The sequence below is a fragment of the Arachis stenosperma genome, chromosome 9 (genome assembly GCF_014773155.1).
Source record: "Arachis stenosperma cultivar V10309 chromosome 9, arast.V10309.gnm1.PFL2, whole genome shotgun sequence".
Classification (NCBI taxonomy): domain Eukaryota; kingdom Viridiplantae; phylum Streptophyta; class Magnoliopsida; order Fabales; family Fabaceae; genus Arachis; species Arachis stenosperma.
Genome location: NC_080385.1, coordinates 162,317,129 through 162,386,128, shown reverse-complemented (window position 1 = coordinate 162,386,128; position 69,000 = coordinate 162,317,129). Strand labels below are relative to the sequence as shown.

The 69,000-nt window shown below is 33.9% G+C and overlaps 11 protein-coding genes across 16 annotated transcripts; 8 read left to right on the top strand and 3 right to left on the bottom strand.

Moving 5' to 3' along the window:
* Nucleotides 1-13,982: 13,982 nt before the first annotated feature.
* On the bottom strand, nt 13,983-16,486 carry LOC130950376 (uncharacterized). The gene is made up of 2 exons (XM_057878876.1): nt 15,874-16,486; nt 13,983-15,793 (listed from the first exon to the last, which is right to left on the bottom strand). Exons 1-2 carry the CDS (start codon nt 16,484-16,486, stop codon nt 13,983-13,985), a joined length of 2,424 nt encoding a protein of 807 aa, XP_057734859.1.
* A 12,005-nt stretch (nt 16,487-28,491) lies between these two features.
* Nucleotides 28,492-31,582, bottom strand: LOC130947812 (tetratricopeptide repeat domain-containing protein PYG7, chloroplastic). 2 transcript variants are annotated; one of them, XM_057876529.1, is made up of 6 exons: nt 31,418-31,559; nt 31,068-31,158; nt 30,822-30,886; nt 29,639-29,922; nt 29,268-29,414; nt 28,492-29,103 (listed from the first exon to the last, which is right to left on the bottom strand). In XM_057876529.1, the coding sequence occupies exons 3-6, from the start codon at nt 30,880-30,882 to the stop codon at nt 28,822-28,824; spliced, it is 774 nt and encodes a 257-aa protein (XP_057732512.1). In that variant the 5' UTR covers nt 30,883-30,886; nt 31,068-31,158; nt 31,418-31,559; the 3' UTR covers nt 28,492-28,821. The 2 variants fall into 2 exon arrangements, with proteins under 2 accessions (XP_057732512.1, XP_057732511.1); XM_057876528.1 differs by having other exon boundaries at nt 28,493-29,103; nt 30,822-30,882; nt 31,418-31,582.
* Nucleotides 31,583-31,726: 144 nt separating this feature from the next.
* Nucleotides 31,727-35,080, top strand: LOC130951702 (dihydrolipoyllysine-residue acetyltransferase component 5 of pyruvate dehydrogenase complex, chloroplastic). The gene is made up of 6 exons (XM_057880407.1): nt 31,727-32,782; nt 33,434-33,625; nt 33,722-33,809; nt 34,264-34,334; nt 34,425-34,508; nt 34,634-35,080. The coding sequence occupies exons 1-6, from the start codon at nt 31,907-31,909 to the stop codon at nt 34,736-34,738; spliced, it is 1,416 nt and encodes a 471-aa protein (XP_057736390.1). The 5' UTR covers nt 31,727-31,906; the 3' UTR covers nt 34,739-35,080.
* A 658-nt stretch (nt 35,081-35,738) lies between these two features.
* Nucleotides 35,739-36,326, top strand: LOC130947491 (uncharacterized). The gene has a single exon (XM_057876194.1). It carries the CDS (start codon nt 35,739-35,741, stop codon nt 36,183-36,185), a length of 447 nt encoding a protein of 148 aa, XP_057732177.1. The 3' UTR covers nt 36,186-36,326.
* A 509-nt stretch (nt 36,327-36,835) lies between these two features.
* Nucleotides 36,836-42,031, bottom strand: LOC130951741 (uncharacterized). 3 transcript variants are annotated; one of them, XM_057880450.1, is made up of 8 exons: nt 41,854-42,031; nt 41,491-41,740; nt 40,227-40,958; nt 39,304-39,656; nt 38,134-38,345; nt 37,767-38,023; nt 37,506-37,684; nt 36,836-37,408 (listed from the first exon to the last, which is right to left on the bottom strand). In XM_057880450.1, the coding sequence occupies exons 2-8, from the start codon at nt 41,723-41,725 to the stop codon at nt 37,325-37,327; spliced, it is 2,052 nt and encodes a 683-aa protein (XP_057736433.1). In that variant the 5' UTR covers nt 41,726-41,740; nt 41,854-42,031; the 3' UTR covers nt 36,836-37,324. The 3 variants fall into 3 exon arrangements, with proteins under 3 accessions (XP_057736433.1, XP_057736431.1, XP_057736432.1); XM_057880448.1 differs by having other exon boundaries at nt 41,491-41,996; XM_057880449.1 differs by having other exon boundaries at nt 40,239-40,958; nt 41,491-41,996.
* A 2,457-nt stretch (nt 42,032-44,488) lies between these two features.
* On the top strand, nt 44,489-46,985 carry LOC130947376 (uncharacterized). 3 transcript variants are annotated; one of them, XM_057876063.1, is made up of 3 exons: nt 44,489-44,647; nt 44,987-45,062; nt 46,147-46,985. In XM_057876063.1, exons 2-3 carry the CDS (start codon nt 44,994-44,996, stop codon nt 46,690-46,692), a joined length of 615 nt encoding a protein of 204 aa, XP_057732046.1. In that variant the 5' UTR covers nt 44,489-44,647; nt 44,987-44,993; the 3' UTR covers nt 46,693-46,985. The 3 variants fall into 3 exon arrangements, with proteins under 3 accessions (XP_057732046.1, XP_057732045.1, XP_057732047.1); XM_057876062.1 differs by having other exon boundaries at nt 44,493-44,647; nt 44,992-45,062; nt 46,147-46,983; XM_057876064.1 differs by lacking the exon at nt 44,489-44,647 and adding an exon at nt 44,859-44,875.
* A 2,330-nt stretch (nt 46,986-49,315) lies between these two features.
* On the top strand, nt 49,316-49,974 carry LOC130947377 (gibberellin-regulated protein 2-like). Its single transcript, XM_057876065.1, has 3 exons — nt 49,316-49,399; nt 49,492-49,558; nt 49,657-49,974. Exons 1-3 carry the CDS (start codon nt 49,337-49,339, stop codon nt 49,836-49,838), a joined length of 312 nt encoding a protein of 103 aa, XP_057732048.1. The 5' UTR covers nt 49,316-49,336; the 3' UTR covers nt 49,839-49,974.
* Nucleotides 49,975-51,184: 1,210 nt separating this feature from the next.
* LOC130950375 (uncharacterized) lies at nt 51,185-51,637 on the top strand. Its single transcript, XM_057878875.1, has 2 exons — nt 51,185-51,331; nt 51,410-51,637. The coding sequence occupies exons 1-2, from the start codon at nt 51,185-51,187 to the stop codon at nt 51,635-51,637; spliced, it is 375 nt and encodes a 124-aa protein (XP_057734858.1).
* An 8,362-nt stretch (nt 51,638-59,999) lies between these two features.
* Nucleotides 60,000-60,522, top strand: LOC130947318 (gibberellin-regulated protein 2-like). Its single transcript, XM_057875986.1, has 3 exons — nt 60,000-60,083; nt 60,176-60,242; nt 60,341-60,522. Exons 1-3 carry the CDS (start codon nt 60,021-60,023, stop codon nt 60,520-60,522), a joined length of 312 nt encoding a protein of 103 aa, XP_057731969.1. The 5' UTR covers nt 60,000-60,020.
* A 3,424-nt stretch (nt 60,523-63,946) lies between these two features.
* LOC130950374 (gibberellin-regulated protein 2-like) lies at nt 63,947-64,448 on the top strand. The gene is made up of 3 exons (XM_057878874.1): nt 63,947-64,009; nt 64,102-64,168; nt 64,267-64,448. Exons 1-3 carry the CDS (start codon nt 63,947-63,949, stop codon nt 64,446-64,448), a joined length of 312 nt encoding a protein of 103 aa, XP_057734857.1.
* A 3,961-nt stretch (nt 64,449-68,409) lies between these two features.
* Nucleotides 68,410-68,896, top strand: LOC130950373 (gibberellin-regulated protein 2-like). The gene is made up of 3 exons (XM_057878873.1): nt 68,410-68,472; nt 68,565-68,616; nt 68,715-68,896. Exons 1-3 carry the CDS (start codon nt 68,410-68,412, stop codon nt 68,894-68,896), a joined length of 297 nt encoding a protein of 98 aa, XP_057734856.1.
* The last annotated feature ends 104 nt before the right edge of the window (nt 68,897-69,000 follow it).

Sequence of the window (69,000 nt, the reverse complement as noted above, 5' to 3'; positions counted from 1 at the left end):
GAGCAAGGGTCGATCCCACGGAGATTGTCGGCTTGAATCAAGCTATGGTTATCTTGTAAATCCTAGTCAGGATATCAGAAATTATCAGGATTGATTGTGAAAAGCAAAAGAACATGAACTGGTTACTTGTTTTGCAGTAATGGAGAATAGGTTGAGGTTTGGAGATGCTCCATCTTCTGAATCTCTGCTTTCCTACTGTCTTCTTCATCAAACACGCAAGTCTCCTTCCATGGCAAGCTGTGTGTAGGGTTTCACCGTTGTCAGTGGCTACCTCCCATCCTCTCATTGGAACGATTCCTAATGCCCTGTCACGGCACGGCATTCCATATGTCGGTTCTCAATCAGACCGGAGTAGAATCCAGTGATTCTTTTGGCGTCTGTCACTAACGCCCCGCCTTCAGGAGATTGAAGCACGTCACAGTCATTCAGTCATTGAATCCTACTCAGAATACCACAGACAAGGTTTAGACCTTCCGGATTCTCTTGAATGCCGCCATCAGTCTAGCTTATACCACGAAGATTCCGACAAAAGAATCCAAGAGATAACTACTTAATCTAAGGTAGAACAGAGGTGGTTGTCAGGCACATGTTCATAGTTGAGAATGATGATGATTGTCACTGATCATCACATTCATCCGGATTAAGAACAAGTATTATCTTAGAATGGAAGCAAGCATGATTGAATGAGAAACAGTAGTAATTGCATTAATCCATCAAGACACAGCAGAGCTCCTCACCCCCAACCATGGGGTTTAGAGACTCATACTGTAGAAGAAAACGTGTACAATGTCATAAGGTCGCATTCGGTACTGATTACAAAGTCAAAAGGTCCTATAAGTAGTAAACTAGTATCCTAAGGTTTGCAGAAATGAGTAAATGACAGAAAAATCCACTTCCGGGCCCACTTGGTGTGTGCTTGGGCTGAGCATTGAAGCTTTTATGTGTAGAGACGTTTTCTGGAGTTAAACGCCAGTTCTCATGCCAGTTTGGGCGTTTAACTCCAAGTTTTATGCCAGTTCCGGCGTTTAACGCTGGAATTTCTGAGGCCGGATTGCTACGCAGGTTTGGGCCATCAAATCTTGGGCAAAGTATGGACTATTATATATTGCTGGAAAGCCCTGGATGTCTACTTTCCAATGCCGTTGAGAGCGCGCCAATTGGGCTTCTGTAGCTCCAGAAAATCCGCTTCGAGTATAGGAAGGTCAGAATCCAACAGCATCTGCAGTCCTTTTCAGTCTCTGGATCAGGTTTTTGCTCAGAACCTTCAATTTCAGTCAGAAAATACCTGAAATCACAGAAAAATACACAAACTCATAGTAAAGTCCAGAAAAGTGAATTTTAATTAAAAACTAATAAAAATATACTAAAAACTAACTAAAAGATACTAAAAACAATGCCAAAAAGTATATAAATTATCCGCTCATCAGGAGTCCATCAGGAGATACGTCAGATGTCATATCTTCTGTTTGTTAGGGTTGACCCTATTCACGGACAAGTCGACCGCATATGCCCATGCGAAGTATTTACCATTGCTGCGCGATTTCGAGCAGATCCATACTTACAGTTGGGGGTCAGCTTGTCTCGCTCATCTTTACAGAGCACTATGCCGTGCATCACGATATGATACTAAGGAGATGGATGGCCCTCTGAATCTATTGTTTGTTTGGGCATGGGAGCGAATGCCGTGTCTTGCTCCCGTACCGAGACAAACCCTTCCACCCGCCGAGATACCAGTTGCCAGGAGGTAATAAGTCTTATTTTAGTCTTGTGTTATATTCATGATGCATGTTTGACTTATGGTGTTTTATTTAAATTTTTTCGATTAATAACGTGTCAGGTGGAGTCATTCGGAACGGACTACAGCGTGGTTATCCAAGACCGTAGAGACATTCAGGCATGACATAGACTACATGGAAGAGGTAAATAGTTATATTTTAGCTGTTCCGTTTTTCAATCCATTATTGTTAGGGTTCTAATATGCCAATAATACTGTGGCAGTTTGAGTGGCGGCCGTATCACGGATTGATCGTTCCGGACGAGTTATATGTAACACCCTCACTATCAGAAGTCACGCTTCCGGCTGCGCTACTCTGATAGCAAGAAGTATTACGACTACTTTACATACTAAATACTAAAATAGGAGCCTGTGACTCAACACTGTATCGCTGATTTCTTAGAAAAACCGAAACCAAACACTTTATCTTAAGAAAAATATAAACATGCATAGATTCATATACAAGACTCTTTAGATAACAACTAATAATATAATATACATATAAAACATACAATTCCTATCCCTCTTACAAACTCGTAATAACAAAGACGAGGGAAGAAAATAATCTAATTAATACAACATCTTATAAACCAAACACAGTATATCTCTTCTTAATGCTTCTTCATCCGGTTCCTGAAAAGGTAAAGCTGTAGGGGGGTGAGAACCAAACCACACGGTCTCACTACGGAGTTTCAAAGTTGTTATAAGAAGATATTTAATAAGAAACTGTTTTCAAACTCAATGATTATCTTTGCCTTATGAATCTTTTAAAACCAATAGGAAATCGTTCAAAACCCTTTTCAAAGAAACAATGTTTAATTTTTCAGAAATCCAAAATCTTTCATTTCTTATAAGAAAATCTCAATCAGAAATCAACCACGCAATCAAACAACACAATCATTAAATTCAACATCCAAGTTCATTCTCAAATGTAGCACGCCAGAACAAACACAGGCAAGACAGACAAGGAAAACACAAGTAGGTAGCAGTTACAGCAAATAGTTCAAGTAGCAGTTAAGAACAGTTTAGCAATTAGGCAAACCAAAACAAGTTCAAACCCAAGCAAAGCATACAAATGCATATGATGCATGCCTGTCCTATGGCTGATGAGGCTCATCTGTCGGTTATCCAGCCAACCCGACAAGTCTGAATTGTCCTTAGACCGTCCCCCGACGTGCATCCCCAAGAGTCTATGCATAGCTTTTTATCAAATAATCAATATTACTCAATGGGGGTATCATTCCCGGGAATTTATATAGTGCCCGGTCACACTTACGTCGTAGGGTCAACAGAGTATCGAGTTTTCAACCTGGTACACGTGGTGGCAAGCCACGGCACTTAATCCAGGGAACCTCGTATCTCAGATATTTCAAATTCATAAGCCATATAAATAATTCATTCATCATTCATCAACACCTAAGCCATTTTCACTATCATCACGTTCATCAATCCATATCCCATTTCCAAATTCATTCAAAAATCATATTTCAAATCAATCCTCATCATCCTTCTTTCCGTTAATCAACAATCTCAATTCAAAACATAATTCTTTCTTTTCTAAATAAATCAATCTTCAAACATACAACGTTCAAAAACTAAATCTTTTTAAATCATCACTTCAGGCAAAACTTTCTTTTTTTATAAAATTTTGGCAGCATCTCCTCTAAAACTCGGACACTGCCACCCTTTTCGGGTCCCACCCAAACATTTCTCAAACATTTTCTCAACCATTTCCAAATTCCAAACATTTTCCAGAGTTGAACCAGCTCCAATATCAAATTATTCTCAAATCAGACCAATTCCAATAATAAAACTCTTTTTAAAATCAAACCAGCTCAAGTATTAAATCATTTATAAAATCAGACCGACTCAAAATCAAACCGCTTAACTCCAAACCAAGAAAAACCACTTTTCATAATACTTAAGTAAATAACTTTTCAAACCTATTTCTTATCAACAACCGTACTTCACTCAAGCAATCAAGCAACCAATAATTCAGTCTAACCAACCATCACATTCACAAGACAAATATAATCACAAAGGTATATCTCTCTGCGTCAATATCTATTTATAACAACTCTATAATATAAAATAGAATTTAAGAAAAACCCCTACCTTGTTCGCAATTCAACTACGTGACAAACTGCATTTCTATTCTTATCCCACAGCAACAGCATCAATACCGACCGTCTCCCGCGGCAGCCACAGCCTTATCTCAATCCTAAAACGTTAATGTCGCGTAAAAAAACTTAATAATCTATAATAGAAAAAGTAACTAAAAGAGTTTGGAACAAGGAACGACTTACTGGGCTTACGAATAATCGAGAAAACGGAGCAACAACAGCTCCGGTGATGACGTAGCACCTTGATGCTGTATGCAACAGCCATAAAACTCAGCTATCAAGATCCGTAACTCGATCCTATGACACCAAGACCTCAGATCCTCAAACAACTTAAAACAGAAATGCTAATTTAAAGGTTTCCGAATGCATCGCTTACCCAAACAAGGACGAACGGCTGAACTGAAATAACGGTAACTCCGATGGTGGTTCCGGTGATCACCCACGCCACACCCGGTGACCAGAACGGCGGCAACAACGGTGCAGCAGTTCAGAATAACAAGCAGCGGCGGCAGACGACTGAAATAAACATGCAGTGACGATAAAAGTTCCCGGAACCCAAAAGAACATAAACCAAACTTTAAAACCCTTACCAACAGTGCGTTCCCCGGCGACGGCAGCAGGGTTTCGAGCGGCAGAAGTGGTGGTGGCTGGCGCGGGTCTCTCCTTTCTCTCCTCGGCTCCCGAGCTCGCTCTCTCTTTCTCTCTCTGGCTCCGCCATAAGTGATGGCAACCGACTCCACGATGAGAACGACGGCGACGCGGGTACAGCAGCGGCGACGACGGGTTTCACGGTGATTGCAACGCTGGCGACACGAAAAGGTCTCCGACGCGGTGGTTGGACCTCAGCTCGGCCTCAGATCTTGCTCTCTCTCCTCCCCGCGCGGTCTCCTCGGCGCTAGCGCAAACGGCGACGCGACGCTACGGCGGTCCTGAACGGCGCGACGGCTCCCCTCGCGGCACTCTCCTCTCTCAGATCTCCTCTCTCCTCTGTCAGCAGCGACGGCGATGGTGGCAGTGACACCCACCGCGCCGGCGCGGTCGTCTTCTCCGCCCTCCTCTGCTCTCCCTGTTTCTTTTTTCCCTTTTTTTTTCTTTCTTCTTTTCTTTTTCCTAATTTACTAAAGCTAAAGAAAGGGTGCATCTGGACAAGGAGGGTATGGGAAAGGGTATGGCAATTGGCGGTGCAGAGACAAGGAGGAAAAGGAGAAAATGTAATAAAATTAGGATTTTGGTAAAAATTAGGTATAGGGATAGTTTGGTAATTTTAATAAAATTGGAGTATAAAGTATTAATATTTAAAAACTAATTTAATCTCTAAAATTACTTTAAAATATTATTTGTGGTATAAAAGTATTAATTGATTATCAATAAATTACTCTAATTGAAAATCCATGGTAATATAATTAATTTCTATTTGTCTTTAACTTAAAGTATTAAATGATATAAATTAAATTATCTAAAATCAAATCATATAAAATTCTTATTATTTCATAACTACCAATTTTATAATTTAAATATAGAAAATAATTCAATAATTATAAAATTAGACAAAATTCTAATTTAAATAGTCAAACCTCATTATTTTTCGAATTTCCAAAACTTTAAATCATAAATAGGAAAATAATCTATAGGTATAGAGTTTGGATAAAAACCTTAATTTATTTCAAATCTAATTAATTGCCTTTAATTATTTTCAATAGAAATAATTTCTGAAATTAAAATCATAAATAAATATACAATTTGAGATTGATTCAAAATAGAATTTTTCAAAAGTCTTGGGTCTTACATCCTACCTACCTTATAAAAATTTTCGTCCTCGAAAATTAAAGTAATATATAAGGTAATACATAGTTTTTGTACTCTACTTTTTAAACACTTTATAGAAAAGTATGAAATCTTAGTATGCATATATAAATGTTCAAAACTTTACAAAAGCTTGGAGGAACAAAGTAGGGTGCAAATCAAGATAGACGTTCACAAAATAAAACAGTAGCTAGTGTGGCAAAAAGGCCTATAAAACAGGTTGGAATAACACAATGGATATAACGCTCGCTCACAGATATCTTACCTATTTCAGAACTTCAATTCTCTAACTCTATCGATCACTTCACAACTCTATAACCCATCACAATTCTAACATCCGCAAACCTTTACGAGGAACAAACTGATATACTCGCCATAACGTTGCACACTTACCAATCCATCTTTCACGTTTACGAACAGCATTTTTAAAGTTTCCTTTGCTATCCCTAAAAGTCATACGTGATTATAAGGTAATCCTCGAGTTTATTCAAAGGAGTACAAGATCTTGAAAAAACAAGCGACAAAATCTACCAAAGCTTGAAAGGATTGTTAAAATTACAAGTAATCAAAAATGCATAAGAAATGAAGAGTGTCAGACAGAAGATTAGTTTGGCAATCTCAAGAATGATTTCCAAATCAACAAAACCCAATAGGAATAACAAAAGGAAAAGTAGTGTAGTAGTTTGAAACAAAATTAAATCGAATCATGGAATACGAGGTTTATAGAAAAAGAATGTTTAAGACCAAAGACAAAGCTCATAAGTTTCGAGTAGAATTAAGAACACTTTCGAATAAATTGCTCATAGAGAATGAAAAACATTTTAAAAAATTATTTCACATTTTCAAAGGAAAAGTGTGCATCAAACATTTTATAAAAGAAATAACAAAAGTATATTTGGGGTATTACGTTAATACAATTCCATGTTGAAATAGGTTATGTAAAGTTTTAAAATAAATTGAATACCGATTTGACTAAGATCAAAATATTCCCTCAAATATTTGAGAAAAATAGTTAGGTGTGAACTTAACCAAAAGTAGGCATAAAACTCGAAAGGAAATCAAATTGCCTCTTCTCAAAATAATTTACAAGTTAAAGACAAATTAGGTGGGGTTTGAAAAGGAAAAGTTAATTGGGTTAAGATGAAAACAATTTTTCGAAAGTCTTAATAGATATTTAGGTATTTAGTCAAATAAAGGTATACAGTGAAATTGTGGCAAGGTTAGAAGAAAATCAAATATTTGTTTAAAATTTCTCAAATGTTATATTCAATCAAGCATGTATAAAAATTATAGCAAATATGAAAGAGAAAGAAGTTAAACTTTATTTAGAAAAGAATTCCGAAGTAAAAATTTTGCTTATAAGTCGGTTTCAAAACTTTATTTAAAACAGTGCATGCCAATTCCAAAATAACTTTGTCAATTTAAAGAATAACTATGGATGCAATTCAGGCGAGAAAAATTAATTTAAATTTCTTAAAAAGAGAATCCAAAACTTGTGTTAAAAGTTAATATCAAAACGAAATTGCCATCACATAAGAGCATTCAAGAATATTAAGACGTACTTAAAAAGAAATCAGGCCATATGAAACAAAAAATCTTAAATCAAGGGAGTTCAAGAAAGATCAATTAGGCATAAGATATCGAACAAGCTTTCAATTGAGCTACTGAAAACTTAAACTTTTACCAGTCATTCCCTAAAAGCTAACACATCGATTTTCACCTCTAAGGACCACGTGTAACACTGAGATAAGTACAAATACGTTCAACGAGATGCAATTCGCAGGAAGAGTAGAATAAGCGACAAAATTATGTTTCTCATAAATTTAGAAGGAGGTGTACAATTGCAATTAAGCAATGATGTATAGGCACGAGAAAACGTTTTGAAAAGAGTCATTTCACATCATAACAAGAAATATTTAATTTAGGAATTCTAAAAGGTACAAGAAAGGGGTAGTAATAAATTAGATCAAAATAAACTAAAACCAAATCAGAGGAACTCAAGGTTCACAAAAATATGAAGGAATGGTTCAAATCACCAACAAATAAGAATGATCAAAAGTCATGAAGTATATCGGAAGAAAGAATCAAAATGTAAATAGGAAAGAATTTTAATTTCGAAGAATTCCAATAGAAACTATAAAGGAGAACAGGGCAATTGCTTTACAAAATTCCAGAAAATCATCAAAAACATAAATATTGTGTTATGTTAAAACAAATTCAAGTCGAACTAAATTATACAAAATTTGTGAAAATAAAAATTAGCTAGGCTAAGGATGAAATGTTTTCTCGACAACCTTGAAAGGTACTTTACATAATCAATTAAGAATTTACATAAAAATAAAGCGAGGTTGTTAGGAAATCATTTTTTTTTGTCAAAACTATTTCTAAGGTAAAGGCAAAATATGTAAAATTTAAAAGATGAAATTTAATTGGACTAAAAACCAAAAGTAATTTTTATAAATCTCAAAAGGTACTCAAGCATCTAATCAATTAGGAATATATAGAGAAATTACAGTAAAATTGAAAGGAATTTCAAATTCTGTTTGAAAAAGAAAATTTGAGGTATGGTTTCAAAAATACATATGAATAAAGACATGCCAAATTCAAAATACCTTTATCAAAATTTAAAGAATAATTATAGGTACAATCAAGTAAGAAAGAATTAAGTTGAAATTTCTTCTAAGAGAATCGAAAATTTTTTTTTTTTAAAGTTTAAAACTAAAATTCCAAGTGCTTTTTTTTTTATTAAACAATTTCATATTTTCATAAAAGACTACATGAATAAAAAAAAGTTTGAAAAGACAAACAAATTCTCCAAAGAATTTAAGTAAATATAAGCAGTTAGAATTAAAAGAGAATGCATTTCAACAAGAAGTAAAATTGAGAAGTAATCAAACTACTTTTCAAAAAGAAATCTCAAATAAGGATTTCAAGGCACACTATAAAAGAACAAGTTACAAGTCATCAGTAAAATTTTCGAGACATAAAAGAATATCCTCGAGAATTAATTCCTAACGTCCGCAAGCAGCGCGATAAGCGTTATCTATTACTTATCAATTCAAATTCGCCCTTAATAACCTATTAACTTTCCCGTTCACATAGCCATCAACATTAAGTTGGCCAGACTTAACATCAACAGATATGCAACGACAAGCTAACAGTGTTAATTAATAGGCAGTCATGTGCATAAAATTCTAATTCTTGTTACTTGGACAAGACCTACAACATGACCGACACCCAAAGAATGCAATGAAGCATACTTAGTTCATTCCCAAGGCTCTAATCAGGATGAACTGCTCTGATACCATAATGTAACACCCTCACTATCAGAAGTCACGCTTCCGGCTGCGCTACTCTGATAGCAAGAAGTATTACGACTACTTTACATACTAAATACTAAAATAGGAGCCTGTGACTCAACACTGTATCGCTGATTTCTTAGAAAAACCGAAACCAAACACTTTACCTTAAGAAAAATATAAACATGCATAGATTCATATACAAGACTCCTTAGATAACAACTAATAATATAATATACATATAAAACATACAATTCCTATCCCTCTTACAAACTCGTAATAACAAAGACGAGGGAAGAAAATAATCTAATTAATACAACATCTTATAAACCAAACACAGTATATCTCTTCTTAATGCTTCTTCATCCGGTTCCTGAAAAGGTAAAGCTGTAGGGGGTGAGAACCAAACCACACGGTCTCACCACAGAGTTTCAAAGTTGTTATAAGAAGATATTTAATAAGAAACTGTTTTCAAACTCAATGATTATCTTTGCCTTATGAATCTTTTAAAACCAATAGGAAATCGTTCAAAACCCTTTTCAAAGAAACAATGTTTAATCTTTCAGAAATCCAAAATCTTTCATTTCTTATAAGAAAATCTCAATCAGAAATCAACCACGCAATCAAACAACACAATCATTAAATTCAACATCCAAGTTCATTCTCAAATGTAGCACGCCAGAACAAACACAGGCAAGACAGACAAGGAAAGCACAAGTAGGTAGCAGTTACAGCAAATAGTTCAAGTAGCAGTTAAGAACAGTTTAGCAATTAGGCAAACCAAAACAAGTTCAAACCCAAGCAAAGCATACAAATGCATATGATGCATGCCTGTCCTATGGCTGATGAGGCTCATCTGTCGGTTATCCAGCCAACCCGACAAGTCTGAATTGTCCTTACACCGTCCCCCGACGTGCATCCCCAAGAGTCTATGCATAGCTTTTTATCAAATAATCAATATTACTCAATGGGGGTATCATTCCCGGGAATTTATATAGTGCCCGGTCACACTTACGTCGTAGGGTCAACAGAGTATCGAGTTTTCAACCTGGTACACGTGGTGGCAAGCCACGGCACTTAATCCAGGGAACCTCGTATCTCAGATATTTCAAATTCATAAGCCATATAAATAATTCATTCATCATTCATCAACATCTAAGCCATTTTCACTATCATCACGTTCATCAATCCATATCCCATTTCCAAATTCATTCAAAAATCATATTTCAAATCAATCCTCATCATCCTTCTTTCCGTTAATCAACAATCTCAATTCAAAATATAATTCTTTCTTTTCTAAATAAATCAATCTTCAAACATACAACGTTCAAAAACTAAATCTTTTTAAATCATCACTTCAGGCAAAACTTTCTTTTTTTATAAAATTTTGGCAGCATCTCCTCTAAAACTCGGACACTGCCACCCTTTTCGGGTCCCACCCAAACATTTCTCAAACATTTTCTCAACCATTTCCAAATTCCAAACATTTTCCAGAGTTGAACCAGCTCCAATATCAAATTATTCTCAAATCAGACCAATTCCAATAATAAAACTCTTTTTAAAATCAAACCAGCTCAAGTATTAAATCATTTATAAAATCAGACCGACTCAAAATCAAACCGCTTAACTCCAAACCAAGAAAAACCACTTTTCATAATACTTAAGTAAATAACTTTTCAAACCTATTTCTTATCAACAACCGTAGTTCACTCAAGCAATCAAGCAACCAATAATTCAGTCTAACCAACCATCACATTCACAAGACAAATATAATCACAAAGGTATATCTCTCTGCGTCAATATCTATTTATAACAACTCTATAATATAAAATAGAATTTAAGAAAAACCCCTACCTTGTTCGCAATTCAACTACGTGACAAACTGCATTTCTATTCTTATCCCACAGCAACAGCATCAATACCGACCGTCTCCCGCGGCAGCCACAGCCTTATCTCAATCCTAAAACGTTAATGTCGCGTAAAACTTAATAATCTATAATAGAAAAAGTAACTAAAAGAGTTTGGAACAAGGAACGACTTACTGGGCTTACGAATAATCGAGAAAACGGAGCAACAACAGCTCCGGTGATGACGTAGCACCTTGATGCTGTATGCAACAGCCATAAAACTCAGCTATCAAGATCCGTAACTCGATCCTATGACACCAAGACCTCAGATCCTCAAACAACTTAAAACAGAAATGCTAATTTAAAGGTTTCCGAATGCATCGCTTACCCAAACAAGGACGAACGGCTGAACTGAAATAACGGTAACTCCGATGGTGGTTCCGGTGATCACCCACGCCACACCCGGTGACCAGAACGGCGGCAACAACGGTGCAGCAGTTCAGAATAACAAGCAGCGGCGGCAGACGACTGAAATAAACATGCAGTGACGATAAAAGTTCCCGGAACCCAAAAGAACATAAACCAAACTTTAAAACCCTTACCAACAGTGCGTTCCCCGGCGACGGCAGCAGGGTTTCGAGCGGCAGAAGTGGTGGTGGCTGGCGCGGGTCTCTCCTTTCTCTCCTCGGCTCCCGAGCTCGCTCTCTCTTTCTCTCTCTGGCTCCGCCATAAGTGATGGCAACCGACTCCACGATGAGAACGACGGCGACGCGGGTACAGCAGCGGCGACGACGGGTTTCACGGTGATTGCAACGCTGGCGACACGAAAAGGTCTCCGACGCGGTGGTTGGACCTCAGCTCGGCCTCAGATCTTGCTCTCTCTCCTCCCCGCGCGGTCTCCTCGGCGCTAGCGCAAACGGCGACGCGACGCTACGGCGGTCCTGAACGGCGCGACGGCTCCCCTCGCGGCACTCTCCTCTCTCAGATCTCCTCTCTCCTCTGTCAGCAGCGACGGCGACGGTGGCAGTGACACCCACCGCGCCGGCGCAGTCGTCTTCTCCGCCCTCCTCTGCTCTCCCTGTTTCTTTTTTCCCTTTTTTTTTTCTTTCTTCTTTTCTTTTTCCTAATTTACTAAAGCTAAAGAAAGGGTGCATCTGGACAAGGAGGGTATGGGAAAGGGTATGGCAATTGGCGGTGCAGAGACAAGGAGGAAAAGGAGAAAATGTAATAAAATTAGGATTTTGGTAAAAATTAGGTATAGGGATAGTTTGGTAATTTTAATAAAATTGGAGTATAAAGTATTAATATTTAAAAACTAATTTAATCTCTAAAATTACTTTAAAATATTATTTGTGGTATAAAAGTATTAATTGATTATCAATAAATTACTCTAATTGAAAATCCATGGTAATATAATTAATTTCTATTTGTCTTTAACTTAAAGTATTAAATGATATAAATTAAATTATCTAAAATCAAATCATATAAAATTCTTATTATTTCATAACTACCAATTTTATAATTTAAATATAGAAAATAATTCAATAATTATAAAATTAGACAAAATTCTAATTTAAATAGTCAAACCTCATTATTTTTCGAATTTCCAAAACTTTAAATCATAAATAGGAAAATAATCTATAGGTATAGAGTTTGGATAAAAACCTTAATTTATTTCAAATCTAATTAATTGCCTTTAATTATTTTCAATAGAAATAATTTCTGAAATTAAAATCATAAATAAATATACAATTTGAGATTGATTCAAAATAGAATTTTTCAAAAGTCTTGGGTCTTACATTATATCCCCATCTTGAGGTGTGTGACATCGTTGCTCTGTTGTTGTCATTCGAGTGTGTCGAGTGGCACCCTGCGGACCGAGTGATGCATCAGTATGGATATGCACAACCTCCTCCGCGGGCAGTAAGAGATATTCCAGTTGATCAGCATTGCGTCGTTCTACGTGGAGTGCAGCTACATGATTGGACAGTTTTGCATGGGGCATGGATAGAGGAGTGGGCCAACAGGCGACACAGTCGATTGCGGGATCGGCACCCTCTTCCGACCTGGGATTTTTTCCCGACGGTAGAGTATCGGGATTGGTACGTACGCTCATACGGACATCTGTTGAGATTGACGGCCTACGTTCCTCATCAGCCACAGCCACCTGCCCCACAGCCACCTCCCCCACAGCCACCTGCCCCACAGCATGCAGTGTTTGAGCCGATTCCTTATTATATACCACAGCCACCTGCCCCACAGCATGCAGTGTTTGAGCCGATTCCTTATTATATACCACAGCCACCGGCCTACAGTCATGGTAGCCATCACTCTCAGGCCAGTCACCACTCTCAGCACTCTGAGCACACCCCCCACGCTCAAAGCAGCCACCATTCTCAGCACAGTGACCACGGTCCGTCCGGCCATCATCAAGATCCCTTACTTACCATTCTTTCCGGTACAGATTGGTTTGACTTCTCCAGTGGTGGAGAGGCTGGTTTGGGTGGCTGGTCAGATTTTAGTGGTATCCCTTCACTGTCGGTGTCAGCTGATCCACGTAGGGCATCAGTAGATACGGCTCATGGTTTGCAGGGTCGTACTTCCGACCGCACGTCAGGGAGTGCATCATGTGATAGTGGTTTTATGCATCGTCAGCGGGCATACACAGTTGTTGACACGTTCAACCCTGGATCATCCGCTCCGACAGATGCAGGTGGTTCGGGAGCTCCGGGGGTGGATGACTCAGTTCGAGGTCACCCATATGACCTACGGACGGAGCGAAATCCACCTGATAGGTATACTCCATCGCGGTTCAGTCTGGGCATTATGGGTAAGGGACTGAGGTACTTTGGTGGAAAGAAGTGAGCTTCGGTTTAGGTTATCTAGATTTTATTTTCGGAGTTAAGTTAATGTAATTCGTGTTTAATGTTTGCTTTGGTAACTTATGTAACCTGTAGTTCCCTTTTTTGTATATTAACTTAAGAAAATCAGTTAATGACAATATTAAGCAGACATTTAGATATCAATGGATAGACTTCATTTGAAAAATACAAATAAAAAAATACAAACACGAATGATAATAAAAGCACTAACTGACGAAATGCAAATTAAAAAGTACAAACATGAGTAAACTAAACTATGAACCAGCACCACTCGGTCCAGCACGCTGCGGACACCTACTCCGACTATGACCCTGAGCACCACAGAGACAGCATATCCGAGGACCACGCATGTCACGTGAGTCCATTTCATTCAGATATCGGGTCAGTTTGGGCCTGCCTTTAGACGTTCGCCTCAGTGCGGGATTAGCGACCAATGTGGGTCCCTCATAAGCAGGCCATGTCTCAGGATCTCCTAAGGGTGTGAACTCAAACCTATAAACCTTACGAACTTCCGTCATCTTGTACACATCATGCACATATAACTGCCAATCAAGTCGCTGGTTAGCACAGCAAGCAATAACATGGCGACATGGTATTCGTTCAACCTGAAAGTGCCCACAGTCACACGTCCGTCGTGCTAGATCAACAACTAACACCTTTCCAGTAGTCATTTCGCGCACCTCAAACACCTCATTTCTTCTATCAAAGCGGTGCACAACGATGTTCCCAGCCTGTTGCATACTTGCTTCTATCCGCTGTTGCGCAAATGCGGAGTACGTAAATCCAGCACGCTTGCGTTCGTGAGACTCCGCACTCTTCCGTGTAAAGAGTTCATTTAACCTATAATATGTTGCTCGGACCAGCGCCAACACGGGTAGATTACGGGCACCCTTCAACACTGAGTTAATACACTCCACAAGGTTTGTTGTCATATGGCCCCATCGATGTCCCTCGTCGAATGCCAATACCCAATGTCTGAGTCCGATGGCATCGCACCACCTGGCATATGCCTCGCCTCGCTCTTCCAACCTCTTATAGTTGATATTGTACTCCTCCACCGTTCTTGAATACCCTATATTGACAACAAGCTTCTGCAAGTGAGGGACTTTGAATGCCCTTAAGAAGTTACTGCCGATGTGTCTTATACAAAACATCCACCATGCTCTTGGAGGTTGCCAGTCACCACCGTAACGATTAACTGCTGCCCGTATTGACTCATGCCGGTCTGAGATCATACCCACACCGTCTTTTCTAACAACATACGTTCGCAGATTCCTGAGGAAGAAGTGCCACGCATCAGCTGTCTCACCTTCCACCAAGGCAAAGGCGATAGGCACAATGTTCTGGTTCCCATCTTGTGCAACAGCGACTAGAAGTGTACCTTTGTATTTTCTGTATAGGTGTGTGCCGTCAACCTGAACCAGGGGCTTGCAATGCCTGAATGCCCTAATGCATGGATTGAAACTCCAAAATACACGATGAAGTATTTTTACACCTTGTGCCTCCTCGTTTTCGTTGTAGAGTGGTCGTGTTTCTATTTGGACAACTGAACCAGGAATCTTCTGCACCATGACCGAGAGCCACCACGGCAATGCTTGGTAAGATTCCTCCCAATCACCGAAAACGAGCGCAACTGACTTCTGCTTTGCCAACCAAGCCTTTCGATAACTGATGGTATAGTTGAACCTTGACTGGACTTCCGCAATTATAGATTTCACCTTGATGGACGGGTCCGACTCGACCAGCGGCCTTATAGCCTCAGCAACTGTATCTGAGTCCAACTTGGAATGATCTTGTGAAATCGTTCCGATGGTGCACGTGTGCCTACCGTTGTATCTGCGTATCTCCCAACAACCTTTTCTCCGTATCAAGCTGGCTCGGATAAGCCAGTCACATCCACGCCCGTACATCTTGCATTTTGCATAGAACGTCTGTGGCTCAGACTCAAACACATCATAGTCAACTCCTCTAGATATAGTGAAACTTCTAATTGCTGCAACGACCGACTTTCTAGAGCTGTATTCCATTCCAATTCGGAACTCTCCGTCCTCAGGATCAGCAATACCTACAGAAAGCCGAAATCATCGTTTATTGCACACTCCAAGGTATAAAGTAACAAAAACTTCTTATTTAGTCAACACGTACCTCTGTTTGCATATTCCGGAAACTCGGGAGCATGCATGGCGTCGAGATCCAACTCACACATAAAAGGTGGAACCCCCATCGGTTGACTGCTCGAGGGACGAACCACTACATTCTCCACTGCTGCCTCAACTCCCACATCACCATCCTCATCTTCATCGCCGGCTTCATAAGTGGCTTCGAAGTCCTCTTCGCTGTCACTATTCATACCTTCGTACACTGCAGCTATATCATCATTTACATCTATATCATTTTGGACCGCTTCTGCCTTTTCAGCTTCAAACTCAACGTACAACTCAATCTGTGGGTGTCTCATATAAGTCTGCCGGTGAATTTGAAACATATTCTGCATACTCGCCTCATCCGTGATCGGAATGGTATCAAACTGTATTAGGCGACCAAAAACCACAACCGGATTTCGGTACAGAATTCTGCTCACTCTCATTAACGTACCATTCTCCATGCTTTGACATAGGCCGTTCTGCAGCTCCATTAACGTCATCGTGCATGGAACCACAAACGAAAACGAATTTTGTGACACAAACCTCACTCCCTCATGAGTATTACGTATTATCTCACCATTACGATACACCACCAAATTTGCGGTGTCCTCCATTACACCAACTACAGCATCAAAGAATCCTCACAACACACTCAAATCTCACTCACTCAGTATGGAAAACACTCTCGAGCTCTACCTTATATAGAGCGGTGAACTTACCACGCCCCCCACGTGGTTCACACGTGGACCAATCACCTTCCGCCACGTCAGCACGCCACCTGCGTGCTGACGCAGCACGCCCCCCACGTGGTGCAGCAACGGGCCAACCAGATTTTGCCACGTCAGCACGCCCCTTGCGTGCTGACTAAGCACGCCCCCTGCGTGCTGCCTAGGTGGCTCAACCACAGCTTGCCACCTAGCTTCCACGCCCCCCACGTGATGTATGCACCACGCCCCCTGCGTGCTGTGCTTTTCATCTGACACGTCCATCTCTGTGTAATACACACAGTTGCTCCATATTTTCCCAAATCACCAACATGTTTTCCATATTAAAATTAATGAGCCGCAATGCGTTCGTATCAATTCATAATTCTATTATTATATTATAAAGTAAATTAATTTTAATATAATATTATTATAAAATAATTTTATATGTATATTTAATTAATTATATGATGTACGATATTTAAAAAAATAAATATAATTTTATAATTATATAAAATATTTTACATTATTAATATATTAAAATTAATTTTTTTTAAATTGGGATATTATTGGTCTTACTTAAATGAAGCATACATTCATCTGATCTAGTTATAAATATTATATGAATTATTGACACAAATACACAATATTTAACACATATATGTAAATATGACAAAATAGAGTCTTTAAATAATATGATTAAGGCGTGAACACGTGGTTTGGCTATTATTGATGATGATGCTCTTGTAAAAACTGTATTTGAAAACATTTTCTACAGTTGTTGGTAATCAGAAACTATTTATTCTTAGAATAAATTATCTTAGATATTAATGAAAAAGTAGTTATCTTTTAATATTTCATAACATTAAAATTGTTGTTGATATAAGAACTTCTAATTCGTACGTATTATTATAATTTTAAATTTATATTTTCTCTCTCTATATATATACATATTGGAGGAAGTTTGGAGGGAAACTCAAATCTACCATCTTTTAAATGAGTACGAAGAAATTATGACATTATTTATTGGCGAAAAAATGGTGAGTTATATTGATGAAAAGTTTAAATTAAAACACTATTCTGTTACAACCTATAAGCATAATCCGTTAACTCATTTTTAGCATCCTTGATATATATATATATATATATATATATATAATTTGATTATAATAATATTAGTTATTTTATATTATATATAATTTATATATATATAATCTCATTTATTATTATAAATATTAAATAAAATAAGTGATTATTATTTTTTATTTAAATTTAAATAAAAATAAAGTCAAATATTCTATTTACTTGGGCCTTTAAAATTTTATAAGAATCAATAGTTAAGTATATACAGATCAGAGTTTTAGAATTTTGATTCTTAATATATTAAAATTATTTTATAACTCGTATTCTATTAGAGAGTTAGTATTCATCATAAAATAAAAAAATCGATAAATTTTGGTTGAAAAAGTTTAAAAAATCACAAAAATTAAATTATTCTTTCAATTATACTTACGTATGTTTTTACTTTCACATTATTTTTTTAAAAAATTTAATATGAATAATTTTGAGATTAAAAAATTCAAAAATTCTAATAAATAATATTAAAATAATCCATAATTGATGAATCATTGAAAATATTAGATTTTTAATATTTTGCTCTCCTTTTGATTCAAAATTACTTTTATTTATCTAATGAATTGATTATAATTTGCCCGTGTGTATGTATATACAGGCTCTGTGAATTGCAGTGCTTTTTTATGCTTTTTTATGGATTGATTTATTCATTTATTTAGCATACTCACCAATGTATTATATACATATATAAGTGTTTTGGCTTTGTTCCTAATCTTATTTTATATTTGGTTGCCAAGGGATGAATTACTGTTTTTCATTATTTATTTGTTTTATGGATTCAATTTTTAATGCAAAGGAAAGTAATTGGTAATAAATTGTATTTTATATTTATTTATATTTTGAGATTTGATTTGTGCGTTATTCATTTGGTATAAAGATTAATTATATTTTAGAATATAAGAATTATCGTATGTATAATTTATGCGCATATTAATCAATCAAATAAAATAAAAAATTTATATATATATTAATTTGACTAAATTATATATACACATTAATATTATTATATATTTTGGATAAATAAAAATACACTTAATGATATGAATATTAATTCATAATTAACTTCATGTTATACATATTATTTTATTTATTTGGAATTTGATTTTTTTATAGTATATGTAAATTCAATTTTGTTTCACAGTGAAATTAGTCATTTTCGCATGTAAACATATGTATAATTAATAAGGATTCATAATGTTATATAGTTGATGTATATTTTACTTTATTATTTTGTTTATTATTTTTGTGTTATATAAGTATTTGGTTTTATTATATAAAAAAATTAGTAACAATTTAAAATTTTATACCATCTATTTTATAAGGTTTGGTTTTAAAATAAATTAATTAAATATTATGTTATCAAAGTATATTTTTTTTGTGAAAATTGATTTATTTTAAAACATTAGAAGAAATGTGATAATATATAATTTATGTAAATATTGGTCGACTCAAAAAAATGTCTATATTTGAGATAATTATATATACATATTAATGATAACTATATGTTTATATAATTAGTTAAAAATAAATTAATGTTTATTATATTTATTCAAACAATAACAGACCTAAAGAAAGTTTATTATTTCGTCAAATAATAAATATTGAATCTTATATTTATTTTCTATTTAACCATGTAACCACTAATCGGCCCAAAAAAAGATTGGTGTTTGACCAATTAATAAAAAATATATACGATAAAAAATAGATATAATTCTCAAATTTTTATGTGAACAATGAGTCGATCTAAAGATAGGCTTGTTGTTTGACAAAATTTTATTGAAAATACTTGATAAATCGTACTAAATGAATTTATGTATATATAGTTTATATAGGTATAGATTAGTCCAAAGAAAATTCTGTATTTGGCCAAATTATATGCACAATTTTAGTAGTAAACTTGTGATAATTATTTAGCTTCATTCGAACAATAAGTTTATCAAAAAATAAATTTATTGTTTGACAAAAATTATTATTAATGTTTAATTATTGTACTAAAAATATCATTTATAAATTAATATTTTTATTTAAAGTCTAAATATTAATATTATGCAAAGTATTTATGATGAGTCCAATATTATATCATTTTTATTCATATAATATATAATTTATATGAATATATTATTTTAATTTAAAATTATATTTTTAAATATTAATTTATTTTTAAAAAATAATGGAATTATTTTTCGAGATTAGAAAAGAATGCAATTATCGTTCTTGTAACCCTTTCTCTCTAATAATTCTCTTAATCATAATTCAATACATGTTCACTTTCATTTCTCATCCTCTCTAATTGTTCATCATTTTATTTCTACTACTTTCCGTTCAAGGAGTAATAATATATGTAATACTACCATTATTTATTTATATATATGGGCTATATATATATAAAGATGGACAAAATAATTTAAAAAAAAAATAAAAATTCTATGCAATCATTATTTATTAGTGTCCTAATTAAATTAGTGATTACTTGTTTTTGTAACATTAGTGTCCAAAATAATTTTTGTAACATTCGTGTACAAAATAGTTTCAACTTCAAGTTTCCTAGATTATTTTAAGCTTCATCATGCAAGTCTTCATTTTCCCTTTTTATTTTTTCATAAAGAAGATGAATATTTTTTTAAAATAAAAAATTTAACACAATAGGATAGAACATAAAAAATAAGCCAATAAAAAATTAAGAACATAAATAAATATATTAATAAATTTAACTTTTAATCATTTTTAATTTTATCATTAATAATTATAGAGGTCAACACCATTCTATTCTTGATAATTTTTAACTAATTTGTAGATATAATTTTTGTTATACTCGAGTCTTTATTTTTAAAGATTTTATTGTTTTTGTCTAACTAAATATTTTATATAACAACAAATAAATTAATCAACCTTCAACCATCTTTTTTGTTCTTCTTTTTTTTAGACATTTTCGTCTAACTCTCGTAATGTTACTTTAAAGTACTTGGAATAGTCTATAGTCGATTAGAAGCAAACATCCAAGTACACCACACCTAGCAAGTAAGCTCACAACTAAGGAATAAGTGAAAAAAATCTCTCAACACCATTTTTAAATCATATACAAATATTATCATTTTGATCAATAACACTTAATCTACATAATCTTTTCTTAATATTAATCCTGTCAACTAAAATAAATTAAACAAATAATTCAACTCTTAGTGAGACAACTCCTCTCCAAAATAGAACTAGCGAAACTATAGCTTGTTATATTTTCTGAAAGTGTTTCTGTCTACAAAACTTGTACAAAAGAGTTAGTAGTATAAACACTTTTTTTGTTAATCAAATTTTCATATAATTCGATCTTTTAATCTCTTATGACAGATCCTTTTTTATTTGAGATCGAGAAACGTTTTGAAAAAGCATCTTTCATATCACCACTTTAAAACCAGTTCTTCCCCTAGAACTGAACTTGTCTACCATCACTTATCTCCATAGACAATCTTTTAATTATCTTGTCCTTAATCTATGGCTCTTTGATCTGTAGTTGACAGATATCCTTTCAGGAATCTTCTTTTATAGATAGTGATTGACTAAAAAGCATTACAGGAGGATTCAAGTTCTTACATGAACATGCAATTTTCTTCCATAATTGATATTCCTTTTTCGAAAACCACCACGACCACTTAAACAACAGAGATATAGTTTAGATCAGGGGCGGAACTAGATGAAATATTAGAGGGAGCTAAAAATACTTACACAATAAAATAAGATTAAAATAAAATTTTGAGACTAAACTAAAATTTACATATAATTTACATGTAAAAAATTAAAATTAGGGGCCATTGCCCCCTCCCCCTTCCTCACCATGTAGCTCTGCCCCTGATTCGGATAACTGCATTCCCAATCCCAACCCCAATCCGTCTAATTTTTTCGAAACTTACACCAATTCTCATTTCATAAGAGATATCCCATTTTTTCTGTCCTCTTTACCCCACAAAAATTTTCTTTGCAAAGATATCAATTTATCGACACAGACTTTGGCATTTTGTATAATAAATTGAGATAGTAAATATGCATGCTATTAAGAACGGACTTAATAAGGACCAACTTCTCAAATTTATTGAGGATTTTTGCTTTCCATAAGTTTAATGCCTCTTCCACCTTGTCTATTACTAATTTCTAAATATTGACTAGCCTCAGATTTAGGCTATTTTTTTTTTGTTATGAAAGAGGTGAAGGTGTTGCGTCAAGTTATGCATGATGGAGGTGCTACACCAATTTGTGGGACAAATTTTTGTTCAAATTTGGTGTTAAGGAATCGGACCCTCCGAGTTCTTTATTTTTTAGTTTTTGGAAGCAAATCGGAGGGTCCATTTTGCATGGAGAGAGGATCTGAAATTCACATAAAATAAATCAGACCCTGTGATTTCTCCATGATTAATTTTTTTTTTCATGATTTACATGAAATCGGATGGTCCGTTTTTTCTGTTAATTTATTTTTTGAATTAAGTTCAAGAAGTCGCTGGATCCGAGTTGTGCCTGACACCACACCAATGTTAAATACCACTCCTCCCCATATCCAAGTCCAGCACCAGCTTTACCTCTATAATCAAATTAAAAAGCGTCAGACTTACATCCAAAAACATATTAAGATATTTGATTGGTAATAAAGTCTTCTTACACTCTACCATACTACATATCTTGTGTCTATTCCTACTCACAATTAATTAGAATTAAACCAGACTTATCAAAATTAATAGTACTCAATTTTGAAATTACTTCAAAATACTATAATAAGTCAACAATGTAATTTTTTATGATTTCTGATAATCTCCTCTTTTGCAGGACAGAACAGTATAATGTCATCAACAAACTAAAAATGAGACAATTTAATATTATTTCTTTTCACCAATAGAAGAGAAATACGTTCATTTTTTGTTGTTTTTTTAATCATTCTATGTATAATATTCAACACAAATAAAAAAGAGGGGTAAAGTATATTTTTTGTCTTTAAAATTTTACAAAAATTTGAAAAATATTCCTAAATTTTATTTTGTTTCAATTTTATTCTAGAAGTTTTCGATTTAGACCAATCTAATAATAATGCATGAAAATTATGCTTGATTTGTATGTATTGAAAATTGTTCTTATGAAATTGTTATTGAATTGGTCTTAATTTTTTTAAAATTAGCCGTCAAAAATATATTTGATGCAAATAAAAATTTTTGAGACAAAATTAAAATAAAATAAAACTTAAAAATATTTTTAAAATTTTTATTAAATTTTAAAGACAAAATATATATTTTATCCAAAAAAAATAAAATCACCTTATCTTAAATTCCTCATGCATCATCTTAAAGTTTGAAAAACGACCCATTTATCAAGATAAACATAAACGATGTACATACATATTTCTTGATCCATTTTTTTTTAATTTATGACCAAAACTCATCCTCTATAAAATAATATTAAAAAAACTTCACTTGATTCTGTCAAAATTTTTTTGAAAATCTAATATATTAAATACTGATACCTATCCTATCTTTTCCTTAAAGAAGATGAATATTAGCCACTATTATTTAAATTTGGGGTTTCAGATACATACAAATTAAATACCGGTACTTATCTTCCTTTATTTATATTTATATTTATATTTATATATATGTATACCTACACAGAAGTTTCTCTTTCTTACGTTGATTCCTAGTTGGTATTCTCCCAACCGACAAAGTTGAATTCCAGAAAAAAAGGTTCATAAATCATAACCTCCTTTATACTATCCAGCCCCAACATGAGAAAAATGTGTTTTAATAACTTTTTTAACATTTCTAAACCTCTCTTAGCTTTTAATTTTGATGTGATATTTCATGATGAAAAGGCGAAGATGACTTTTTATATTTGTTTTTCTTGTGAAAGAATTAGACATTGAATTATGCATGTAGAGTTGTAGATATTTTATGAAATTCTTCAAATTCTTGTAGCTAGTTTGGTGTGAAATCTCCTCTCATTCCCTTATCAAATAAAAATCTTGGCTATATATATACATAATGACTAAAGTTGAAACATTTGAAAACTTTTGAAAATTTCTGTAGCTAAAATTAATATTTTGAACTTATTCTTTGAATCCATTGTTATTTCACCCAATGGGAAGCTGTCATTTTCTGGAAAGACTTATTCAAGCATGATGAAGACTGTGTTGATCTCCAATTTTATATAAAATAATAGAGAAAAAGATAAATAAGTCTTTAATCTTTTGTTCTGCAGATATTTAAGTTTTTGAGGATTTAAAAATAAGTTTTTGAGGATTTAAAAATATATTTGAGTCCGTGACTTTTTCAAAATCTAGACATATCTATTTTTCATGTTCACTTGGGTCTGTCAACTCAACAGAAAAATCAAATGTGACTTTCGTTATACTGACCTAGTTGATACGGATGCACACGTGAGAGAATTTTAAAAATTAGACAAATTAAATTCAGGGATTGATGTGTTCAAATTTTAAAGAGAACAAAAATTTAAATGTATTTTTAAATTCTCAAAGACTTAAATATCTACAAAGTAAAAAATTAGGGATTGATTTGTCCTTTTCTCAAAATAATAAAAAACCATTATGTGTGATGAGTAGTCTTCACTTGCACAAGTCAATCCAAACATTTTTTTTTTCTTTAATTTTGTTGAGATAGAAATAGGACAATGAAGAGCAAAAATTACAGGTTTAAATGTGTGGATATAGAAACAAGAATGATTAATTTAAAAATTTAAATATTTTTCACCAATGAATATAGTGATGACTGAAAACTTTTAAACCATACATTTACAATTTATGTGGAATCTGTTGAAAAAGTTTAGCACATCACATTCATAAGTGAGTGAGGGAATTCATGAAAATGATAGAACATGAATTGCTATATTATTATTATTTTGCCTGGATTATTAGTGTCCAGTTATGAGAGGAAAAGACATACAAAATAAATTTAATGCAAATAATTAAAATTAACATATTATTATATTTTTATTATTGGTACTTTTGGCAGAACCATGTCATATTGTCATCCCTTCATATTGATAATAAAGCGGTGTATGAAAAAAATGTGGTAAACAATTTGTGTGTTTTTTTAAGGTTTTAAAAAATTAAACTAGTGATCGAATGGATAGAATTAAATATTTAAAAATTTAATTAAAATTGAATAGGATATAATAAGATAATATATTTATATATAAAATTATATAATTTTAAAAAATATTTTTTTATTTTTTTTATTTTAAATTAATTAACTGTTAAAAAATAATCGTTTCGACTAATTAATTGATTAATTTTGTTTACTTTTTGACCAATTCAGAATTCACTGCTTATAGATTTTTTATCGATCTGGTTCTGGGAATCATGATTTTCTCACAACTTTACACTATTATGACAGTAGTAAGCCACATTTAGGTCTAATTTAGAAAAATAGTTTAATTAAGTTTTTTTTTTAAAAATAGTTTAAATAATAAATAGTTATATTAAAAGTAGTTTATAAATAAATTATTTTTTGTTTGAATTTTTAATTCTAAAAATATTTATTTTATAAAAATGTGATAAAAAGTAGTAGTATTATGAGAGAAGTTATTTTTTTAATTTTTTTATAAGCTCTTAAATAGCTTCTTAAAAAACTGCAATTTAATTTTAAAAATTATACTAAATATTAATACTACTACTTTTCATAAGTCAAAATTCAAAAAAATTAATTTTAAATTTTTTCAAACAGGCAACGAATTTGCCTTATGCATCAACCATTTCTTATCTTCTTTTATTTATTATTATTATTATTTTTTTTTATGAAAGTGTAATAACTAATTGGGTAGCTAGGACAAAATAGGGGCCCAAATCCAGAACATGCTCAACAAACATAGACTGCAATGATTTCTCAAACAATGATATAAGCAATGACGAAATGGAAAGAGGTGATAAAAGAATCACTTTATCCTTGAAAATGACCATTTAATATTATGTATTTATTTAATAAAATAAATAGAAGAGAGGAAATAGAATGTGGTGGGAGCTACTGTGATGACTACTCGAGCTGCCTTCTTTTGATTTTTCATTTTTCAATGTACTTTTTGGTGTTTAAATCTAAATTAATTTAAATTGAATTATTAGTTCAATTCAATTTAAATAAAAAATTGATTAAAATCTCATTAATTTATATTTATTGGGATTATATTTTTAACAAACTGCATATATTGAATTAGATTTTGAATTTACTTTTTAAATTAAATTTAGTCTAATCTTATTCAAATTACACAATATAATATAATATTATAATATGCTTAATTCGTTATTACATTTTTATCTTATTTATGTATTATTATTTAGTAAATATTTTATGAATTTAAAAATGAATTTATTAATTTTATTTTATTTTAGCCAATCTATAATTTTATTTTTATTGTTATGTTATTGTTGATTTTTTAATATATTATTAAAACTTGTTATATTATTATTGATTATTTAAGATTTTAATGTTGAGACTTTTTATGTATATTTAATTTTTTAATTTATAAAATCGCAAATCCAATCTAATCTAAATTAATTAAAATTGAATTGGATTGTCTAAAAAAAATATCCAATCCAAATTACAAATAAAATTAATGTTCAGATTGAATGAGTTTTTGATTTAAACTCGAGCCAAATCGCATTACAAATCCCCTAATTCTCCTTATCAATAAAGTAGAAGATTGTGATTTTTTTTTATTTTTTCAAAATTCTCCCAAAAAAATCATTATGAGTTTATATACAATTATATATATTATTTAATACATTTTTAATATTAGTCCATCTACACATTCAAGTGTTTTTGGCAACCAAATCCAATTGAGTTGGTCTAAATTTAACAAAAATTACTTTCATCACACTAGTGTGTACACAAGCAAGTTTTAATAACGCAAAATATATCATTCTTCGTATTCGACTTCGTCTTCTTCCTTCTTCTTCGCTTTCCTCCTTCTTCGTCTTTGTATTCCTTTTTCTTCTTATTCTTAGCGTTCCTTTTTCTTATTTGCATGTTTTCTTTCAATCGCCATTCTTTTATTGCTGCTGTTGTTGCTATGTTTTTTCTTTTTCTCTTTTTAATTGAGGTTTATTTGGATCCAGTAATGAATTCGATAAATGAATTTGATGTGTTTTTGTTGATGATTGAGTTTATTTATCGAATTCATTTCTAAATCTAAATGAACCTCAATTAAACTAAGAAATGAACCGAAATTATAAGGAATAAAAAATTTGGTCAATATTTATCAGTAGCATCAAGTGAACCTCAATTAGTACACAAATGAACTGAAATAAATTAAGAAATGAATCAAAATTATTTAATAATAGCATTAGAGAAAATCAGAACTAATAAAGATGTTTGTATAACGAAAAAGGAAAAGAAAAAGAAGACGCAATATTGGGGAAGAAGAAGAAGCCTGCGTACGCGAATTTAGAAGAAGAAGAAGGAGAAGGAGACGCGTGATTTGAAAAGTTATTATAATAACTTAGTTAGACTTGATTAAGTATTTTGTTTGGGCGTAGAGTTTTATTATTGTTTTAATATATACTACTTATTCCAATATATATTCGAGTGACTTATTTTGTGTTTACGTAACATAATTTTATTTACTTATTTTATTTAACTTTTTGTCGTGTTCATGCATATTTCAAAAGTATGCAATGGCGATAAAAACTTTCTTAAAAACAGTAACTCTACATTGACTACATCATATTTTTCTTCTTCCTTTTTTAAATCTTTTTGGTTGGGTGTGAGGTGGGAGTAGTAAAGAGAGAGGAGTAGGCAAGTTGATCTCAAGCCTCAACCCAAATCCGCTATCCTCTACCTCCCAGCAAACATAATGAAGGGATTTTGGCCAAAATTATTGGCCCTTTAAGCACTCCATTAATAATGGCTGGCTGCTGAATTCCGATAGCTGCTTGACAAAATGGTTTAGTAGTAGTTTATGAGTCCCATCAGAATTATTCAAATTTCTAGAATGGTGAAATATACATTCCACGTTAACTCAAGGTTCAGAAAAGGGTCAGCATCAATATATGCAACCTAACCTAATAATTACATCAATGGTTGTTTTCATGATTAAACTCAAGGTCTAGAGAAGGGTCGCATCCAAAAGGTATAATGTATGCAACCTAACCTAATAATTACATCAGTGGTTGTTTTTATGATTTGAAGTTGTAACCTTGTTTTCATGATTAAACTCAAGGTCCAGTTGAAATCGTAACCTTGTTTTCATGAAGGGTCGCATCCAAAAAGTATAATGTATGCAACCTAATCTAATCATTACATGAGCGGTTGTTTTTATATTTAAAATCGTAACTTTGAAACCGCATAGAGACAACTCAACGGTTGTTTTTATATTTGAAATCGTAACCTTGAAATCACATAGAGACAACTCAACCGTGACTAATTCTTAATACCGTCAGAATTTACCTTTGAATGCATAAAGAATTGACCATAAAACATAAAACTTGTTGCATATATGTCACCCATTAAATTCAAAACATGATACTTAAACAACCAAAGCATCTACCATTTATGTTAAGATTCTGCCATGTGAAGACCATGTCTGGACTCTTGAAGGTTCAGAATCACTGACGGGGACCACTCCCTTGCAAGAAAGGGGAATGGTGCCATGAACGCATTGAAAGTAGCTCCAAGCTTAAAGATGTGGCAGTAAACTGAAAACAGAAACCTCTTAAGTGGCAAACCAATTTAATAGTAGATTTTTTATCCATGTCACTCGCATAATCTTATTACCAAAAATTTGACTAATAAATTGAAGCTTTTATTTCCAGAACATGAAAGCAGATGAATTCTAAGAAGGAAAGAAAACTCAACTCTATCTTTAAACATTGAACAATAGTTACATCACCATCTATCTGGCTCTCTCTAATCCACACACAAATAGAGAAAGGCACAACACAGCAACCATCTGTTCTGAGGGAAATAACCAAAAATTTCTCCCAACACACCAAATTAATAAAACTTCATATAATAAACAATTTATTTATATTTCAAGGTGCGATAAGCTCCCTCATCAAACCTGAGGTAAGTTACTGAAAGCTGTGTTAAAAAGTCTTCCATATATGTAGTGTTGAGTATTAACAATAGCGTTCTTTATTTTTCTTTGGACTTGACAGGAACCCCTTTGTACATTTCAACACGGTCCTTCAAAGCATCTCTTCTGGGCCGAGCAATCTTGTTGTTAGGATCAAATAGCAGGACTTCTTCAAATGCCTTAAGAGCAGCCTTGTATTCTTTTTTGTTCTCAAAGGCATCCCCAAGATTGTTCCATGCTGTGACATAGCCTGGTTGAAGCTTTACAGCCATCTCAAACTGAGCAATTCCTTTGTCAACCTTCCCATCACGGACATAGCTGACACCAAGAGCATTGTACACCTACATTTGTGGATGAGTTGCCAAACAAGTCATATAATTGTTGTTTATACCAGAACAATATATAGAATACCATCATTCTGCTATTTTCGAATTAAATTTAAAATTTGCCGTTTATGTTTTAACCTTGTTAGCAATCAAACAAGTATATATAAAATTCATCCAACCTGCGCAAGATCTTGCTTATCCCCATCCCATTTCTCAATTGCTTGAAGCAGAAACTTGGTGGCAGCTGGATAAAACTTCCTCCGCAGCATCACTGCACCAAGTTCAAAAAGCTCAGTTGCACTGGCATCACCACTTCGTACTTGCTCCTGGGGCAATGGGAGAAAATGATAAAGGAAACAATTATCACAACAAATAGTTCCAAGTAACTTGTGCATAACCTTTGATTATGGCGCAAAAGACAAAATCAGAAAACCAGTTGAACATGTAAAAACCAGGGTTAAACGTATTTCAAGGAGGTTAATACTATATGTTTAGTTCAAGAGAAAACCAATATTAAGTACTGCCAGAAGAAATAAGCACAGGTTCAAACCTGCAACTCTTTGGCAGAAAGGTCAAGTTCTCTGCGAACAAGAACTTGGCGAATCACAAAGTAAGTCCCAACCCCTAGCAAACCCAATAATGATACCAAGTATAATAGTTGGATGCTTAAATCAAATAATTCTCCAACTTCATATATCTGATTCATCTTCATTGAGTCACTTGCATATGAAAGACCAGGAGAAACCACTGATAAAGTCTGCCCAAACAAGAATGTATAAACCAATTTAGATAACAATCCCCCATCTTCAAGATCCTCTGTTGTAAAGTCATTCACTGAAAATCAACCAAGAAAAGATTAAGCAGGGTAATGTCTCAAGTGACTGTGCAATTCAACAACATTGAAAATTTTGAATTAGCTGGCATTTGCACAAATGTTGAAACGAAGTTTGCCACAATACATAAAACTATCAAAAAAGACCATTTTTCATTGATTTCACCTAATTCTAATTATAAATTTGAACATTCAGAAGAATGAATACAATTAGATTTAATGGCCAAATTGAAATTCCTTGAGTCACCTAGAGCTATGTATTAGGTTTGTTATGAACAATAACAAATTATTTAATACATGGAAATTGTTTTTCTCTTTTTACCCAACTTAAACACAGGCCCACCCTTGATTTACAGAATTAGGTGGCTCCAGATGAGTTGGATCTCATAACTGACAATTTTCCAATGACTGTTAACTAAGCTAAGCACATCAGTTAAATATTAATCAGCTAGTCGCTATTTATTTTTCCAGATAGATTGACCTATTTAATTCATCAATCCAAATAACTGCTATTGGGTTAACTCACACATCCATCTTAAGACCAATGATGAATCATGGGTTGACCCATTTCAATGCTCAGATGATATCTATTAGAATATCGAACTGTTAAGCATCTAAAAAAAGTAGGGAACCACACCTTAAAGCTAGCTATTAAGGAGGAAGAACTCTCCTTAAATACAACATCAAACATTCTATACTATTCAATGTGAGACTTTGGGCACCCCATAATACCCAAGTAACTAACACAAACCCAACAATGCATAACTTCAAAATAAATAAACAACTCAAAGAATAATTCCTGTTTTTGTATAAACTAGAAATGGCACAAACTAATTCCTGATATGCAAAAACAATCATAAATAAGAATATTAAAAGGAGAGAAAAGGTAACTAGGAATTACTCTCAGATTGCTTTGTGACAAGGGTATTATGGGATTCGATTGTCATTTCTCTTTGAAACATCTGTCTTCATCCACAATGGAAGCAAAAAATTAGTATCCAGAGCTTAAAGTTGTGAACATAAAGAATGAACAACAATGAGAAAACTACAAGATTAAACTCAAATTAGACAAATTCTAGCTGATTTTTTCAGAAAACACGAAAATGCTTAGCAGTTTCATGCATTACAACATGTAAACGAAAACAACCTTAAGGACAATGCTGCTCTTCATTGTATCAACCCTGTGTCCATGCAGAGTAGTCAATCCTACCTGCCGAATCCCCGAGGCTTTCATGTTTCTACAAATAATTCCTCAGGTTAATAATCATCTATGCAGAAGAGCAAAACAAACAATGGCATCAAATATTCAAATCTAATACTAACACTAAAGAGGTTAACGAACTGAATATCAAGATAATGAATAGGCACACAGAAAGCATCTAATTTTAACAACCTACAGAAGAAATTGAAACTAGTGGCAGTACAAATTACAAGACACTGTCCTACGCAAAATTAACGGTAAAATCAGAAAGAGATAAGAGAAAGAGAGTTAGTTACTTGAAGAAGCATTTGCAGCGGAAGGGGCTTGAGCTGAGGGTTAAGGTTTTAGTGGGAAAGAGAGTGGAGAGAGACGAAGGAGGAGTGTAAGAGAGAAGAAGGAAGTGACCGAAACTTGAACCAACCATCTTCTTCTTCTCCTTGGAGCTTCGAAGTTCGCAGGGGTTATCCAACAAGGCTATACAATTCTGCCACGTCATGATTATTTAATGGGCCAATCATTGGGCCTATGTAAATATTTAAAGGCCCAAGTCCAGTGTTTAAAGCCCAACAAAGGAAGCAATAGCTGCTACTAGTGTTTAGTGTAGTACCAAAAACGGGGCACATAACCTTCACCGGTAAGGTGGTTGAAACCTCCGTCTTCTTTCGATGACTTCGAGGAATAACCGAACCACCACAACGCTTTTTTAACGATAATAACAACATTCATTCACATCGCACTCTCTCTCTCTCTCTCTCTCTCTCTCTCTGCATTGTTCGATTTTCCAAATGGCTCACCTTCTCCACACTCCTTTCATTCCTTCTTCTTCCTCCTCCGCCGCCCTCCGCCGCAGCTCGGCCTCCTCGGGCACTCGTAGGCCTCCAGTGTCTCCCGGCGTGGTCCGCGCCAAGATCCGGGAGATCTTCATGCCGGCACTGAGCTCAACCATGACGGAGGGAAAGATCGTGTCCTGGGTGAAATCCGAGGGCGACAAGCTCTCCAAGGGTGAGAGCGTCGTCGTCGTGGAGTCCGACAAGGCTGACATGGACGTAGAGACCTTCTACGATGGTTACCTCGCCGCCATCATGGTTGACGAGGGTGGTGTCGCCGCCGTCGGAGCTCCCATCGCCCTCCTCGCCGAAAACGAGGACGAGATCGAACAAGCAAAGTCCAAAGCACAGTCACCTTCATCGGCTTCTTCTTCTGCTTCGTCTTCTCCTGCACCTGCAGCTGCGCCAGCAGTGGAGGCTCAATCTGATAAGGCTCCCGTTAAGGCTGCTGCTGCTGCTGCTCCGGCGGTGGCATCCACGCATCCGGCGTCGGAGGGAGGGAAGAGAGTGGTGGCGTCTCCGTATGCGAAGAAGCTGGCGAAGGAGCTGAAGGTGGAGCTTGGGAGGATTGTGGGGACTGGACCTTTGGGCAGGATTGTAGCTAAGGATGTTGAGGCTTTTGCAGCTTCTGGTGCTGCTGCTGCTGCGGCTCCTGCTGCGGCCGCGGCACCGGCGGCTGCGAAGAGTGGTAGTGGGGTTGAATTGGGGAGTGTGGTGCCTTTTACGACAATGCAGAGTGCTGTGAGTAGGAACATGGTGGAGAGTTTGGGTGTTCCTACTTTTAGAGTTGGGTATACTATCACCACTGATGCACTCGATGCTCTCTACAAGAAGGTGAAATTCGATATCCTTTTCCAGAAATTGCATTTGACGAACATGGTTTTCTTTAGTATACTTTTTTTTTGGTTTGCATTGTTTGTTTTAAGTTGCTATGTGCTCTGCAATGTTCAATGTTGACATGAATATGACATGTTTAATGCACTGTTTTCCATCATTTTTAGTCTTTCTCTGAAATTTATTGGAAGCTTGGCTTACCTTTAGGTAGTGCAAAAGAGGGGGGAAAAGATTAGGCTTTCAATTACTTGGTGGTATGTCTAAATCTAAATATTGCAGCACTTAGCATATATTGTTAATATTTGTGGAAATGCTTGCAATGGTGATATTAGACAGAAAGTTGCTCTGTTATAATTAAAATATGTATATCTTTTCTTTGTTGGCTTAGTTTGCTAATGCGTTATTAATCTGTTTGAGTAGATACATGATTTATGTATCTATTTTACTGAAGTCCATATTGTGGTAATGCTTGATGCTACATGAACACCACATTGATTCTTTAGGAATTTTATTCTGGTCAAATACATAATATAATGCCACTTTGTCAATTTAACTCTTAGTCTGAGTGTCTAGACTTATGGTATGGAACACATTGCATTGCATACTGTTAACATCTGAATATCAGTTTTGATTCAATTTTATAAAATTCAGATCAAGTCAAAGGGAGTTACTATGACAGCATTGCTTGCCAAGGCTACAGCACTTGCTCTGGTTAAACACCCTGTTGTTAACTCTAGTTGTAGAGATGGTAATAGCTTTACGTATAATAGCAGCATCAACATCGCAATTGCTGTTGCTACTGAAGGCGGACTGATTACTCCAGTGCTTCAGGATGCTGATAAGGTTTTTGATACGCTAATTTTGAGCTTCTTCGAGTTTTCCCTTTTAATATATGATGGAGCTTTGATTGTCAAGGGTTATATTTGATGTATGTTGTAGGTTGACGTCTATACATTGTCAAGAAAGTGGAAGGAGTTGGTTGATAAGGCCCGGGCCAAGCAGCTCCAACCTCATGAGTACAGCACAGGTACAAGACTCAAATATTTATAATTATTTGGGATTTTCTTCAATCCAAGTTGGAGAAGATTGAAAACAGCTTGCAATTGAAAATACTATTTAGGGATTTTTAACCAGTTAAACACATTTTGGATTTTAAATGTACAACCCTAGAAAATAGATATTGAACCAAAGTTTATCCAAATAAGTTAGTACGCTAGATCAATCAAGGCTGTTGAACTTCAGCAAAGATTGACTTCTTTGATTTTCTTTACAACAACCTTATGGTGTTGTTCATGTGTCCTTTTTGATATGGACTAAAAGCTGCTGATTTGTACAGTTCTGCCTGATAGTCTGTGGTCTTGCATGGAAGCATTATGTTATTTGTCTTAAGAACAGTATATAGTATGCCCCTTGTATGGTCAAAATGCTGACCTTCATTAGGGTTAAATATGTGCTTAGAATCTGACCTTCATATGTGCTAGGTACCTTCACTCTGTCCAACCTTGGAATGTTTGGTGTTGATCGCTTTGATGCCATTCTTCCACCTGGAACTGTGAGTATTCGTACTCTTGGTGACATTTTGTTCGAATTAAATTAATGAGACACTGCATGAATTTGATCATATTCTTGATTATTTGTGTAGGGAGCCATAATGGCTGTTGGATCATCACAGCCAACTGTTGTGGCTACCAAGGATGGTCGCATTGGCATGAAGAACCAAATGCAGGTATGATAATCCAGACATGGTCTACAACACTAGGACTTGGAGTATGACTTACTTTTTGTCTAAGAAACACAAATCCTGTTCTAGATTTCTATTTTCTTATAATTGAAGGAAATGCAAAATTTCAGGTCAATGTTACAGCAGATCATCGCGTGATATATGGTGCTGATCTGGCTCAATTCTTGCAAACCCTGTCACAAATTATTGAGGACCCTAAGGATCTTACTTTCTAGTCCCATTTTCCTCTTTCCAAATGGTGCATTTTCATAGTAACAAGAAAATTTCCTTTCCTGCTATATTATCAATCGTTGACAAGAAGAAATTGAGAAGGCAATTACTATCCTCGGGATTTTGCAACAGTAGCAGAGTTTTGAATAGGGAAGTTGAGTTGTAGTTTGTTTAATTGAGAATTTTCAGTCTAATGTACCAATTTTTATTTTCGGTTAAATGCCATCTGATTATAGATTTTTCTTTCCTGTTTATTACTGTCAAATAATGGCCATCTGTTGTGTACACTTGAAAGTTGAAAATTAATTTTGAATTTCCAGATAAAGTGAGACTAGATATTGAAACTTCATTGTGTGAATGAACAAATGTCTTGGAGGCTAAGTAAGAAGTTCTGAAACAAATGTCTACTCCATGTGAGACCAAAATATAAAGAAATAGTTATTTTACATGATGATTTCGTCCAATACTAGTAATATATAGAGGGTAAACTGCCTAAATAGATATTCAATGAGCACAATCTGGATCCTGATTTCATCCCTTTTTATTATTATTCCTCTATAATTATGAATTATATCCTGTGGAAACTTTTGTGTCTAATTTCAAGGTCAATCATGCAAACAAGATGTCATGATTTGGTTGATCATGTATATAGTATGTTTTGCTGGCTTATGTTATTCATAGCTCAATTATTATACAAATGTTAATCTAGCAACCAAAGGTATAGAGCTGCTACTAATAGTTTTTCATAGGAAACTAAGATGAGTTGACTTATTAGTGTTGAAGATCTTGCTTGAAGCATATGAAAGTGCATAATTAATTTTGTGGGGAACAAAGACTGTAGGTTGCTTTTGCAGCAGTTGAACTAAAACCATTCCATTACAACAACTACTTGGTCCAAGTCCGCACCAAAAACCTAACCCAAAGAACTCACACACCATTCCAATTATTCCTGATCTCTCTAATATTCACATAAGAGGCCTAATAATAATCATCCTATATCCATTCATGGATACAGAAGACTTCAGCTTCCCTAGAATTTCTGAGAATTATTCATATCATGGCATTGATTCACCTCCTTTATGGAATCTATCACCAGCAACAGCCTCTCCTAACCCCTACAAAGGAAATTATGATAAAGAACACTGCTTTGAAACAAAGGTAGTGACATCAAATAAGCGAGAGAGGGGTGAAGAGGATCAAATGGATTTGTTGTGGGAAGATTTCAATGAGGAGTTGACTGCGACAACGATAGGTTCTGCTTCTGCTGTCTCTTTCTCAACAGAGTTGGTTGAATTCAGGTGCGCCACGGCTTTTACACTTGCCAAGAAGTCGAATGGTGCTCTTGTTCATAGTAGTAATAATAGGCATGGCATGGTGGTGATCGTGAAGGTCTTAAAGAAGCTCTTCTTCAACAACAACTCTCATGGAAAATCCACAAGGAGAGTACTCTGATGAATATCATGTGATTTCCTTTCTTTTCTTTATACCATTCTTCTTCTTTTCTTCTTCCTTCCCTTAGCAGTAGTCTAATTCTTCCTCTTCCATGAAATGTATATGTAAACTTCAGTAAATATGATGTTGGTTTGATTTATGGTTGGCCACAATTCCCATAACATGACATAAAATACATGTGCATATTGATTAAGTACTACTAAGAGTAGTTTTAAAATGCTATGCTTTCTCCTTTCTTTTATGAATTTATTCAATCTCAAGATCAGTGGGGAAAAATGTCAATCTATGAGTCCATTGAAGTAACTGCGAAATTGTTTTCTTATTATTTATCGACTTTCATTGCTACCTCATTGTCATCAACCATGAGCTCTTCTGATTTAATTATTTTTGGTCAACTATTTATGATTTTTTATTAGAATGGCATGGCTTTTCACAAAAAACTTTTGGACCAATCATCCAAAAACGCATCATTTAGATCCAAGGTACGTTCAATGATGAATGATCTTATTAGTTTTAGTATTGAATATTTCAAGTTTTAGTTTCTAAGTCATTCTTTTCTTTAACATCGAAGATCTAACTTCGATTCTACAAAGACAATCATAGGGTAGGGCTCCACATAAATTGAGTCTGAGAAGGTTAGGGATGAGAGGAAATAATACATGAAATTTATAATGAAATATTCAAGTAATGAAATCAATGGCATGAATCACAAGTCAAATATCTAACATGATTGACTATGAATGACCTATCAAAATTTTCTACATACAACAAAACAATCCCCAATTTAGAATTCAGACTAAGGATGGTCAATGAGGTCATTTAACGTTTTTGCTCATCTCCCAAGGTATAAATGAATTGGGATGGATTACAAAGAGGTATGACTAAAAAATACCACAAAAATTATATTCCATGGATGATGAATCATTTGTATTGTAGATCATATTTTTTCAGAAACCTTTTGCTTCTTTTGGAAACACCTGTGGTAGGTAGAAGAATCATCAAGTCACTGAACTGTGACACAAATTCTGAAGTAGATGGCCTGCATAAAAATCACAAATTCAACAGATATAGAACACACTTGGCCAAGTACATCATCATATCAAGCTCACTAGCAATGAAACTGTCAATATAATCTTGTCTTATTCTGTTGCTTTTTGTGCCGCGCGCCTCTTCTCGTCCATCCTATGTCGGAACAACTTGGCTATGTGTCTTCTTTCACAATCCTGGTCATGAAAAGAACATAAACCATGAAATCCACATTCATAGGTAAGATATGTTTATTTATTTGTTCTTTCTTTTCTTTTTTTTTTCTTTTCTGACCTTGAACATGTTAAGATGAAAGGGTTTGTCTGGATTCATCCTTCTCAGCTTCTGATAAGTGTATGCAAAACTTAGCTGATCACGAGGAGTAAACCGGTCGACTTCGTTGAACCAAAGACATGAGAACAAATTTGACATTGGGGTGTGTGCCCTTATAATAAAGGAACCTTCAGGTACATCTGCCAGCAAGAAGAAAATAAGTACATTAATCAACAATTTTGGAGAACTGGAAGAGAGCAAACCCTTAAAACAATAACATACTGCTTGGGAGAAGCTTGTTTGGATCTGATGCATTAAATCTTTGCAGTCCATCGGCCTTGTAAAATGCGAATTGTTCATCTATAACTGTGTGGTTATACTTGTTTAGTTTCTTGTTTTGTGCTACCTCTTCCCACACACAATGCCGATCATAGTGATTGGATATCGCAAATTCATAACCCTTTCGCCACAAGAAGTACTCTAAGATCAGATATGGATCAAGCTGAAGACGTAATTTGCTGTCCAACCAAATCGAATACCTGAAACAAAATTTGAAAGAAAACCAGCAAAAACCACAATTTAAATAGAATTCAAACCAGTACTGTTGAAATCAAAAGAACAACACATCAGGCATCAGGCTCATCCTCACCTAGCAAAAGGGAAAAGCCGATGTGGCAATAACTTAGGTATTTTACCCACTCTCCGCATATCGTCATAAGGCAGGTTCTTCACTACCACTAACTTCCAAAAGCCAATGAAACCCATCCTATCAGGCACATGCCCTTCGGCAGTAAGGGTTCGTACTGTAATCTCATCGGTAAACATCACAAAGCACACATTCTTCCTTGACAAACGAGTGATCTGAAATCACAATGACTATGTGAATGTAACAAAGTATGCTCTATGACAATCATATCAACAGTTGATGATTGATCACACATAGGAACCTCTGACCTCAAAAAGACAACATTTTAATATTTGCAAGTTTACAACAACAACTCAGTTCAAAGACATTTTAATAGTAGCAACAGCACATATTCAGCACTAGAGAGATATATGTTGAGAATAGTAAGTAATGATCAAATCTGTTGTTAATGCTCAACCTTTTGCCCCACCTTTCCCAATGCAATTTACCAAATTAAAGGAATACAAAGTTGGACATTAGAACAGTAATGAGATATTTATTTTTCCCTAGCTACGTGGCCAAACATCTTATGGACTGAGAAGAGAAGCATGAGTGAAATAACTATGTGATAATTGATAACTAGCTATGTTGTAAGAGTCTTATGTTTCCAATGCCATTAGATATTTCCTTCACAAGATCTTCAAAATAGGAAGCACAAGAAATTGAGAACACAAATCAATGGGCTCATGTATGTTCATATTTTGAGTTGCTACAGTTGATGGTGACATTCCAATTAATTTCTCAAGATCTCCTTATTATTTCATTGTCCAAAATTCATTGTGTCTAAGCTTTCTACACTAGAATTATGTGAACACAAACATAAGCAGGTTATTGGTATCTTTAGAAGTCCATCTCCCAAACAGGGTATATGATACTAAGGATGCAGGCGACAAATTACACAAGGCAACACTTAGAGAGGACCAGACATAAATGCAGGTTATGCTGACAGCCAACCCTAAACACAAAATATCCACTTATAGACTATAATAACTTCACATACTACCATTTTAAAATTAAATGGAACTAAAAATATGGATTATTAGTTTACTATAAAAATCACATCATGTGAATGTTAACCTCCAAATCCTTTTGAAGTCCCACAAAAAGAAATATCAGATTCTTTAGAACCATTACCGTTTTGTAGGCTGGAACCCTCAACCGATCAGAATTGCCAAATATGCACGAAATCACAGCAATATGGCATCTGCTAATGTAACTTGCATCATCTTCTGCCAAGTCAAATCCAGTGCTAGGGTAACCCTGAGGACCTCGAACAAAACCACAGTTTATATTCTGATCACGTGCAAAAAATGAATTTTCCCTCTCTTCCAAGCTCTGATGGCCACCAAATCTGGGCACCCACTCCTCCACGCCCTCAGGCTTCTCTTCTGTCTCTGTGTAGTGTAAGTTAAATCGTGCAAATTTTCGGCTTTCTAGTGGCTCTACAAGTTGTGTAGTTGAGTTTAACAGCTTCATCTCACAGGATCCTGAAAATAGGTCATGTGCAGGCAGGTTAAAGAGTTTTGCATACTTCTCTTTATAGATATTTTTTTATAAGAGAAGAAGAAACATTCCCATTCACAAATATTTGAAAGCTAGACAGTGGTTCTAAGGATGTTTTGTGAATCTAGAGAAGCTATGGAAAAGTTCAAAATATAACCAGTTAGATATAGTGGTTTAAGTTTCCACTATAGCCATAAAAGCCCCATAACATACCAAATAGATAGATAAATAAATAAATAAAAATTGGAAGTGTTTGTAAAGTAGACCAATTTGTGTGAAAACTGGTTTTGAATAAACTTTAAAATCAACAAAAATCAATGTCAACCTAAGGCAAATTGAGAGAGCAGTATGTGACGAGTGGGAATAGCACAAGAGAAAAATCTAATCTTATATAAACAGGGTTTGTCGATGTGATTGGTTAGAAAATCATCTCAATGTCTCTCAGCAAACAACATTCAGGGAAGCATCAGAAATAACTTTCCAAAGGAAGCCATTCAACCACAGATATTTTAGGAGTTCAACTGAAACCCCCATAAAATAAATATGAAGGTCACCTGAAAACTTACGGTGCCTGGATTTCCTTTTTGTTTCCGGTTGAGACTTTTTGCTTGAGCTTGCTTTTCTTTTGTTTGAGAAAGATGCTCCTCCATCACCCTCAGAAATATCATCGTCATTAGTTCCAGCATCAAAGGAATCATGGGATTCTTGTTGGAATCCATTGTCCAATGCTAGTACATTGGAACTAGAAACCTTCCCTCTAACATGTTTACTGTTGTCAGAGTCATCGACTTCAGATTCATGGAAATCGAAAAAGTCATCATAGTCATCATCAATATCATCCATTGCATTCTTCTTGTTTGGGTCAGAATCATGTGACATTTTGCCATCACCTTCTCCTAAGCGTCCTGCATTCTTCAAAGAGGCCTCATATTCCTCTTCATACCTTCTCAATTCATGGCGTCCAGCTTCATTATATAAGCCACTGCCTTTTCGCTTTACACCTGTGTCAGAATAACCCTGAGAAGACTTAACATCATTCTTCTTCTTCTTAAGTAAAACAACTTCGGCTTTTCCATCGTCAGTATCCCCACCAGTCTGCTTCATCATATCCTCATTGTAATCATCATCCCTTCTCCTATCATCCCTATCCCAATATCTCGAATCTCGACCATGTCCCCCAGAACCCTGGCCAAACTCAAGAACTTTCTTCTCTATCCGTGGTATATTTGTAAGAAAATCAGACTCGGCCTTTGAATCATCGGCAATATCACCACCATTACTTATTTCTGCAACCAAAGATTGGCAGTCTTAAAATGACAGAAACCAATCCATTTGCATAACGAAGAACAAAAGCTAAAACATAAAACAACCTCAGCTCAAAAGTTCATTCGACAAACAATTTCGAATTCCCCTTCAAGACTTGAAGCATAAGAATAATAATGATTGATGATCAAGCAAATACTTGGGTTGACACATTATTATTCCGGTCACTGGCACAAAAATAAAAAAGCTGATGAAACCAGAAGATCTATTAGCTTCCCAAAAACCCCAATGCAACAAGTTGAAGCGCCCCCCCCCCCCCCCCCCTTTTTCTCTTCCCAAAAAAAAAAACTTATACATCAAAACCTTCAGATTCAAACTTCAACCAGCAACCAAACAATAAATCAAACTCAAAACACATGCAAAAACATACCATGCAGATTTACAATCTCACTCAACAAAGCACAAAAAAGAAAAGCTGTCATTGCGATCACACTTCAAAAAAATGAAAAAAAGAGTAAAAAACACTGGTTCAAGAGCAAGAAGAAGAAGCTTCACCTTCTCTAGAAATGTAAGAAAACGTGACGACAGTGAGGACGAGTACGAGGAACAGGAAGACGAGGATCGCCGGAACCGGAACCCGCCAGCCCCTTTCGGATCGCGCCGATCGCCGGTGCCGATTCTGCTTGTGATTGGCGACGCCAACGGCTCCGCCGCGAATCCCGACGGCAACGTGATCGGCAGAACCACCGTTGGGGTAGAGTGGATCCCCTCTCACCCCAAACCTCTCCATCCCCGATTGCCTTTGCTGTGCCATGACATCACAAAAAATGAAAAAGCGTAGAAGAAAAAAAGAAAAAAAAAATTGCAGTGTTTTTTTCTCTCTCTAGAACCTTCTCTCTCTAAAAAAGTAAGACCTACCCAGGAGCTCGTTTTGTTCAAAGATTCAAACTTTTGGTTTGGTTTAGCGGTGAGAGGTGAGGGTGCTGCTCATTCTTGGTGGTTGAGTGCTGAAGAGTGTGAAGCAAGCGATAGATGAAGATGGTTCAGTGTTTTTTTTTTCCTTTTTCTTTTTTTTGGGGAAAAAATTGGTAAGAAGAGTTTTCAATTAATTATTAATTAATTCGTCATTAATTAAAAGCAATGCATGTGTGTCAGTGTGTGACACAGAGAGAGAGAGAGGGGTTGCCGGTGACAGTGAGTCGGTGACGGCGTCGGCCGGTGATGTAGACGGAGGAAATTAGATGCTTCAATAAAAAATTAAAATAAAAACTTACTAAAACATTGTTAATGCATTGAATCAAGAGAGTGTTTTCAATGCATTTATAATGTAAAATATTTTACATTATATTTAATTATATTCGTTTTTTTAAATAATTATTTAAGTGATTAATATAAAAAAAATATTTAGTTTTGTTAACAGTTATATTATATTATATAATTATGTTAACAGTATATTAAAATTAAATTTTTAAATTAATTAAAAAAATCTATTTTACTGTAAGAATTGGTTGGTATTGTTTGTTGGGGTTCATTAAATGAATCATGGTCTGATCCCAGTTTAAGAATATTCGAAATGGTGATTAGGTTTGTTTTTGTGTAAAGTTTAAAGAAAGATTAGATTAGGTTTGGGGAATGGAGATGGATTTACTAATTACTAAGCTGAGGCATTAGTTGGGAAAAGGACAGAAGTTTGAGAATAAATAAAACAAGTTGGGAAAAGCATCATTTTTCCCAAGATATACATGCAGTTATGCACAGTACGTGAAGTCATTAATTATTGCCAGAAGCTCCCCAATTCCCATGCCTTTCTCTTTTGAGAGAAATTATTATGCTCAAGTTTTCTTCATATTTGGGAAGCTGAGGTAAATCTAAATCTTAAAACGGTGATGGTAAGTTTTGAGAATTACATGGTGATGGTGATGATGATGGTGATGGTGATTTTGAGGGTGTGTTTGGTTCAAATAACTCACCTTAAATTTTATTATTAGAAATGTCATTTTTAGGAATATAATGTCTAAGAATAAGATTATTTAAAAGTTAAAATATAAGATATCTATATTTGTTAAAATATTAACCTTCAGTTGGATGAGTAATTTGTAGATAGTAATTTTATTTTTTTATAAAAATATCTAATAAATTTAATTTTAATATATAGTGTAAAAAAGTTTATGTATTCATTTAATTATATTTATTTTTATAAATTATTATTTATATAATTATATAATATATAATTATTTTTATTAATGTGATGTTACATAATTAATTATTAAATATATGTATATAATTATTTTATATTGTATCAAAATTAAATTTATATCTAATTTTTTTATTTTGTGCGATATTTTTCAATTTTCAGACCAAAGATTAATCTATTGTTTACTTAAATTTAACAAATTATTGTGTATATAAAACAAAATTTAAATTCATATCTAATTTAATTTATAAAATTTGAAAAAGAAACTTATATTTTTTTTTGGGTTGGATTAACTTTGGGTAAGATTCAAACACAACACTTAACCCATTTTGTTGAATGACAATTTTAAGCCCAATTCAACCTATTTGAGTGAGGCACCTACTTCAAGTCTTCAACCGTATGCCAACGAATCTTAGCTCAATTGGCATATGTTTTTCTATTTTACCAAAAAGTTTTATGTTCAAATTTTATGTAGTGCAAATTTAATTAAAAAAAAAAAAGATATCATGTATGTGTGAATGTGGTGTGTGTGAATACAAAACTTAGAATTGAGAATTGTCTAATTTATTGACTAAAAAAAAAAAGGTCTTCAACCGTTTATTTCATGGAGTTTAGGGTTTTTACAATTTTTATTAGAAAATGTAAATCAAATGTAAGTTTTTAAAATTTGTTATGTATTAATTGTTTTGAAAAAAAAAATAAAAAATAAAATATTTTTAATTCTTTATCTTTTTACCCAGTCTTCTTAGGAAACCTTTTTGCTAGATTCTATGTTCCTAATGTAAAAACTCACTATGATTTTAGAAAGATTCCAATTCAATTATTTGAAGAGTTTTGTTAACAACTATGGTGTTTGATATATAAATATTGTATTAAAAATTTAATATTTTTATTTTTATAGTGTATTTATTTATGGAAGAAAAAAATTTAGTAAATATGCATGTTAAGAGACAAATTTGTTAATGTGTGGCACATAAAGTGACACTATAACATATATTTATTAATATATATTTAAGAGTCAAATTAATTTTAAATTAAAAAATTTCAATGCCTTAATTTAATCTTATTTCATAAATTTAGTTAGTTGCTAATTAAAAATATTAACTATATATTATGGTATCATTTAATATATCATATTAACAAATTTTGACGTGATTAAAAATAGAAGTAACTGAATTATTTTAAAACCTTTAAAAAAATAAATTTAACAAAAAAAATCGAAAACCAATTTATAAAATAAGTAATGTTTTAGAAATTAATTTAACAATTTACTCAATTATTACACTATTATTAATCACATTAAAGAATTCTAGAAATACTTAATTAATTAATCATTGAAATAATTTCAAAGAGAAAAAAAATCAGGTAATGCAGTTATTTTCTCTGCTGTTCTCTTCACCACAAAATAGTGTGTGTTCCATTTTAATGGTGATTGGGGGTTCGAACCACAACGCAAGTGCGTAGATACAAACATGGATACCTTCAATTTCGCATCTTTCGCACTTTCTGGTCCCTCCGGTGAGTGCTGAATTCCCCCTTTCTCTCTTTTTTTCCCCATATTCCCAAATTCGGAAGAAGCTTCTTTTTCAACCTGGGCAAGTTCTTGTTCGATTATGAAATTCAAAATTTCAACTTTCAACACCAGCAATTCGTTTTTTTTTTCTTCTTTTGCTTCCCTCTTTTGTGCTTTCAGAGTTATAGCGTTGACTTTGCTTTGGTATAGAGTTTAATAGTGAAGCAGTGTAGGTAGGACTTAGGAGTAGTGGTTTTATAATCTATTTAACTTTCTTGTATACCCTTAATCACGATTTCTATTGTTTATGATTGCATATAGATACTTATGTGTTTCTATGGTAGTTCAGGGATGCTGGGAAAACAGTTGAATTCCCCTCTACTTACTACAGATTCTGCAACACTGTTCTGCCATTACAAGGTAAAGTTAGAATTAAATTTTTATGCTTTGGTAAAAGTGGTTTCTTTTTATATGGATGGAGCTTATTGGATGTAAGTGCAAAAGAGTTTTGTATTTATAGTGTATAGAAATTGAACTCCTACAGCTTGCAGGTTTGTCTAGGGGAAGATTTGAAGTAGGTTTGTAAGAACCTTGAGAATTGATGTTAAATGTTAACCAGTTAAAAGTTGGTTTTGATAGGAACTATGAGGAAGATAAAATAGGGATTCTGGGGCCTTCTTTTATAAGCAGTGAAAATGCAATCACTAACAATATAGGTGAAGCTCAACAGATAACTTGCTTTTGCTTTTGCTATATCATGCTTTTTTGCTAAGTGCCGGTGATTGTCATCCGTCAGTCAAGCTTCAACCTCGTAAATTTTTGCCATCTTTTGTACCTTATGTTGGCCTTTTCTTGTGCATAATTCGTAAGCTAACTGAATGATGGCATTGCAATGTTCCTGGAGGTAATTTCGGCAGAGAATGTGTCGTATCTTATGTTTTATAAAACAAAGATTGGATGTTCTCTTGCCCCCTTTCTTTTGCTGCAGCTCCTTGTATAAGTATATGAGCAGTTTCTTCAAAAGGGTTGAGTTTCCCCATTCTGCCATAGAAATTAGAAGATGAGAAGTAAACTTTTTGTACTGGAATCAGAACTGGCTGCATAACCTGTACTTCCCTACATAGTGCTTGATTCAAAGCGAGCATGCCAATAAAATATGGATGAAATATGCTAAAGGATGGAGGGTGATTTGTACCCTAAGTAACAAGCTTGCCAAACTTCTATTCTGCATAACTAAAATGTCTCTTCCTTTTCATAATTCATACCAAAGTATTGCTTTCACTTTCTCCTTTCCAGGTTTGAATTTAATCATAGGTCTATCATTCTATCTTGAAGAATTATCAATGTTTTATAGACGGTATTATCACACACGAAAATGTCTTATACTTACTTCTATTATTTGAACCCCATTCAAACCATCAATCATAAACCTGAATCTAAAAAGAATTTCATACTAGAGGTTGTAATGGTCAATGGAGTCTGAAAACTCTATGTAACTATGCAGGCTGATCTTTCTGCTGCTTCATCAAGTATTCCAAGTTTTCCAAAAGCAACATGGGCCTCAAATGTTTCTATGAAACATCGGAGTTTACATTCAACTGCACAGATAGAAAATATAATCACTAGTGATGAAGATCAGAGTATGTGGGAAGCATCTAGACAAGCTCTTTCTGCATTTAACTTCAGCGATGAAGAGAAGGACAAGATACTTGGAAAAGCATTTGGCCTTGTTCATTCGCCTTATTGGGGAGAGGAACGTAAGACTGAAGTTCCCAAATATGAGACAGTAAATGCTGTATTAGACTACCTGAGGAGCTTAAATCTTTCTGACGATGACATGTTCAAGTTGCTCAAAAAGTTTCCGGAGGTTCTTGGATGCAAGTTGGAGGAAGAATTGAAAGCTAATATAAAGATCCTGGACGAACAGTGGGGTATTAAAGGAAAATCTCTCAGGAACCTCCTCCTTCGAAATCCGAAGGTTTTGGGTTATAATGTTGATTGTAAAGGAGACTGCATGGCACAATGCACTAGATGCTGGGTTCGTTTCTAGGCGATTCGACAAGCTGTATCTGTCTTTATGATTAAATAGAAGGCATAGAGTCGTATGTAAAGAAAGGTTCTCACTTTTTTTTCCTGGTTACCTTTTCAAAAGAAGTAATTGATTTCGAAGTTGAAGAGGTAGACTCAGAAATTATGATTTTTATTCAGACACTATTGTAAAGAATATCTTGTTTTCATAATCTGTTTTTATGGTTACATTTGTTAAAAACTTAGGATGTTAACATAAGCACACCTATAATGAAATCTCCCCTTCCTCAATCCATTCACTATGTCAAATAAGATTTGTTAAATTCCATGTCTTAGAAACTATCAAGATGTGGCTTAAGCTTTTCTTTGGATTTTGTAGCTTTAATTGCATACATATAATTCTTTGTTATGGTTGGAGTTTGATGGAAGGTTATAAAGTGATGATTATTGTCAATCAATCTTGAACTACTTTTAAGAACATGAAGTGTGTTTGAGAACTTTTTCTCTTTCATAAAAGTGGGAAGATTCCATAATGTATTGGGCAGGAGTTGATTGTCTTGTATTGAGAATACAAAAAAGTTCCATATTTGTGAGCCACACTCTATGTTGGTGGTGGTGGAACATGTCCAAACAGCACATCTGATTTTGATAGTGTCTGTTGTCTATTCTGATTTTGTTTTGTTTCTTATGTACACTTCTGTATAATAGAATGCTGAATTAAGCTATTATTTGATTCATGTAGTTGATCCTACTTTATGAAAAAAAATGGTATCGTTCTATAATTTTGCCTGTAAACTTAATTGTTTTAACTCATATCAAGCTAAGTAAACCCCATGGGTTTATTTCACTCCAAGACAACCATTTGTATCTATTAAGTGTACATGCTAGGAGGATTTTTTTTTTTGTATCTATCGCACCGCTATAAGACCGGCTATGCTGTATGGTACGGAGTGTTGGGCGGCTAAAAGAGAGCACGAACATAAGCTGAGTGTGGCAGAGATGAAGATGTTGAGATGGATGAGTGGTCATACGCTATTGGATAAAATAAGGAATGAAGATATAAGGGAGAGAGTTGGAGTAGTACCCATTGTGAAAAAGATGGTTGAATCGCGTCTCAGGTGGTTTGGACATGTGAGAAGAAGACCGATAGAACATCCAGTCAGGAGGGTGGATGAGATGGAAGATGGTCAAAGGGCGAAAGGCAGAGAAAGACCTAAGAAGACCATCCATGAGGTGGTCAAACGAGATCTACATATAAACGGTCTCTCTGTAGACATGATACATGACAGAGCACAATGACATCGTTTGATTCATGTAGCCGACCTCACTTAGTGGGACAAGGCTTTGTTGTTGTTGTTTGTTGTTGTTCAAGACCCTAACACACATACACACGCCTCTTTACAAGCACACTCACACATATGTATTTTATACTAGTGGTTGATTTTGGTGGCTTATTTTGATATACACCTAGCATCATTGTTTTATTAATTACTATTTGATACTTTCTTTAGGTATATTAATAGGACTGCTACTAGTAACTACATGGGTGTAAGCTGATGATTCATCATTATGGGATATTTGAATTTCACTTTGGACATAAAAGTATTTCATGACTAGTCGTTTGAACCACAATGACCTTTATGTTAAGACTTTAGCCATTTAAATGAAAGCATAGCAAAGAAACAAAAGCCATATAGATGGCAAATTATGAAGATCCAATATATCAAACACTCCTAAATTATTTAGGATTATTATATTTTAAGATAAATGACAAGGTAGAAGTTAGAACTGCATTCTGTGTCATAGTTTAATGTCATTTTGGTATATGTTGCTGCCTAGCATGGTAGGCATTCCATTTTTTATTTTATTTTTTATTTGCAACCCACATCTCAACTTCAATACTAGAAATATAACTGATTTTAGTTTGAGTAAATATGGTTATTTCTTTTAACACAATTTATGTCCATTAGAATAGAAACATATTTGTCTATTATTTGACCTGCCAATACTAATGATAGAATTTCACTTAAAAATTAAGTTTCTTATTCTGAATTTTTCCTTTTTATTCAAAAGAAAAAACTTTTGTTAACTAAATAAATGCATATCAACAAAAGTTGGTTAAAATAATAAATATTTAACAACAACGATATAGTCTTAAGAAAGGAAAAAAGGATAATTTTTATCCATAATATAAATATTCCCTATTAAAAAGGAATTGCCTCTTATCAAAAGACTATATGATTATATGTGATTTACAGCAAATATAAGAGTCAATAGTAATAAATAATTATTAAAATGTATTCAAGAAATGAAATGGTATCTTGGTCCATAAGTTTAATATGGTTTCCTTGTTTCCTTAGGACTAAGGTAAACAAAAAAGTTTAGGTAATAATCACATAAAAAAGTGTACTTAGTCAATTCAATAATTTCAATCACAGTTAGAAAAGTTTCAAAGTAGACACATAAACACAACATCATGCAAATGAATAGGGCTCTTGGTTTGAACAATGTTGCTAACCATATATCCTAAAATAAATCACCCTTCTTCTCCATATAAATAACTCATCATGGATTCAATCTTTTCTCATCCCACAATTGTCTGTGTCACCTATCTCTCTAATCTTCTTTCTCTTTCTTGTCACCTAAGAAAGCTAAGTAGGCAAGCAATGGCATCCACCAGAACTACCACACTAGTGTTGTTCATTATCTGTTTGATCTTTATACAAGAGGTGAATTAATTAACTTCCAATTTTAATTTTAATTTATTTAATTTTCACACTATGTTGTTCATTACATGAATTGATTTTCATCTTGTGATCAGTTGGAGATCCATGGATTGGAGATCCATGGTGAAAATCAGGACATGGCAGCAGCTCACCAACATATAGGTAAGTAATTAAGCAAAACTTGTGTGATGAATGAATGGCTATGTATGAGAAGGGATTAAGAGTGAATGAATGATTAATTAGTAATATGATTGGTGCAGATTGTGGTGGAAAGTGCGGGTACAGATGTAGTAAGGCAGGTAGGCCAAAAATGTGCATGAGGGCATGCAAGACGTGCTGCCAGAGGTGTAATTGCGTGCCACCTGGCACCGCCGGCAACCAAAACGCCTGTCCTTGTTACGCCTCTCTCACCACCCATGGAGGAAAACTGAAGTGCCCTTGAATTCGAATCTTCATTCATGAGTTCAATATTCTTCTATGTGCAAGCAATCAAGCATGCAGTTATCAAGACAATGATATAATGCAAAGTTTATGGGAGGAAAAAACAAATAAGGCTAATTAAGCACAGAGCTCGTCGATTACTCTTAAGATCTGATGAAAAATTAAGTGGGTTAATCGTCATAATCATGACAGGGCAAGTAAATGTATGAGAATATGGTGAGAAGTTGAGGAGGACATTGGTCCCAAGTTACATTTTTATTTTATGTCGATTGATCCGCATAATGTTATTGTATTTATCATAAATACAAATACCTTAGACTTGTGATTTTTATCTTATTTTTAATTACTCTCATACACTTATTAAATGCTCAATCTCAAAATAACCAGACCATTCCATTTTTTTATGTTTCTTTTCGTTACTCGTCACTCTTTTTCATCAAAACGGGAGAATTAGCCAAAAATGCCAAAACAAATCTTTTCCAACATCTGAGAACACTAAGTGCTTCCTCTCTTTTCAGTCCTTAAGGCAGCGTTTTCACCGTTTATTTTGAGGTATTAAGATGGAGATTAAAAAACTGAGACTTAATACTATATTTGTTGGTTCGAAGATTGATACTAAAATTTCAGTATCTGTTCTCAAAGTTTGAGTATTTCGGTACTTTTAAAAAGTGGAAACACAGAGGATTGAAATTTTTAAAAACGAATACTGAAACTTTAATAACATTTTATACTTAAAATATTCTACTTCAATTAATTAATTATAAATTTACTCTTTATGCAAATTATATTAGAGTTTTATTCTTATTTCAGTCTCTATTTTCTATTTTACACTAAACACGAGACTTATTTTAGTTTCTATCTCTCAATCTCAATCTCTTTAACACTACCTAATGATACTTTCTATTGTCTTTATTTATCTTTAGTGTATGTTCTGTTAATTTTCCAATACTATATATCCCCTTTGATCTGGTTTTTTTATTAATAGGATAAAGTATACTTTTTGTCCCTGAAGTTTACTAAAAGTTTCAAAATTACCCCTAAGTTTCAATTTGTTTCAATTTTATCCCAGAAGTTTTCGAATTGCATCAATTTTACCCCTGAACGTTAACAGCGTTGAAATCACTAACAGACGTTAATGACGTGGCAACAAGGAGTTCCATGTGGCAACTATGTGTGTGACTCATTTGTAAAACGTTTTTTTAAATAATTTTTAATTTTTGTTTAAAAATTTATATTAAAAAAATAAAATAGGTAAAAATCCCATCATGAAACCCTAAAATTAACTTCTTCATTTACGTCTGCGTCTTCGTCTTCTTCATTCTCTGTAAGAATCAGAAACCCTAAGGAATGGCTTCCCAAGGCCCTGTATCATCACAAAAAAGTAGTCGGCGACGACGAACGCTGACGTGCAACTGTGGTGAACCCCCTGTACTGAGATGGTCGAAGACACCAGACAATCCCGGCCGGAGATTTTGGGGTTGTGTATACTTTGATGTAAGTTTGAGTGCTTTCTCATTTTGATGTCTTTCTGAGTATCTTCAATTTCTTTTTTTTTTTGTGTTTATGTTGCAGATTGGGAAGGAGTACACATTTTTTTCCTGGGCGGATGGAGTTGCAGAGATAGAAGAGGCTGAGGTTGCAAGGTTGAAGATGAAGATTTCCACCTTGAAGGCTAAATTAGTTTATGCCAAATGCAAACTGTTGGTGGCTGTAATTTTTGGTGTGTTGGGTTGGTTTATGGTGATTCTAATGGTTTATCTGTGGGTGAAGAATGGAACCCATTTGAGGTTAGGGTACTAATGCGTTTGGGACAGATGAAAATAGCAGAGTAAGAATAGGATGGCTGTTTGTAAACAGTTACAAAACTGTACTCAAGTCGAAAACTTGTTAATATTGTTGTCCTTGAAGTTTAATTTATGTTTCAAAAGTATCCCTAAAAGGATTAAAATAGTTTGGCACTAAAATTGGCATTAAGAACCTGTTGTGACAAAGACAAACTCTAATTAAAATTTGCATGACATAAGTTGTTAATCATAAGCAAAATAACATAAGTTGTTAATCAACATAATCTCCAATTAACATAAGTCATAACCAAATTAAAAACTGAATTACATAATCTCCAATTAACATAAGTTATAGCCAAAGTAAAAACTGAATTACATAATTCGTAAGCAAAATAATTCAGCAACAAAGAAAGAGTTGGAGTCATAGGTCATAAGTCATAATACAAAATGCCAACATTGTTCAAGCTTTCAAAAGAAACACCAATTACAAGATTTGACACAACTAAGACCCTGTGAGAGTACTCTGAGTTTGACTCCCTTGTGATGAGGGTTGTCCATGTGCAGTTGAAGTGGAGTTGCTCCTAAGGATTCTAGTTGGTCTTGGTGGCTGGAATTTTTTGTGTGTAGTTGGTTGGGTATTAGGCCTTGCTGCAACATTGGCCAACCTGGTCCTCTTATGCGCTGAGCCAGTAGATCCAGCTTTCTTAGCAGTGTTGTGCTGGGATGGTGATGATGTAGCAATTCCAGCATTATTGTTTTGGGCCGACGATGTAGCAGCAGTAGTTTCCTATGATGGACATGAACAAAAAACAGTCAGTTACAGTTTAAAAAAGATAAATAGCATTAGAAACAGTCTTATGTATGGAAAAGGGAACAATAGACAAGTACTTACGGTTGGTCTTCTAAGAGGGCAGCCTCGCTTGTTGTGACCCAATTTTAGACAATGAGAGCATTTTTGTTGTAACCCCAGCCTAGAAGTGCTTGGGCCGTGTGGTTCTTCACCCTCCCCTCTTGCTCTTTTCTTCTTAGGCCTCCCAATTGGCACTCTGTGTGGTGGAGGAACCACATCTGGATGAATAGTTCTCTCCCACATTGTATGTCCATTGCAAGGGTTAATCATGGGGGCATAACAAGCCACATAAGCAGCTTTAGTGTAACAGCTGGCAACATATTTTCTAATATCATCTTTAGCACAATTAATTGCACTAACTGCATGTGGACAAGGTAAACCTGTCATTTGAAACTTTCTACAAGTACATTCTTTTTTCAGAAGATCTACTACAAATTTGTCCCTACCTCTTATGACTTCAAATTTTGAAATTCCGGCAGCAACCGGAAACCACCACCTAGAAGCATCTATTTCCTTTTGTAACTTAAGCTTAATCCTAGGAAGAATATCATCCTTATACTTCTCAATAAGTACCCTATTTTCAGCCCATCTCTTCATCAAATAAACTCTAATATCCTCTAGCATTGTCAATATAGGTTTTTCCCTTGATTCAACAATTGCAGAGTTGAAGCTTTCACACATATTATTGACAAGTGCATCACATTTAGGATAGAATTCAAACCTTGATTTAGTCCAATACTTTGGACGAATTCCTATCAAGTGTCGATAGGCACCCTCACTAATCGCTCGGATTTCCATCAACTCCTTTTCCCATGCTGCTAGATATGTACATTTTGCAGCTCTCCACATCCTTTTTTTAAGATTCAGCCCTGGAAATTTTTTTTTTGAAGTTGGCATAGAGGTGTCTCACACAGAATCTGTGATCAACACCTGGAAGTAGTTCATCAAAAGTTGGCACCAAGCCCTGTTCGTGCAAAATACAGTGTTTTAATATAATGCTCAAATAATGTTTAATAAACTAGCAAAGACCATCATACAATCTTAATATAATGATACAGCAACTTGATACAATGCTCAACTAATTAAAATTTTATATTAATACAGTTTGATACAGCAACAACTACCCTCACATTTTCAAGCAACTTGAAGCATGATATAACACATGAGAAATAGTATTTTAATTCTCCCATACATACATATGTATTAAAGTGGTATATCAGCAAAATAAATCATATCTACTCAGACATACAGTAGTGTCCCATTTGCCATTACCACTAGGGCCTAGGCCAACTCCTCCTTTTATAAAGTTATAGAAGGAAAATCTGAAGTAATTATTGGAATAGGACCCAAAAGAATAAAAAAATAAGTAATAATTGGAATGTGTGTTTGCAGTAAAAGAATCTTCTTTATCTATGCTGACTATGCGCACTCAATAATTCAAATCTAATTATAAATAGCAGTTACATACTATTACTATCCCTGCATCTAAGAAGCCATAGACTAAATTGGCTTAGACACAGAGAGTTAGAGTGAGAGAGTTCTGTGACATGATGAATTCACTGATTTTCAAGTGTGTTCTGCTTATGGTTCTGTCCTGCAGATACACCATAACAAAAACCAAAACAGAGTACCCCAAAAAGAACACATATATAATTCATATGGACAAGTTCAACATGCCATCAAGTTTCAATGACCATCTTCAGTGGTATGATGATTATAGTGATTATAGTTATCATACAATCTTAATATAATGATTATAGTTATCAAGACTAATTCACAGCAAACTCGTAATATACTAAAATACAGAGCAAAATCTTAATTACACTAAAATACAGGTTAGTAGATTACCTTTTGTTGGTCAGACATGAATGTGCTACGAAGTAATTTCTCTGCTCCTATATCATCAATTAGGTTTGAGAGGAACCACGTCCATGAATCTTTTGTCTCAGCTTCCACGACTGCATATGCGATCGGTAGCATCTGGTCATTCGGATCCCACCCCATAGCAACCAAAAGCCATCCTCCATATGGTGTCTTCAAGAAGCAACCATCAAGTCCTATCATAGGCCTACACTTCATGAAACTCTCCTTGCAAGCCTTTAAACAAATGTAAATCCTATGAAATTGTGGACTTAAGTCGAGTGATGTATCGGGGTGCTCAGTTTGGGCTGCTGGAGGTAATTGGACTTTCAGCTTCACAGATGAACTAGGATTCGTGCGCAGCAACTCATGGCAATAGTCATAAAGTCTTCTATACTACTCCCTAAACGTTCCATTAATATCAACCAATGCAATCTGCTTGGCCCGAAATGCCTTTGCTCTTGAAATCTGCACATTCCACTTCCTAAGGGTCCTACTTTGTATGGTGCCCAGCTTCAACTTCGGATTCTCTTCTACTTTCCTCCTGAAGACCTTCGCCAGCCACTTCGACTTCATCACTTTTATGTCAAATACAGTGTTACAAGAATGATGATCATTAACAGTTCTTAGCTGCCAACTATCTTCATTGGTCATCTTCACCGCATATGCAAACCATTCACACCATCTCCACACTTAGCCCTCACCCGGACATTGTCCACCACTGGAAATTTTATGTTTCTCCCAGTATGAACAGCATATGATGTCACAGCTTCCTTGAACTCCTCTCTTGTTGCATAGAGAGTTCCAGACTCCCACTTATACATGCTCATATCCTTCAACTCCTTGTGAACGGGAAATTTCTTCTTGCTGGCTTCGTCATCCTCACTCGATACCTCCTCCAACTCATCACTGTTCAAACCTTCATCATCGCTTAAAAAACGAGAGCTATTTCTCTTTCCAACAGCCATCTTTTGAGTCTTCTTTAACTTCTCTACAACACTCTTACTTTTCTTAGACTTTCTTATATCTTGATGCATCTCCCCAAGAGTTATATCAACATCAAACAGCCCATCATCACCACAATAATCATCTTCACTATCACTAAAATGAAGATCAGAATCAGCCTCATAATCTGGGTCATCAGAGTCATCCTCTTCTTCACTATTGTCCCCATCACCAACATTCTGTAGCACTTCTTCAGCATTTAAATGGACATCAACTAATCCCTGCATTTGGGCCTCCATATCCACCCCTTCACATTGGGCTTCTACTTCAATATTTTGGGCCTGTCTATTATCACTTGGCCCACTATCAGCATCCACACACTCTTCCTCAACAACCTTGCTGCCACCCCCAACATCTAAATACCCAATGTCGTAACAAAAATCATCAGGGATTGAAGCCTTATGCACCACATACAAATCAACCACCTTTTTTTCAACTCCTATATTTGCCATTTCCATTGCTTCTTCATCACCTTTCAACAACTTCAACCCTTCTAATCCTAATTCAGTATCTTTATACCACAGTACCCCAATGTTCTCAGCAATGTACCCAAGTTTTCCAACCACATCATAAGCCTCTATAACACTCCATCTATCTCTGTCACACCAGTCAACCGTTGTCACCTCACCATCAACATACTCAGTTTTACCCTTATCACTACAAAACCTACCCCTGTGATGAACTCTAACACTGAAATCATCCATCCTGCCGTTATAAAAACATTTTCAGACCAAAGAACAGAGTAACTAATAGTTTGAAAATATAGACCACGTAAAAGTTATATTTTTCACAAAAACTCAACAGAAATCCCTTAATCCCTGAATGTAATAGAACCCTAACAGCAATCAAGACTGATAAAGAAAAATCCTAAATCCTAACTGTTCAAACATGCAGTAGCAAGATTGATCAGAATCGTGGCCTACCTCGTCGGAAACGTTGATCAGAATGGCGCTACCCCAGACTGAATTGTTGATGACTGAATGCTATCCCAGACTCCTCCCTCAGTCTCGACGGCGTCGCAGCATGCGCCGTCCTGCCCCTCGTCGCGGCGGACTCAAGAAAACGGTGCGTTGTCTGACCACCCAGCTTCCTCGACTGATTCTGTTTTCCTGGCTGTGTTCCTTCGTGCCACAGGGAAGATAAAAGGCTTATGTTTGAACAAGGAAGCCAATTCGTTTACTGGGGTTACTCAGCCATGGGTATTTTGGGGGTTTCACCTTTCTTGCCACATCACACGCTTCACTTTGCCATATCACTAACGTCTGTTACTAATTTAAACGGCGTCAACTTAAAGGATAAAATTGATGCAATTCGAAAACTTTTGGGATAAAATTGAAACAAATTGAAACTTAGGGATAATTTTAAAACTTTTAGTAAATTTCAGGGACAAAAAGTATATTTTACCCTTATTAATATAAATATAAAAAAATATTTTAATTCCTTAAATACGCACTATATATAATAAAAGTGTTACTAAAGTATACAGAGACAATTTACATGAAGTATTGAAGTGCCTCCAAAATAGATTTTACTACCATTTTAGATGCATGCGTCATTCACAAGATAAGAAGGCTTGTGTTGAGCTTGTAACTTAAACAAAAAAATTACATATATGTTTATCTTTCTTCAGAATACAACGAGTATGTATAGATTATACAATCATCAAAATATAATTTATAGTAAAAAAATATTAGAAAATCTGCAAAAAATTATTATTTTTGGCCCACAATTAACTAACAATGTTCAAGAATTCAATTTTTTTTCATGTCGAGGAAACAAAAATTAATAATCGCAATTCTAATTCTCACATTTACTCTATTCATAAATTAGTTCACTTTTATTTGGTTTAATTTCCAATTCCATTCTAATGGTTATAGTTTTAAAAATTAAAAAATCTAAAATATTCTTACAAAAGTATTTGTTGAGTTTGAAAAACTTCAATTCATTATGATGATCAAACATTATTAAAATAGTAATTAGAAATTATCAAATTGAATTTTGATTAGAATTATTTAATTAATAATTTTTATATTGCTTGCAGACTTTGGTCATTGGACATTAAGCAATAAAAAGCCTAAAATATTGACAAAAACATTCAGCCTTGTACAAAATTTCAATTGATGAATGACTGAATTATTATTATGATAATTAGGTCAAAAAATTATTGAGCAAGCCCAAATTAAATCCTTGCTGCAAGACCAACAAGGTTTGGTCCGGTTTTGAAAGAAGAAAGAATGAAATGGAGCTTGATTGGGTTCGAATACCCACTCTCCTCTACGATGGAATTCAAATTTTATGAACTAGCTTTAATTGCCTTGGTAACATGAAAAAAAAAGTGCAAGTGATTTGATGACATTAATTGATTACACGTTACTAGGCATGGGGAGTGAGGAATTAACTCATTTTAATTTCTTTTTTCAATTCATTGAAAAATTTTTTGCATTTTCTCTCTTCTCTCTTTTCTCTCTTCGGTTGTCCCTTCAACGGGAAAGAAGGAGATGCAAGCTATCAGTAAAAATCACAGAGAAGCTAGAAGCAAGGAAATGACTAAGGTAATGATGTCTTTAGCAAAAAAAAGATCTACAGTATGGCGTGGCTGAGATCTTTACCACTAATGGTAAGAAGTGATGAAGAAGGCTCAAGATCACCATGCCTAAAAATGATGGAAGATCCAATTTAGTCAGAGAAGAAGATCCCTGGAGTATGGCTCGTCTCTACTTTTTGTTCATCCATCACAGAAGGTAGCTACTGTAGCTACGTGAGGGAAGAAGCAGAAGTGGAGCAGATGGAGCTGTCAAGGATCAAGGGTTCATCAAGGCTCAGAAATCCTTCTTGGAGACCAAGTCAAGATGGAAGGTTCAGATTGATGAAGCTTGATGAGAAGGGATGAGAGAGAGGTAATTGCATGTTGGTTTTTTATGATTGAAGAAGAAGAAGTTGGCTCGGTTCAACCGTTTCAACCTTGAAGGCTTCCCCTTCTATAATAAGGGTGAACAGTCAAGGTTTGAAGTAAGGAGAAAATGAGAGAAAGCGCAAAATTCTCATAGCTACCCAAGCTAATAGAAATTCTTCTCCTTCAATGTTCTTCATTTTGTATTTTCTTTAGTTTTGTCTGTCTTGAGTCTCATGGTGAAAAAGGCAAACAAGTGTAAAGTTTGTAAGAAAAAGCCAGTGAGCAAAAAAGGTAGAGGGTACAAAATTAAAGAAAAATCATAAATATCTTAGAGATCATTTGTACATCTGTGTTGTGTATCATGATTATGTGGGAATCTCCTTGCAAGTTGGGTTAGCACTTAGCAGTTAAAAGCTTGGTAGGTGACCAAGTCAAGTTCAGAATTGGGGATAGATTTTGGACTTGTCCCGAATAGGAATGGTAGTTCCTAGGAAGAATTGGTGTTTGTAATCAAGGATGGTTATAGTAAAATTCTATCATTATTGTGATGGAGACTGGATGTAGGCTGCATTGCACTTAGCAGCTGAATCAGGATACTTCTTGGTGTGATTCTCTCTCTCCCTTCTATTCCATTTCTGGTTCTGTTGCGTAGGAGACAAAATTGAAAAATATATACTATCTGATTACGAGACAAAATGAAAATGTCTATTGACTAGGTACAGACAAAAATAAGAAAAATCTCGTAAAATAATTTCAAATGACAAAAAATAACACTCAACAAAAAGGGGTTAAGATTCAACCCCTCATTCTCTTAGTCACTGATTACCATCACTATTCAATCTTTTTTAATTAAAGATATATTAGTAGAATTAAAATCTAATAAGAATTAAATTCTATCAAAATTATGCATCATTTCAATTTATGGATTTGAATTAAAAATAGAATTGAATTTTTTTCTTAATAAAATTAGAATTCTTTTCTCTTAAATTTTTTTTTCAAACACATTCTGATTAAAACTGCTACACTAAAAAAGTTGTTAGACTAAAAATATGTTGTAAATTATATTTTATATTTTAATATATATTTTATTAAAATTTATAATTTAATATTTAAAATTTAAAATTAATCAAATATTAATTAAAAATTAATAAATTTTATTGATGATATAAAATTGTTATTTTAAGAAAACTAAAGAACAATGTAATTATTTAAATAAGTTTTAATTATTTTATTTACCGATTTATATAATTTATAATATATTTATCAATTTATATCGCTTTACATGTAGTTGAGTTTGAGTCTATCTTTTTTACCTTATAAATAAAATAAGGCACATTCTGTTTTACATGTATTATATTTGGACACATGATATATGAGAAATAATGCACTACATGTATCTCATTTACATTCTTCAAATTCAACTCGTTTACCGTATAAATAAGATATGTATAAATTTATTTCGAACGACATAGAATACGACAAATTTCAGACAGCTATAACAGGATCTGAAAGCATTAGTCTTCACAAATATTTGACTCCTTCTTCTCAATGATTTCAATCACAGTTGGAAAAGTTTCAAAGTAAACACAGAAACACAACATCATGCAAATGAATAGGGCTCTTTGTTTGAACATGTTCCTAACCATATATCCTAAAATAAATCACCCTTCTTCTCCATATAAATAACTCATCATGGATTCAATCTTTTCTCATCCCACAATTGTCTGTGTCACCTATCTCTCTAATCTTCTTTCTCTTTCTTGTCACCTAAGAAAGCTAAGTAGGCAAGCAATGGCATCCACCAGAACTACCACACTAGTGTTGTTCATTATCTGTTTGATCTTTATACAAGAGGTGAATTAATTAACTTCCAATTTTAATTTTAATTTATTTAATTTTCACACTATGTTGTTCATTACATGAATTGATTTTCATCTTGTGATCAGTTGGAGATCCATGGATTGGAGATCCATGGTGAAAATCAGGACATGGCAGCAGCTCACCAACATATAGGTAAGTAATTAAGCAAAACTTGTGTGATGAATGAATGGCTATGTATGAGAAGGGATTAAGAGTGAATGAATGATTAATTAGTAATATGATTGGTGCAGATTGTGGTGGAAAGTGCGGGTACAGATGTAGTAAGGCAGGTAGGCCAAAAATGTGCATGAGGGCATGCAAGACGTGCTGCCAGAGGTGTAATTGCGTGCCACCTGGCACCGCCGGCAACCAAAACGCCTGTCCTTGTTACGCCTCTCTCACCACCCATGGAGGAAAACTGAAGTGCCCTTGAATTCGAATCTTCATTCATGAGTTCAATATTCTTCCATGTGCAAGCATGCAGCTATAAAGACAATGATATAATGCAAACTTTACGGAAGGGAAAAACAAATAAGGCTAGTTAAGCACATATCTCGTGGATTACTCTTAAGATCTGATGAAAAATTAAGTGGGTTAATCGTCTTAATCATGACAGGGCAAGTAAATGTATGAGAATATGGTGAGAAATTGAGGAGGACATTGGTCCCAAGTTACAGTTTTATTTTATGTCGATTGATCAGCATAATGTTATTGTATTTATCATAAGAAAAAAGTATAGCTAACCATCAATATTGATGAACAACGTGAACAATAGATATATTGAATGTTTATTTTACTAAGTGTACAAATAGTTATTCTATTATTAAGATTTAGATGAATATTTTGAAAATGTAATACGTTTTTATTTTTTTGATGGTTATTCATTTTGTTAAAAAAAAAATCATCTCATAAATACAAATACCTTAGACTTGCGATTTTTATCTTATTTTTAATTACTGTTATACACTTATTAAATGCTCAATCCCAAAATAACCAGACCATTCAATTCTTTTCTGTTTCTTTTCGTTACTCATCACTCTTTTTCATCAAAACGGGAGAATCAGCTAAGAATGCCAAAACAAATCTTTTCTAACACCTAAGAACAATAAGTACTTTCTTGCTTTTAGTTCTTAAGGTAGCGTTTGATTTAGGAGTGTTCATAAGTTTGGTGAAATTGAGTTTGTCTTCACTCAGATCTGATCTTAAATATATATCGGATTTATATTTTAGAATTTAACCCGCTCATAGACCCAATGAAACCTAAACATTTTTAGGTCACAATTATACCAATTTCAAACTGAATAAAAATCAAATCTTTAAATTTTTAACAATAATTTATAAAAAAAATTTATAAAAAAACTTATTTATGATACATTTATTTATAAAGAATAAATTTGTTACCGAAAAGTTGATGTCCATATTTAAAATTGAATTTGTTCATAAATTCTAATTTGATACTTCTTTGATCTATTTTCTAATTCAACAAGTGTGATTAAAAATAAAACAATAAGTTTATAATTAATATAACATAATATTAAAATTAATTTAAAACATATATATCTTTTTTAATTCTTTTAGGATGCACATGAGTTGAGTGAAACCGGGTTCCCCTAGACCCAGTCTCAACCCGAAATAATGATCGAGTCTATCTTTGAGACTCTTATCCGACCTCAGACCGAATAAAATTACATCAAATTATCCCCTAAAATATATGGGACCGGGTCGGGCCGGTCCATGTGCATCCCTAGTTTGACGGTTTGTTTTGAGGTATTGGAATGGAGACTAAAAAATTGGGACTCATTATCATGTTTGTTGGTTTAGAGACGGATACTAAAATTTCAGTTTATGTTATCAAAATTTCAGTATTTCAATACCTCTAAAATGTGAGAACACAGAGGACTGAAAATTTTAGAAACGGAGATGAAACTTTAATTTAATAACTTTTTATACTTAAAATATCCCTACTTCAATTAATTAAATCAAACTTTGTGCGAATTAAATTAGAGTTTCATTCTTATTTCAGTCTCTAACTCTTCGTCTCAATCTTTTCGTATTTATCTCTCTAACACCACCTAATGGTACTTTATATTGTCTTTATTTATCTTTAGTGTATGTTTTGTTAATTTTCAAATACTATATGCCTCTTTCATCTGATTTTTTTATTAATATAAATATAAAAGAGTAAACTACCATTTTTACCCACGAAAGATAAACACGCTGATACATCTATCCATAAAAAAAAGGAAATTACCATTTGTATCTATAAAACATGAGTTTCATATAATAAAATTATTCAAACACTAAAAAATTACGTAAAATTTCTAAATTACCCTTATCATCATCTGCATCATCCACCCTTCCTTCTCTCCTTCCTTATCTCGCCCTTGCTTGAGCCAAACTCTGAATTCAAAGGCACCACCACCTCATTTCCTTCATCACTACCATCACCACCACCCCCACTATCCCTCCATCATCATCTTCTTCACATAAAACAACAACAATAAAAAAAGCAAAGAGAAAAAACAGTTCTTCCTCCCTCACTGAACAGCATCGACAACGATAGTGGCAGTCATACCCACCAGTGTCGTCGCCCTCTCCTCCTTCTCCGATCTCTTGTGCGCTTTCTTCCTTTCATACCAGCGACAACGACAACAACAGACTCAATCAATGGCGGCGACAGACGCGACGGAGCCGGCAGCAACAAAGCACGACGACGGCGACAGTTCCCCCTTCCTTGGTTCTCGCTCGCATCTCCTCTTCAGGCTTCCTCAACAACGACGACGATGATGCAATAGCTGCGGCGAGTCCTCACGTTGCTAGTGCAGTCTCCCTCCCCCTCCTCTTTTCTTCTTCTTCCTTGGGTGAGGGTGTGTGCAATGTCTCCGTGTGCGAATTTTGGAGGAAAAGGAGGTAGTGGCTGGAGTAAAGAGAGTTAGGGTTAGAAAGGTGATTGAGTGAATGGGGTGGTGGTGAAATTTGAGATTAGAAAAGAAAATGGGATGGTGGCTGGGTGAAGAAGGTTAGGATTAGCAAGGTGGTTGGCTAAAGGGAGTAGTGGTGGTGAAGATAAGGGTAATTTAGAAATTTTAGATAATTTTTTAGTGTTTGAATAATTTTGTTGTGCTAAACCTATATTTCATGGGTAAAAATAATAATTTTTTTTTATAGATAGATATGTTAGCGTGTTCAACTTTCGTAGATAGAAATGGTAGTTTATTTAATATAAAAAATATTTTAATTCCTTAAATACGCACTACATAAAAGTGTTAAAGACAATTCACTTAAATCTCTTCCGAAATGAATTTTACTACCATTTTAGATGCATGCGTCATCCAGAAAATGAGAGAGCTTGAGCTTATAACTTAAACAATTAAAAAAATTACATGTATGTTTATCTTTTTTCGGTGTACAGTGAGTAAGTATAAAAGATAGACTATACAATCATCAGAGTATAATTTATAATAAAAAATACTAGACAATTTGCAAAAATTATTATTATTGGCTCGCAATATAAATGAAATATGCATAAATTTATTTCGTAAGATAAATTTAAACAGCTATAACAAGATCCGAAAGCATTAGTCTTCACAAATATTTGACTCCTTCTTCTCAATGATTTCAATCACAGTTGGAAAAATTTCAAAGTAGACACACAAACACAACATCATGCATATGAATAGGGCTCTTTGTTTGAACATGTTCCTAACCATATATATATCCTAAAATAAATCACTCTTCTTCTCCATATAAATAACTCATCATGAATTCAATCTTTTCTCATCCCACAATTGTCTGTATCACCTATCTCTAATCTTCTTTCTCTTTCTTGTCACCTAAGAAAGCTAAGTAGGCAAGCAATGGCATCCACCAGAACTACCACACTAGTGTTGTTCATTATCTGCTTGATCTTTATACAAGAGGTGAATTAATTAAGTTTCAATTCTAATTTTAATTTATTTAATTTTCACACTATGTTGTTCATTACATGAATTAATTTTCATCTTGTGATCAGTTGGAGATCCATGGATTGGAGATCCATGGTGAAAATCAGGACATGGCAGCAGCTCACCAACATATAGGTAAGTAATTAAGCAAAACTTGTGTGATGAATGAATGGTTATGTATGAGAAGGGATTAAGAGTGAATGAATGATTAATTAGTAATATGATTGGTGCAGATTGTGGTGGAAAGTGCGGGTACAGATGTAGTAAGGCAGGTAGGCCAAAAATGTGCATGAGGGCATGCAAGACGTGCTGCCAGAGGTGTAATTGCGTGCCACCTGGCACCGCCGGCAACCAAAACGCCTGTCCTTGTTACGCCTCTCTCACCACCCATGGAGGAAAACTGAAGTGCCCTTGAATGCAAATCATTATTCATGAGTTCAATATTCTTCTATGTGCAAGCATGCAGTTATCAAGACAATGATATAATGCAAAGTTTATGGGAGGGAAAAACAAATAAGGCTAATTAAGAACATAGCTCGTCGATTACTCTTAAAGATCTGATGAAAAATTAAGGGGGTTAATCGTCTTTATCATCACAGGGCGAGTAAATGTATGAGAATATGGTGAGAAGTTGAGGAGGACATTGGTCCCTACTCCCAAGTTACAGTTTTATTTTATGTCGATTGATACGCATAATAATACCTTGTGATTTTTATCTTATTTTTAACTACTCTTATACACTTATTAAATGCTTAATACGGAAATAACCAGACCATTCTATTCTTTTCTGTTTCTTTCAATTACTCATCACTCTTTTTCATTAAAACGGGAGAAGTAGCCAAGAATGCCAAAACAAACCTTTTCTAGCAACTCAGAACAATAAGTGCTTCCTCTCTCGTCTTTTCGGTCCTTAATGGTACTTTTTATTTTTTTATTGTCTTTATTTATCTTTAGTGTATATCTTAAGTTCCGAATACTATACGCTCCTTTGATCTGATTTTTTTATTAATATAAATATAAAAAGACTAAAAAGGAAAAGTACGATGAGCCAATAGAATATTTATATAATGTGTACAATAGAAGTTTATGGAGTATTAGAGATATAATCATTAGTGTTACCTTTTCCTATCAGTTGAAGTTTTTGGAATGAATGGTGTTCAAACTCTGGCCCTATAATAAAGGCCCAGGATCAAGCAAAAGACCTAATCCAAAGGGTTGGGCCTCACCAGTACCAATCTTCATCTTATGAAGTCGGTACTCACTACGACTTATTCTAAAGAAGTCGGGCACGAGGGTTAGCTGGCGGATAAGTACTCATTCAAATGAGTAATTGCCCCTAGAATCTCTCTAACCACTTCTACGAGCCATATCCTAACCTCCCTAAGATAATGGGACGGTTACCACCCTAAAAATATGGCACTACTCCAACGGTGGTTATTGGTTCACCACTATAAATACACTGACACCCCTCAGGTATCTCTAAGTCCAATACTCTCTAGACCTGCTCACACTCTTGCTAACTTAGGCATCGGAGTGTCTTTGCAGGTACCACCCCCATCTCCTCACAGAAACAAGTCGGACGGAGGCCCCCGAGTTGCAGACCCATTCGGAATCCTCCTCTTTCACACATTTGGGCCAACCAACGCTATTTAGCCCATCAATCTCCGGTTACCCACCGTAACAAATGGTATCATGACATGGTATTAGAGTACTAGATCTAAAAGATCATGAGTTCGATCATTGGTGAACCTGAAAATCAATTTAATTTTTCGGGATCCATATAAAAAATATTTTAATTTCTTAAATACGTACGGTATAAAAATGTTACTAAAGTATATAGAGACACTTCACATAAAGCTCTTTTCAAATAAATTTTATTACCATTTTAGATGCATGGGTCATCCATTAAATGAGTGTCGTAACTTAAACAATTGAAAAAAATTATATGTATGTCCATTTTTTTTTCCGATTACAACAAATACGTATAAAAGATAGACTGTATAATCATCAAAAGTATCATTTATAATAAAAAAATACTAAAAAATAAGTAAAAATTATTGTTTTTGACCCGCAATTAACTATCAATGTTAAAGAATTGATTTTTTTTTTCATATTTCGGAGCAAACAAAAATGAATAATTGCAATTCCAATGAGAATTTTAATTCTCGTAATTCCTCTATTTATAAATTAGATCACTTTCGATTTAATTTCCTATTCTATTCTCATGCTTATAGTTTTAAAAATTAAAAAATCAAAAATATTATTACAAAAGTATTCAATCCTTTTTAATAAAGATAAATTGTAAAAATAAAATCGATAAGAATTAAATTCTATCAAAATTATGGATAATTTTAAATTATAAATTTGAATTAAAAATAGAATTAAATTTTTTTCTTTTAAAAAAAAACTTTTCAATCACATTCTGATAGCTAAAAATGCTACACTAAAAAAATTACTAGACTAAAAATATGTTGTAAATTATATTTTATATTTTAATATAATTTTTTTAAAAATTTTATTTTTATATTGTTAAAATTTATGATTTAAAATTTATAGTTTAGTATTTAAGATTTAGAATTAGTCAAATATTAATTAAAAATAATAAATTTTATTGATAATATAAAATTGTTATTTTAAGAAAACTATAGAACAATGTGACTTTTTAAATAAGTTTGAGAAAATTTCACTTTTTTTTTTTGAGAGATACTAAAATGATACTCTCCTCCTTTCTATTTGTAAAATATACATTCTCTTCTCTTATAACTTTAAAAAAAATTCCACTTTAATCTATTTTAAATTTTTTGTGTTAAAACTAATGTTAATTTTAACCATTTTTCAAGAAAAAATAAATTATTTTTACAAAAATACTCTTTAGTAAATTTTTTTGTCACTAAATTTTATTTATCAAAATATCCTTTAATAAAATATTTTTTTATTAATTAAATTGTATTTTTATTAAAATTATTTTAAAAAATTTAATAATTAAATTATTTTTTTCTAAGATACCTTTCAATAATTTTAATTATTAAATTGTGATTTTATCAAAATTTTTGTTAACAATTATTTTTATATTTTATTATTAATTTTCTGATATCAATATATATTATTTTAGGTGAATGCTATGGTGCCTAAAAGGTGGTGCCTATTTACTAAAAAATGTTAAAAAATAATATTTAATTTAAAAGATATAACAATAAATAATTTTTAAAAAATCAAAACTTACTACAAAAGATAAGTTAGACAAAATTTAGGCACCAACTCATAAACACCATAGAATTGGTCATTATTTTAATATTAAATAAAAAATCTTGATAAAATTATTTTTCGATATTAATATATATTAATTGTTATACATATTAATAATGATAATTTTTTTAAAGGATATTTTTCAAGCAAAATTCAATTACAAGAAAATAAAATTTTTGTTAAAAGGTATTTTTGTAAAAAATAATTTTTTTTGAAATGGATAAAGTTAACATACATTAGTTAATACACAAAATTTAAAATGGATTAAAAAAGAGATTTTGTAAAAAGAGGAGTGCTAGGGGTCAACAGATTTTGTATTTTGTAACCATCAATTAGCCATTTTTAGTATTTTTAATGGTATGAGATTATATCTAATGGCGTGAAACTACTCATCTTTCTTTTACTAGTTAACCGCTGGCCAAATTTTAATAAAAGTGCTGGTCCCTAGAATTTCTCTTTTAAAAATTATAAAGGAGGGAAATGTACATTTTGTAAATAAAGGGAAGTAAAGTCTCATTTTAACATTACTCAAGGGAGAAAAGGGAGTGAAATTTTCTCAATAAATTTTAATTATTTTATTTATCAATTTATATATTTTGTAATATATTTATCAATTTATATTACTTTATATTTTGTTGAGTTTGAGCCTATCTCTTTTAAGTATAAACGAGATAAAGTACATTTTTCAATACACGTATCATTTTTGCACACATGATATACGAGAGTTGATGCATTACACGTATTTTATTTATACACTTCAAATTTAATTTATTTACCGTATAAATAAAATATGCATAAATTTATTACAAACGACATAAAGTACGATAAATTTCAAACAGCCGATCCGAAAGCATTAGTCTTCACAAATATTTGACTCCTTCTCCTCAATGATTTCCATCACAGTTGGAAAAGTTTCAAAGTAGACACACAAACACAATATCATGCATATGAATAGGGCTCTTGGTTTGAACGATGTTCCTAACCATATATCCTAAATAAATCACCCTTCTTCTCCATATAAATAACTCATCATGGATTCCATCTTTTCTCATCCCACAATTGTCTGTGTTACCTATCTCTCTAATCTTCTTTCTCTTTCTTGTCACCTAAGAAAGCTAAGTAAGCAAGCAATGGCATCCACCAGAACTACCACACTAGTGTTGTTCATTATCTGCTTGATATTTATACAAGAGGTGAATTAATTAACTTCCAATTTTAATTTTAATTTCTTTAATTTTCACACTATGTTGTTCATTACATGAATTGATTTTCATCTTGTGATCAGTTGGAGATCCAGGGTGAAAATCAGGACATGGCAGCAGCTCACCAACATATAGGTAAGTAATTAAGCAAAACTTGTGTGATGAATGCATGGCTATGTATGAGAAGTGATTAAGAGTGAATTAATGATTAATTAGTAATATGATTGGTGCAGATTGTGGTGGAAAATGCGGGTACAGATGCAGTAAGGCAGGAAGGCCAAAAATATGCATGAGGGCATGCAAGACGTGCTGCCAGAGGTGTAATTGCGTGCCACCTGGCACCGCCGGCAACCAAAACGCCTGTCCTTGTTACGCCTCTCTCACCACCCATGGAGGAAAACTGAAGTGCCCTTGAATGCGAATCATCATTCATGAGTTCAATATTCTTCCACGTGCAAGCATGCAGCTATCAAGACAATAATATAATGCAGAGTTTACTCTTAAGATCTGATGAAAAAT

What these genes read in the sequence shown, in the direction of transcription:
- LOC130950376 (XM_057878876.1), bottom strand. Translation starts at nt 16,486, where the DNA reads ATGGAGGACACCGCAAATTTGGTGGTGTATCGTAATGGTGAGATAATA. An exon ending in TCCGGAATATGCAAACAGAG is followed by an intron (nt 15,794 to 15,873) that starts GTACGTGTTGAC and finishes GGCTTTCTGTAG; the next exon opens with GTATTGCTGATCCTGAGGAC.
- LOC130947812 (XM_057876528.1), bottom strand. Translation starts at nt 31,545, where the DNA reads ATGGTTGGTTCAAGTTTCGGTCACTTCCTTCTTCTCTCTTACACTCCT. An exon ending in CGCTGCAAATGCTTCTTCAA is followed by an intron (nt 31,159 to 31,417) that starts GTAACTAACTCT and finishes AATTATTTGTAG; the next exon opens with AAACATGAAAGCCTCGGGGA. An exon ending in TGTCACAAAGCAATCTGAGA is followed by an intron (nt 29,923 to 30,821) that starts GTAATTCCTAGT and finishes GTTGATTTTCAG; the next exon opens with TGAATGACTTTACAACAGAG.
- LOC130951702 (XM_057880407.1), top strand. Translation starts at nt 31,907, where the DNA reads ATGGCTCACCTTCTCCACACTCCTTTCATTCCTTCTTCTTCCTCCTCC. An exon ending in ACCTCATGAGTACAGCACAG is followed by an intron (nt 33,810 to 34,263) that starts GTACAAGACTCA and finishes CATATGTGCTAG; the next exon opens with GTACCTTCACTCTGTCCAAC. An exon ending in GCATGAAGAACCAAATGCAG is followed by an intron (nt 34,509 to 34,633) that starts GTATGATAATCC and finishes GCAAAATTTCAG; the next exon opens with GTCAATGTTACAGCAGATCA.
- LOC130947491 (XM_057876194.1), top strand. Translation starts at nt 35,739, where the DNA reads ATGGATACAGAAGACTTCAGCTTCCCTAGAATTTCTGAGAATTATTCA.
- LOC130951741 (XM_057880448.1), bottom strand. Translation starts at nt 41,749, where the DNA reads ATGGCACAGCAAAGGCAATCGGGGATGGAGAGGTTTGGGGTGAGAGGG. An exon ending in CAGGCACCGTAAGTTTTCAG is followed by an intron (nt 39,657 to 40,226) that starts GTGACCTTCATA and finishes ACCTATTTTCAG; the next exon opens with GATCCTGTGAGATGAAGCTG. An exon ending in AAACAAGCTTCTCCCAAGCA is followed by an intron (nt 37,685 to 37,766) that starts GTATGTTATTGT and finishes TCTTGCTGGCAG; the next exon opens with ATGTACCTGAAGGTTCCTTT.
- LOC130947376 (XM_057876062.1), top strand. Translation starts at nt 44,602, where the DNA reads ATGGATACCTTCAATTTCGCATCTTTCGCACTTTCTGGTCCCTCCG. An exon ending in CGCACTTTCTGGTCCCTCCG is followed by an intron (nt 44,648 to 44,991) that starts GTGAGTGCTGAA and finishes ATGGTAGTTCAG; the next exon opens with GGATGCTGGGAAAACAGTTG. An exon ending in CACTGTTCTGCCATTACAAG is followed by an intron (nt 45,063 to 46,146) that starts GTAAAGTTAGAA and finishes GTAACTATGCAG; the next exon opens with GCTGATCTTTCTGCTGCTTC.
- LOC130947377 (XM_057876065.1), top strand. Translation starts at nt 49,337, where the DNA reads ATGGCATCCACCAGAACTACCACACTAGTGTTGTTCATTATCTGTTTG. An exon ending in GTTTGATCTTTATACAAGAG is followed by an intron (nt 49,400 to 49,491) that starts GTGAATTAATTA and finishes TCTTGTGATCAG; the next exon opens with TTGGAGATCCATGGATTGGA. An exon ending in AGCAGCTCACCAACATATAG is followed by an intron (nt 49,559 to 49,656) that starts GTAAGTAATTAA and finishes TGATTGGTGCAG; the next exon opens with ATTGTGGTGGAAAGTGCGGG.
- LOC130950375 (XM_057878875.1), top strand. Translation starts at nt 51,185, where the DNA reads ATGGCTTCCCAAGGCCCTGTATCATCACAAAAAAGTAGTCGGCGACGA. An exon ending in GGGGTTGTGTATACTTTGAT is followed by an intron (nt 51,332 to 51,409) that starts GTAAGTTTGAGT and finishes TTTATGTTGCAG; the next exon opens with ATTGGGAAGGAGTACACATT.
- LOC130947318 (XM_057875986.1), top strand. Translation starts at nt 60,021, where the DNA reads ATGGCATCCACCAGAACTACCACACTAGTGTTGTTCATTATCTGTTTG. An exon ending in GTTTGATCTTTATACAAGAG is followed by an intron (nt 60,084 to 60,175) that starts GTGAATTAATTA and finishes TCTTGTGATCAG; the next exon opens with TTGGAGATCCATGGATTGGA. An exon ending in AGCAGCTCACCAACATATAG is followed by an intron (nt 60,243 to 60,340) that starts GTAAGTAATTAA and finishes TGATTGGTGCAG; the next exon opens with ATTGTGGTGGAAAGTGCGGG.
- LOC130950374 (XM_057878874.1), top strand. Translation starts at nt 63,947, where the DNA reads ATGGCATCCACCAGAACTACCACACTAGTGTTGTTCATTATCTGCTTG. An exon ending in GCTTGATCTTTATACAAGAG is followed by an intron (nt 64,010 to 64,101) that starts GTGAATTAATTA and finishes TCTTGTGATCAG; the next exon opens with TTGGAGATCCATGGATTGGA. An exon ending in AGCAGCTCACCAACATATAG is followed by an intron (nt 64,169 to 64,266) that starts GTAAGTAATTAA and finishes TGATTGGTGCAG; the next exon opens with ATTGTGGTGGAAAGTGCGGG.
- LOC130950373 (XM_057878873.1), top strand. Translation starts at nt 68,410, where the DNA reads ATGGCATCCACCAGAACTACCACACTAGTGTTGTTCATTATCTGCTTG. An exon ending in GCTTGATATTTATACAAGAG is followed by an intron (nt 68,473 to 68,564) that starts GTGAATTAATTA and finishes TCTTGTGATCAG; the next exon opens with TTGGAGATCCAGGGTGAAAA. An exon ending in AGCAGCTCACCAACATATAG is followed by an intron (nt 68,617 to 68,714) that starts GTAAGTAATTAA and finishes TGATTGGTGCAG; the next exon opens with ATTGTGGTGGAAAATGCGGG.